Source organism: Scyliorhinus torazame, chromosome 10 (genome assembly GCF_047496885.1).
Source record: "Scyliorhinus torazame isolate Kashiwa2021f chromosome 10, sScyTor2.1, whole genome shotgun sequence".
In the NCBI taxonomy this organism is placed as follows: domain Eukaryota; kingdom Metazoa; phylum Chordata; class Chondrichthyes; order Carcharhiniformes; family Scyliorhinidae; genus Scyliorhinus; species Scyliorhinus torazame.
In genome coordinates, this window is record NC_092716.1 from 136,127,729 (window position 1) to 136,199,817 (window position 72,089).

Consider the following 72,089-nt stretch of genomic DNA (forward strand, 5'->3'; position numbering starts at 1 on the left):
AGTCGGTCAAGTTCTCGTTTCAACCTCTCTCGCAAAGGATCTGTAACGGATGAGTTGCAGGTTCTGCATCTTTTTTCAGTAAAATCGTGTATTGGTAAAGTGAAATGAAAATCGCTTATTGTCACAAGTAGGCTTCAAATGAAGTTACTGTGAAAAGCCCCTAGTCGCCACATTCCGGCGCCTGTTCGGGGAGGCTGGTACGGGAATTGAACCGCGCTGCTGGCCTGCCTTCAGCACTGCGAATGTTGAAGTTCCTCTAATTTGATTTCAGAGTTTGATATTGTGCTGTAGATCTGCATTGTGAAGCATAGTGATTGAGTTTTCCACACTTTAAACATTATTTGCCTTGAGCCGGCCATTTCCTTTTTAAGTGGGCGTTGCCACATCGGTAACACGTCATGATGTTGTCTCTCTGACGTATGAGAACCGTTCGCGCTTGCGCAGACTTCTTTTCTTCATTCTCTCATTTTCGAGCGAAAAGCGCATGTCCCAGGTTGGAGGGTGCGCGCGCAAGATAGCTGCCGTCCAAAACGTGCTTCTTTACTGCCTGCGACACCATTTTAACAGTCTCGACCTCGTGGTTGACTTTTGCGCCTTTTTCACGGTGATAAAATTCAATATATTGGTTTTTACTCTGTTCGGGAGATGAACACTTTTTAATTGCGATTTTCAGCGTTAAATCTTGCTGTCTTAACAATGCTTCCCTTAAACTCTCATCACATATTCCATACACTATCTGATCCCGGATCAGCGAATCATGAAAACTGCATAGTTACAATTCTGTCCTGGTAATTTAAGATTGTGCCAAAGCTGGTGAACGATTCCCCATGTTTTTGCAAACGTTTGTTGAACCTGAATCTCTCAAAGATTTCATTTGTCTGCGTTTTGCAATGGTCATCGAATTTGGTAATTTTGCTTTTGACTTCCCCTTCACAAGATATGAAAGAGTTCTAAATTTCTTTAAACTGCTTTCTTGCCATGGATAAAAGCAGTGCTATTTTCCAAGCCTCAGTAGTGGTGGTCAAATCATGTGCTTCTAGATATATTTGGAATTACTGTTTGAATAATTTCGAATTGGAGTTAAGTTTACCGGTCGTTTTGAGGTGACGTGGAGCTTGAGTTACTGAGTAACATTAACAAATTAAACTGTGAATTTGTTCTCTCTTCACTGACTAAACTAGAGATTAAATTAACAACATTAAATATAGTTAAACTATGATTAACTACACCTGCACTCTGAGCTATCTCTCTCTACCTCTGTCGACTAGTCACACACAACACGAAGAGGCGGGAACTAAGCTTGAGCTTGTCATTTATACCCATCTCTAGCGCTGCCATATTGTGGTTATCTAGCTGCTACTTCTGTATATTAACGCTTATATACATACAGATGATTACAACTTTCAGAGAAGCTGCAGGTTTTAAATCAGTGACGGAGGAAGTATTCAAGTTCTGAATGAGTAATTACCTGGATTTTAACTGATTAATCTACGGTAAAAGTTCACTTCTGTGGTTTCGAAATGGGAAACTCTCTTGTTCACAGGAAGAAATTTTAATCCGAGGTTATGGAAAACATATGTTCACAGAATGTTGTTTTTTACATACCTGTTGTTGAAGTTGACGTTGATGTTGATGCTGTAAAGAACACAGCTAATTTAAAAATAAAAAAATTTAGAACGCCCAATTCATTTTTTCCAATTAAGGGGCAATTTAGCGTGTTCAATTTACCTATTCTGCACATCTTTGTGTTGTGGGGGCGAAATCCACGCAAACACGGGGAGAATGTGCAAACTCCACACGGACAGTGACCCAGAGCCGGGATCGAACATGGGACCTCAGCGCCGTGAGAGTGCAGTGCTAACCACAGAGCCACCGTACTGCCCTAAGACCCCAGTTAATGATGTGAATTTGCGCAATAGAAAATCATTCCATCATCTCTCAATTCAGAATCTCAGTTATCAAGTGAGTGGGGATCATTGAGTTAATGAGGGAATGCTGAATAAATTAGGAAAATGAAAATCGACCGTGCATGTCCCGAAAATGTGATTACATGTTACAAGGAATGGTTGAGAGAGGAACCATTATATCTTTACACAGCAATGTGAATAAACATGTGAAGCAGGGGGAGGTACTGGGACCTGTATTAATATCAGAGTAATGAGGATGGATTTAGACAGCTGTCGGAAAAAGGAGCACAGAATCCAATGCGGACAATTTGTGCTGTTAATTTCTGACTTTAGTGCAATTTCACACTTACTCAATGGGAAATTTGCTGTACAAAATCAAAGGTTAATTCATAGAACATAGAACACAGAACATACAATGCAGAAGGAGGCAAATGTGAGGTAATGCATTTTGGAAGGGCTAATGCAGGTAGGGAATATACAGTGAATGGTAGAACCCTCAAGAGTATTGAAAGTCAAAGAGATCTAGGAGTACAGGTCCACAGGTCATTGAAAGGGGCAACACAGGTGGAGAAGGTAGTCAAGAAGGCATACGGCATGCTTGCCTTCATTGGACGGGGCATTGAGTATAAGAATTGGCAAGTCATGTTGCAGCTGTATAGAACCTTAGTTAGGCCACACTTGGAGTATAGTGTTCAATTCTGGTCGCCACACTACCAGAAGGATGTGGAGGCTTTAGAGAGGGTGCAGAAGAGATTTACCAGAATGTTGCCTGGTATGGAGGGCATAAGCTATGAGGAGCGATTGAATAAACTCGGTTTGTTCTCTCTGGAACGAAGGAGGTTGAGGGGCGACCTGATAGAGGTCTACAAAATTATGAGGGGCATAGACAGAGTGGATAGTCAGAGGCTTTTCCCCAGGGTAGAGGGGTCAATTACTAGGGGGCATAGGTTTAAGGTGAGAGGGGCAAGGTTTAGAGTAGATGTACGAGGCAAGTTTTTTACGCAGAGGGTAGTGGGTGCCTGGAACTCGCTACCGGAGGAGGTAGTGGAAGCAGGGACGATAGGGACATTTAAGGGGCATCTTGACAAATATATGAATAGGATGGGAATAGAAGGATACGGACCCAGGAAGTGTAGAAGATTGTAGTTTAGTCGGGCAGTATGGTCGGCGCGGGCTTGGAGGGCCGAAGGGCCTGTTCCTGTGCTGTACATTTCTTTGTTCTTTGTTCTTTGTTGAGGCCATTCGGCCCATCAAGTCTGCACCGACCCACCCTATCCCCGTAACCCAATAACCCCTCCTAACCTTTTTGGTCACTAAGGGCAATTTATCATGGCCAATCCACCTAACCTGCACATCATTGGACTGTGGGAGGAAACCGGAGCACCCGGAGGAAACCCATGCAGACACGTGGAGAACCTGCAGACTCCGCACAGACAGTGACCCAGCAGGGAATCGAACAAGGGACCCTGGTGCTGTGATGCCACAGTGCTGTCCACTTATGTGACCGTGCTGCCCTTCAATTCAGAAATACTCCTGCCTCTGCCTGCTAAGGTCCATGGTGCATCGGCTCCTGAATGGCCTCCCCAACAACTGTGGCACTTAAGTGGGCAATTCCACTTTGGATTTGTGGGGGTGCTCTCATTCAAAGTCAGCCGGTGTCTGACCACTGGACACAGGATTGGAAAGGAGAGTTCCCTTTGAGAGACACGCCCCTGTCCTTGCTGGCCTAATATTGGCCGGCTGCTCGTCATGGAGTAGATTTGGACCCACAATGTTCTTGATCCCAGGAATGTGTCATCAATGCACAGGTTGGCACTTAATGAGGACGGCCTTCTGGAACAGGGCTAATGCAGGGCGCTCACGTCTGTTCAAGCCGATGACCAAAACTCTCATCGCGAAAAATAAAGTTATTTGAATAATTAACACACATTCTTTTGATTCATTCAGTTACGATATTCCTACCTGGTGAAGATATACTTATTAGAATTATGAAATAATCCTGTGATCTTTAATAGTGAACGCCAATTTTCGAGTTCTGAAATCCATTGTCACTCTCACTACATGGAATTTGTTGTGAGGTGAATGGGAAATCATTCAATTTATATTAGCAATTTGATACCAGCTGGATGAGTCTCATGCAGGTTATTCCACCCATGCAATTTGGTCCGGGGGAAAACCCAGTCTCCTCAATGGAGATTCCTACACTGTGCCTCACGCAGAAGTCTATAAATGGATAATCTATTGTTCAGCGTTTAGACTGGGAACTCTGACCATGAACCTAGGTTAGAATTTGATTGTAATTAACTCCAAGCTTGTTTAAATTGCATTTATTTCAGTGTGCTTGTCTCTTTCTCAATCAGAATCCCCTATTTCCCGGTTTATACTTGAATTCCCAAAACCAAAGTTTGGATTCATATGATGAATCCCAAAACAGGTATGTGGTACAGCACACACTTACATGAATTACATGCACGCACCACAGAAATGTACAGAGTGAAAATTGTTCTTGATTCTTGCCACCTGTTGCTACCCCGATTCTCCCTGCAGGAAGGTTGTACCAGCTACTCCACTCTGATCCCAGTAAAAATGCCATTGGAATCTCACTGGAGAAATTTGAGGGGCTGACGCCTGCTTTAGGCGGGTGTCCCACTTACTTTTACTTACTTACTTATTTACTTTTGTTCATGTGCAATATATGTTCCTCATTTGCTTCTTTCCAAGATGATCCTGTACTCGATGTTCATTAACACACAAAGTCTCCAATTAAAGCCAATTGTTTATTGAGTAACGTTAGCAAATTAACTGTGAGTTTGTTCTCTCTTCACTAACTAAACAAGAGATTAAATTAAGATATTAAATACAAATAAACTCTGATTAACTACACCTGCACTCTGAGCTATCTCTCTCGACCTCTGTCTACTAGTCACACCCAACACGACGAAGCAGGAACTTGGTTTGCGCTTGTCTTTTATACCCATCTCTAGTCCTGCCATCTAGTGATTACCTATCTGTTAAGTCTGTATATTAACCCTTTCTATACATACAGATATGCAGATTACTGCAACATTCAGAGAAGCTGCAGGTTTTAAATCAGTGATGCAGGAAGTAGTTGAGTTCTGAATGAGTAATTACCTGGAAATAAACTGACTATTGTTCTAATTTATCCTAGTTGGTTAGGTAAAAGTTGATCTCTGTGGTTTAGAAATGGGAAACTCTCTTGTTCACAGGAAGAAATTTGAATCCTAGGTTATGGAAAACATATGTTGACAGAATGTTGTTTTTTACATACCTGTTGTTGAAGTTGACGTTGATGTTGATGCTGCAAAGAACACAGTTAATGATGTGAATATACAGAATGGAAAATCATTCCATCATCTCTCAATTCAGAATCCCAGTTGTCAAGTGAGTGGGGAACACTGAGTTAATGAGGAGGTGCTGAATAAATTTGGAAAAAGAAGATCGACCGCGCACATGCAGAAAAGGTGATAGCATATTACAGGGAATGTTTGAGAGAGGAACCATTGTATCTTTACACAGCAAAGTGAATAAACATTTGAAGCAACGGAAGGTACTGGAACCGAGTACAGTTGGCGGGCCCACCCCCGCGATTCTCCAGCCCGCGATGGGCCGAAGTCCCGCTGCTGGAATGCCTGGCCCGCCAGCGTGGATTAAACCACCTTTTGAATGGCGGGACAAGCGGCACGGGCAGGCTCCGGGGTACTGGGGGGAGCGAGGGGCAATCTGGCCCCGGGGGGTGCCCCCACAGTGGCCTGGCCCATGATCGGGGCCCACCAATCCGTGGGTGGGTCTGTGCCATAGGGGCACTCTTTTTCTTCCGTCTACGCCATGGTCTTCACTATGGCAGAGGCGGAAGAGATCCGCTCCCCTGCGCATGCGCGGGGATGACGTCAGCAGCTGCTGACGCTCCTGCTCATGTGCCGATCCGTGTCGCCCGGCGAAGACCTTGCGGCCCCGGCTGGCGTAGTGCCAAAGGCCTTTCCCACCAGCCGGCGGCGCGCAAACCACTCCGGCGCGGGCCTAGCCCCTCAAGGTGAGGGCTTGGCCCCTCAAGATGCGACGCCGGAGTGGTTCCCGCCACTCCATTACACCGGAACCCCCCCGCCCCGCCGGGTAGGGGAGAATGCCGGGTAGGGGAGAATCCCGCCCCAGTTGAATTGGCACTGGTGCAGGACACAGTTGAGGTACAGGAGCTAGGGCACAGATTACAGGGGCGAGGGCACAAACCTGTACAGATTTGTTCACAATAAACACCTGTTAATTCTGTCACTACGTGTCTGGGTGCTCTGTCTGAGGGGTGTGAGGGGTGGGCTGGGCTGTCATTGACATGGGGGGGTGGGGGGGGGGGGACATTGAATGGTGCAGGCTCTGAGGGTGGCCAGTGTTCCCCACACTACCCAAGCCCCCCTACCGTACCCACCACCGCCACCCCAAGTATTTGATGGGAGCTTGAGCTGGAATGGCAAGGCCCAAGCAGGGACCATGCAGGTGGAGGTGCTACCATAGGCAAGTTCAGATGTTGTCATACGATGCAGAGCACCACAGCTCATCGCGGAGCGGGTTGTCATCATCCTCCATCCCATGGACCAGTCCTGCTGTTGCTGCCAACCCAGGGCCCACAGCATTAGTGTGGCAGGTATGTATTACAGAGGGGGTACAGGCGGTGGGGTTCCAGGGTGGTGGTGCTCCTGGCCTGTCCCCCTCACCCTTCTTCCTCCCCCATCCTAGTCAGTGAACCTGGAGGCGATCAGGGCGTCCTGTGCACCTTGGCTCTGGCACACACGTCGTGCGGACTCCTGTTCCTGCATGGACCCAATGCCCTGCAAAACCTCGCCTTCCCCCACATCCTCCTCGTCAGACGAGGCCAGGCCTACATCGTCCTTCTCCAGCACATCGCCTCTCTGTTGCACGATGTTGTGGAGGACGCAGCTGTCCGCCACATTGTGGACGATCCTCTCGATATCATACTGGAGGGCACTTCAGAATGGTCCAGTTACATCAACTGCATCTTCAGGAGGCCGAAGCTCCGCTCAATCATACCCCTGGTCGCTGCATGGATGTCATTGTAGTGGGTCTCCGCGCGATCTGTAGCCTCCGGATAGGTGTCATCAGCCACGACCGCAGCAGATAACCCCTGAAACTCTTGAGACAACCCGTCAGCCAGGAAGGGGACGGCTCTCCAAAATGTCAGGAATCTCCGATTGCGTGAGGAGGAAGGCATCGTGCAGACTACCCGGCTATCAGGCGCAGAGGTGAATGGTCACAGACCAGCTGAATATTCATCGAGTGGAACCCCTTTCGGTTTGTGTAGAGAGACCTGTCATCCGCAAGTGCCCATAGATAACATGAATCCTGTTGATCGGCCCCTGGACCCGGGGCATCACGGTGATGGTGGTGAATCCTGCTGCTCGACTGGCAGGGAACCCTACCCCAGACAGCACGGCCAGTGTCCGGCCCGGTATCCCACAGTCACTCCTCTCCGTGTCCTACCTCTTCTCTCTCTCTCAGCATCCACCACGGCAGGTTCACAATTTTTAATAGCACACGTGGACCGCGCCGTCGGGAACTCGGCCCATCGGGGGCGGAAAATCGCGGGTGAGCCCACAAATGATATGCAATAGCGCTGCTGCGATTCGGAAGCTATTGTCCGACCAATCGCTGTTCCCGATTTTGCCAAAAGAGCATCCCGCCCATGAAATTTTACGATTGAAAGATTTTGTTCTCTGTCAGTTTAATTGATCAATGGCTCTTGTCTATTGTCTTGCTTTGTTGAAGGGTTAGAAAAGCTGTGTGCTGGCTGCTGAACTCAGATTTGGATGTGAAATCCACCATGAATGGAATATTTAAATAGTTTAATTGCTCCATCGACAGTTTCATGGGAGTTTCCTGCTTGCCTCCAGAACCATCCTTGTCAAAGCAGAAAGTCGATGGCATTAAGTTCCTCCTGACCTACTGATATTTTCGGGTCTCTCATCTGCTGCATTCTCTGAAACCCACCACAAACCCACAATCTTGAAAATTCAAATCCTGTCCTCTATCTGAATGGGAAACTCTCTTGTTCACAGGAAGAAATTTTAATCCGAGGTTATGGAAATCATTGGTTGACAGAATTATTGTTTACATACCTGTTGTTGAAGTTGACGTTGATGTTGATGCTGTAAAGAACCCAGTTAGTGATGTGAATGTACAGAATAGAAAATCATTCCATCATCTTGGAATTCAGAATCCCAGTTGTCAAGTGAGTGGGGAACTTTGAGTTAATGAGGGGGTGCTGAAGAAATTTGGAAAAAGAAGATCGACTGCGCGCTTGCAGAAAAGGTGATAGCATGTTACAGGGAATGGTTGAGAGAGGAACCATTGTATCTTTACACAGCAAAGTGAATAAACATTTGAAACAGTGGAAGGGTCTGGAACCTGTATTAATATCGGAGTAATGAGGATGGATTTAGACAGCTGTAGGAAAAAAGAGCACAGAATCCAATGGGACAACTTGTGGTGATAATTTCTGACACTCGTACAATTTCACACTTTACTCAGTGGGAAATTTGCGTTACAAAATCAAAGGTTAATTCAGAAATATTGGTTCAAATATTTTGGTGGCAGTGTGGCATTTCATCAAGCAGGACAAAGGTGAGTTGTGACCTCACTGCCTTCCTGCCTCTGCCCGATGAAGTCCATGGTGTGACAGCTCCTGAATGGCGTCCCCAGCCCACCAGCAACTGAGGCACTTAAGTGGGCAATTCCACTTTGGATTTGTGGGGGTGATCTTATTGAAAGTCATCCGGTGTCTGATCACTGGACACAGGATTGGGAAGGAGGGTTCGCTTTGAGAGACATGCCCTTGTCCTTGCGGGCCTAATATTGGCTGACTGCTCGTCATGGATGGAATTTGGACCCCAAGGTTGAGCCATCATTGCAGAGGTTGGCATTTAATGAGCACGGCCTTCTGGAACAGAGACGATGCAGGGCACTCACCCCTTCTCAAGCCGATGACCAAAACTCTCATCACCAACAATAAAGTCTTTTGTATAATTAATGCACATTCTTCTGATCAACTAAGTTATTATTTTACTAAGTGGTGAAGATATATTTATTCGAAATACTAAATAATCCTGTGATCTTTAATAGTGAACGCCAATTATTGAGTCCTGAAATCCACTGTCATTCTCAATACAATGAATTTGTTTGAGGTGAATGGGAAATCATTCAATTTATATTAGCAATTTGATACCTGTTGTAGTTGGTGTCATTGTTGTTGTTGCTGCAAAGTAAAGATTTGGAAGTTTGAGTGAGGGGAATATTGCGCAACTACATCATATTTCAGTGAGAAATGCTGATATGAGGTATACCAAGGAAGCTGCTCACAAAGACTCTACCCTGAATCAGAATCATACAGTGCAGAAGGAGGCCATTTGACCCATCAAGTCTGCACCAACCCTCTGAATGAACACTTGATCCATGTCCACCTCACGGTCAACACCACCCGATCCACAAAACCTAACCTGCACATTCCTGGCCACTAAGGGGTAATTTAGCAGGGCCAATTCAGCCACCCCACATATGTTTGGACTGTGGGAGGAAAGCGGAACACCAGGAGGAAAGCCACATGGATAGCAGTGGAGCAAGGCACCTGGCCAAGGATTACAATGAAGATGTTAGATTTTGGTGGAAGGTGAGATGGAAGTGAGATGCAGGGAGGTGGGCTTTGGTTGGCCTCTAGGACAATGGGGGTAATGTGACGTTTGAGGGACAGGAGTGATGCGACGGGCACAGAGAGAGTGACTCACGCAAGCTGCCCTGAGGAGGTCATTTATCTTTTTCCTGCCCCCGTCCCAGTACTGCTGGTGAGGCAGGCAACACTCACTGCCTCTGCAACCTTCCCCGACTTTGTTAACACTGGCGGGATTCAGTCTCCGGCCCACCCTGGCGAAGAGGGTCTCCCTCCCCTTCTCCACCTCGTCCAGCATGCAATCGAGCTCTGATTATAAAATCATGGGGAAGGACTCCGTGAACATATCTGCTTGGCTGAAATCAGGATGTTTGGGGAGTGGAGAGCATATAAGCAGCTCCAGCTAGTCCGAATCTCCAGCACCAATTTCAGACCCAGCGAATCGGATGCCAGGGGAACGGGATTTTCTCCAAATTCTCATGGGTAGAGTGCTGGACTTGTATCTCCTGACTCGCTTCTCGAATAAAGCCACAAAGGAAATGCGAGCCAGCTATCATAATGCGAAGGTAGTCCGACGAATTTCATAAAAGTATTTTCCTTCAGTAAAACAACAGTATCTGCGCGAGACACGGAACATCTCACCGGGTCATGTTTCCAATCTAATTGGCTCTGCAGTGGCCAAACTTTTATCCTCATACTGGGTAACTTTACCTGCCCTCAGCAGGGGAGCACAAATTCCAAAGATCAGGGAAAACTCTCATCGCCAAAAATAAAGTTCTTTGAATAATTAACACACATTCTTTTGATTCATTCAGTTACGATATTCCTACCTGGTGAAGATATACTTATTAGAATTATGAAATAATCCTGTGATCTTTAATAGTGAATGCCAATTTTCGAGTTCTGAAATCCACTGTCACTCTCACTACATTGAATTTGTTGTGAGGTGAATGGGAAATCATTCAATTTATATTAGCAATTTGATACCTGTTTTTGTTGGTGCCATTGTTGATGGTGCTGAAAACTAAAGATTTGAAGGTCTTTGTGAGGGGAATATTGCCCAATTACATCATCTTTCAGTGGGAAATGCTGATCTCAGGGCAACCAAGGAACTTGCTCACCAAGACTCTGCCCTGCAGCAGAATCAAATAGTGCAGAAGGAGGCCATTTAACCCATCAAGTCTGCATCAACCCCCTGAATGAACACTCTATCGATGTGCACATCACCGTCAACACCGTGCAATCAGTGAAACCTAACCTGCACATTCTTGGACACCAAGGGGCAATTTAGCAGGGCCAATTCACCCAACCCACATATGTTTGGACTGTAGGAGAAAACCGGAGCACTTAGAGATAACCACGTGGTCACAGAAGGAAGGTACAAACTCCACACAGAACGTCACCCAAGGCCGGATTTGAACACGAGTCCCTGGTGCTATGAGACAGCAGTAGAGCATGGCACCTGGCCAAAGAGTACAATAAAGGTGTTGGATTTTGCTGGAAGGTGAGATGTAAGTGAGATGCAGGGAGGTGGGTTTTGGTTGGTCTCTAGAGGAATGGGGGCGGGGGGTTGATGTGACATATGAGGGTCAGGAGTGATGCCTGTGACTCACCCAAGCTGTCGCAAGAAGGTCATTCATTTTTCCCTGCCCCGTCCCAGTACTGCTGGTGAGGCAGGCAACACTCTCTGCCTCATCGAGCTCAGATCAGAAAATCAGGTGGCAGGTCACCAACGTACAGAGTGAAAATTGTTCTTGATTCTTGCCACCTGCTGCTACCCCGATTCTCCCTGCAGGAACGTTGTACCAGCTACTCCACTCTGATCCTAGTAAAAATGCCATTGGAAACTCACTGGAGGAATTTGAGGGGCTGACGCCTGCTTTAGGCGGGTGTCCCACTTACTTTTACTTACTTACTTATTTACTTTTGTTCATGTGCAATATATGTTCCTCATTTGCTTCTTTCCAAGATGATCCTGTACTCGATGTTCATTAACACACAAAGTCTCCAATTAAAGCCAATTGTTTATTGAGTAACGTTAGCAAATTAACTGTGAGTTTGTTCTCTCTTCACTAACTAAACAAGAGATTAAATTAAGATATTAAATACAAATAAACTCTGATTAACTACACCTGCACTCTGAGCTATCTCTCTCGACCTCTGTCTACTAGTCACACCCAACACGACGAAGCAGGAACTTGGTTTGCGCTTGTCTTTTATACCCATCTCTAGTCCTGCCATCTAGTGATTACCTATCTGTTAAGTCTGTATATTAACCCTTTCTATACATACAGATATGCAAATTACTGCAACTTTCAGAGAAGCTGCAGGTTTTAAATCAGTGATGCAGGAAGTAGTTGAGTTCTGAACGAGTAATTACCTGGAAATAAACTGACTATTGTTCTAATTTATCCTAGCTGGTTAGGTAAAAGTTGATCTCTGTGGTTTAGAAATGGGAAACTCTCTTGTTCACAGGAAGAAATTTGAATCCTAGGTTATGGAAAACATATGTTGACAGAAAGTTGTTTTTTACATACCTGTTGTTGAAGTTGACATTGAGGTTGATGCTGCAAAGAACACAGTTAATGATGTGAATATACAGAATGGAAAATCATTCCATCATCTCTCAATTCAGAATCCCAGTTGTCAAGTGAGTGGGGAACACTGAGTTAATGAGGAGGTGCTGAATAAATTTGGAAAAAGAAGATCGACCGCGCACATGCAGAAAAGGTGATAGCATATTACAGGGAATGTTTGAGAGAGGAACCATTGTATCTTTACACAGCAAAGTGAATAAACATTTGAAGCAACGGAAGGTACTGGAACCGAATACAGTTGGCGGGCCCACCCCCGCCGATTCTCCAGCCCGCGATGGGCCGAAGTCCCGCTGCTGGAATGCCTGTCCCGCCAGCGTGGATTAAACCACTTTTGAATGGCGGGACAAGCGGCGCGGGCAGGCTCCGGGGTACTGGGGGGAGCGAGGGGCGATCTGGCCCCGGGGGGTGCCCCCACAGTGGCCTGGCCCGTGATCGGGGCCCACAGATCCGTGGGTGGGTCTGTGCCATAGGGGCACTCTTTTTCTTCCGTCTACGCCATGGTCTTCACTATGGCAGAGGCGGAAGAGATCCGCTCCCCTGCGCATGCACGGGGATGACGTCAGCAGCTGCTGACGCTCCTGCTCATGTGCCGATCCGTGTCGCCCGGCGAAGACCCTGCGGCCCCGGCTGGCGTCGTGCCAAAGGCCTTTCCCACCAGCCGGCTGCGCGCAAACCACTCCGGCGCGGGCCTAACCCCTCAAGGTGAGGGCTTGGCCCCTCAAGATGCGACGCCGAAGTGGTTCCCGCCACTCCATTACACCGGAACCCCCCCGCCCCGCCGGGTAGGGGAGAACGCCGGGTAGGGGAGAATCCCGCCCCAGTTGAATTGGCACTGGTGCAGGACACAGTTGAGGTACAGGAGCTAGGGCACAGAATTACAGGGGCGAGGGCACAAACCTGTACAGATTTGTTCACAATAAACACCTGTTAATTCTGTCACTACGTGTCTGGGTGCTCTGTCTGAGGGGTGTCAGGGGTGGGCTGGTCTGTCATTGCCATGGGGGGGCGGGGGGGGACGACATGGAATGGTGCAGGCTCTGTGGGTGGCCAGTGTTCCCCACACTACCCAAGCCCCCCTACCGTACCCACCACCGCCACCCCAAGTATTTGATGGGAGCTTGAGCTGGAATGGCAAGGCCCAAGCAGGGACCATGCAGGTGGAGGTGCTACCATAGGCAAGTTCAGATGTTGTCATACGATGCAGAGCACCAAAGCTCATTGCGGAGCGGGTTGTCATCATCCTCCATCCCATGGACCAGTCCTGCTGTTGCTGCCAACCCAGGGCCCGCAGCAGTAGGGTGGCAGGTATGTATTACAGAGGGGTACAGGCGGTGGGGTTCCAGGGTGGTGGTGCCCCTGGACTGCCCCCCTCACCCTTCTACCTCCCCCATCCTAGTCAGTGAACCTGGAGGCGATCAGGGCGTCCTGTGCACCTTGGCTCTGGCACACACGTCGTGCGGTATCCTGTTCCTGCCTGATCCCCATGCCCTGCCCAACCTCGCCTTCCCCCACATCCTCCTCGTCAGACGAGGCCAGGCCTACATTGTGGACGATCCTCTCGATATCATACTGGAGGGCCCCTCAGAATGGTCCAGGCACATCAACTGCATCTTCAGGAGGCCGAAGCTCCGCTCAATCACACCCCTGGTCGCTGCATGGATGTCATTGTAGTGGGTCTCCGCGCAATCTGTAGCCTCCAGTTAGGTGTCATCAGCCACGACCGCAGCAGATAACCCCTGAAACTCTTGAGACAACCTGTCAGCCAGGAAGGGGATGGCTCTCCAAAATGTCAGGAATCTCCGATTGCGTGAGGAGGAAGGCATCGTGCAGACTACCCGGCTATCGGGCGCAGAGGTGAATGATGCCCGGCTGATGGTCACAGACCAGCTGAATATTCATCGAGTGAAACCCCTTTCGGTTTGTGTAGAGACACCTGTCATCCGCAAGTGCCCATAGATAACATGAATCCTGTTGATCGGCCCCTGGACCCGGGGCATCACGGTGATGGTGGTGAATCCTGCTGCTCGACTGGCAGGAAACCCTACCCCAGACAGCACGGCCAGTGTCCGGCCCGGTATCCCACAGTCACTCCTCGCCGTGTCCTACCTCTTCTCTCTCTCTCAGCATCCACCACGGCTGGTTCACAATTTTTAATAGCACACGTGGACCGCGCCGTCGGGAACTCAGCCCATCGGGGGCGGAAAATCGCGGGTGGGCCCACAAATGATATGCAATAGCGCTGATGCGATTCGGAAGCTATTGTCCGACCAATCGCTGTTCCCGATTTTGCCAAAAGAGCATCCCGCCCATGAAATTTTACTATTTAAAGATTTTGTTCCCTGTCAGTTTAATTGATCAATGGCTCTTGTCTATTTTCTTGCTTTGTTGAAGGGTTAGAAAAGCTGTGTGCTGGCTGCTGAACTCAGATTTGGATGTGAAATCCACCATGAATGGAATATTTAAATAGTTTAATTGCTCCATCGACAGTTTCATGGGAGTTTCCTGCTTGCATCCAGAACTATCCTTGTCAAAGCAGAAAGTCGATGGCATTAAGTTCCTCCTGACCTGCTGATATTTTCGGGTCTCTCATCTGCTGCATTCTCTGAAACCCACCACAAACCCACAATCTTGAAAATTCAAATCCTGTCCTCTATCTGAATGGGAAACTCTCTTGTTCACAGGAAGAAATTTTAATCCGAGATTATGGAAATCATTGGTTGACAGAATTATTGTTTACATACCTGTTGTTGAAGTTGACGTTGATGTTGATGCTGTAAAGAACCCAGTTAGTGATGTGAATGTACAGAATAGAAAATCATTCCATCATCTTGGAATTCAGAATCCCAGTTGTCAAGTGAGTGGGGAACATTGAGTTAATGAGGGGGTGCTGAAGAAATTTGGAAAAAGATCGAATGCGCGCATGCAGAAAAGGTGATAGCATATTACAGGGACTGGTTGAGAGAGGAACCATTGTATCTTTACACAGCAAAGTGAATAAACATTTGAAACAGTGGAAGGGACTGGAACCTGTATTAATATCGGAGTAATGAGGATGGATTTAGACAGCTGTAGGAAAAATGAGCACAGAATCCAATGGGACAACTTGTGCTGATAATTTCTGACACTCGTACAATTTCACACTTTACTCAGTGGGAAATTTGTGTTACAAAATCAAAGGTTAATTCAGAAATATTGGTTCAAATATTTTGGTGGCAGTGTGGCATTTCATCAAGCAGGACAGAGGCGAGTTGTGATCTCACTGCCTTCCTGCCTCTGCCCGATGAAGTCCATGGTGTGTCAGCTCCTGAATGGCGTCCCCAGCCCACCAGCAACTGAGGCACTTAAGTGGGCAATTCCACTTTGGATTTGTGGGGGTGATCTTATTGAAAGTCATCCGGTGTCTGATCACTGGACACAGGATTGGGAAGGAGGGTTCGCTTTGAGAGACATGCCCTTGCCCTTGCGGGTCTAATATTGGCTGACTGCTCGTCTGCCTACAGTGCAGACTTTGTTTGCACTGAGTGCTGAATTTGGTGCATTTGAGTGCGATAGTGAGAGTTTGGTGACCAAGGGAGTTAGGTGAGGAGGGAGTAAGGCGCTCCTTTCATTTTGTTTCCGACATTTCCGCAAAGAGTGCGAAGAGAGCCAGGAGTTTACAGAAAGTGTAGCTGACTGGGAGCAGGGTCGGTGGGCGGAGATCTAGTTAGTCCACAGGGCAGCTATATTCTGTCAGGTAAGAGGGGATGGAGGCTAGGCCAGTTACATGCTCCTCCTGTAGGATGTGGGTGGTGAGGGATACCACCGGTGTCCCCGCTGACTATACCTGCGGGAAGTGCACCCAACTTCAGCTCCTCAAAGACCGTGTTAGGGAACTGGAGCTGAAGCTGGATGAACTTCGGATCATCCGGGAGGCAGAGGGGGTGATTGAGAAGAGTTACAAGGAGGTAACCACACCCAAGGTACAGGACAAGAATAGCTGGGTTACAGTCAGGGGGAAAAAAACAAACAGGCAGAAAGTGCAGGGATCCCTCGTGGCCGTTCCCCTTCAAAACAAGTATACCGTTTTGGATGCTGTTGGGGGGGATGACCTACCGGGGGAAGGCCCTAGCGGCCAGGTCTCTGGCACTGAGTCTGGCTCTGGGGCTCAGAAGGGAAGGGGGGAGAATAGTAAAGCAATAGTTGTAGGAGATTCAATGGTTAGGGGAATAGATAGGAGATTCTGTGGTCGCGAGCGAGACTCCCGGAAGGTATGTTGCCTCCCGGGTGCCAGGGCCAGGGATGTCTCGGATCGTGTCTTCAGGATCCTTAAGGGGGAGGGTGAGCAGCCAGAAGTCGTGGTGCACATTGGTACCAACGACATAGGTAGGAAAAGGGGTGTGGAGGTAATAAACAAGTTTAGGGAGTTAGGCTGGAAGTTAAAAGCCAGGACAGACAGAGTTGTCATCTCTGGTTTGTTGCCGGTGCCACGTGATAGCGAGGCTAGGAATAGGGAGAGAGTGCAGTTGAACACGTGGCTGCAGGAATGGTGTAGGAGGGAGGGCTTCAGGTATTTGGATAATTGGAGCGCATTCTGGGGAAGGTGGGACCTGTACAAGCAGGACGGGTTGCATCTGAACCAGAGGGGCACCAATATCCTGGGAGGGAGGTTTTCTAGTACTCTTCGGGAGGGTTTAAACTAATTTGGCAGGGGAATGGGAACCGGATTTGTAGTCCAGCAACTAAGGTAGCCGATATTCAGGACGCGAAAGCGTGTAATGAGGCAGTGGGGAAGGGAACACTGACAAAGGAGAGTACTTGCAGGCACGGAGAGGGGTTGAAGTGTGTATACTTCAACGCAAGAAGCATCAGGAATAAGGTGGGTGAACTTAAGGCATGGATCGGTACTTGGGACTACGATGTGGTGGCCATCATGGAAACTTGGATAGAAGAGGGGCAGAAATGGTTGTTGGAGGTCCCTGGTTATAGATGTTTCAATAAGATTAGGGAGGGTGGTAAAAGAGGTGGGGGGGTGGCATTATTAATTAGAGATAGTATAACAGCTGCAGAAAGGCAGTTCGAGGAGTATCAGCCTACTGAGGTAGTATGGGTTGAAGTCAGAAATAGGAAAGGAGCAGTCACCTTGTTAGGAGTTTTCTATAGGCCCCCCAATAGTAGCAGAGATGTGGAGGAACAGATTGGGAAACAGATTTTGGAAAGGTGCAGAAGTCATAGGGTAGTAGTCATGGGCGACTTTAACTTCCCAAATATTGAGTGGAAACTCTTTAGATCAAATAGTTTGGATGGGGTGGTGTTTGTGCAGTGTGTCCAGGAAGCTTTTCTAACACAGTATGTAGATTGTCCGACCAGAGGAGGGGCAATATTGGATTTAGTACTTGGTAATGAGCCAGGGCAAGTGATAGATTTGTTAGTGGGGGAGCATTTTGGAGATAGTGACCACAATTCTGTGACTTTCACTTTAGTAATGGAGAGGGATAGGTACGTGCAACAGGGCAAGGTTTACAATTGGGGGAAGGGTAAATACGATGTTGTCAGACAAGAATTGAAGTGCATAAGTTGGGAACATAGGCTGGCAGGGAAGGACACAAATGAAATGTGGAACTTGTTCAAGGAACAGGTGCTACGTGTCCTTGATATGTATGTCCCTGTCAGGCAGGGAAGAGATGGTCGAGTGAGGGAACCATGGTTGACAAGAGAGGTTGAATATCTTGTTAAGAGGAAAAAGGTGACTTATGTAAGGCTGAGGAAACAAGGTTCAGACAGGGCATTGGAGGGATACAAGATAGCCAGGAGGGAACTGAAGAAAGGGATTAGGAGAGCTAAGAGAGGGCATGAACAATCTTTGGCGGGTAGGATCAAGGAAAACCCCAAGGCCTTTTACACATATGTGAGAAATATGAGAATGACTAGAGCGAGGGTAGGTCCGATCAAGGACAGTAGCGGGAGATTGTGTATTGAGTCTGAAGAGATAGGAGAGGTCTTGAACGAGTACTTTTCTTCTGTATTTACAAATGAGAGGGGCGATATTGTTGGAGAGGACAGTGTGAAACAGATTGGTAAGCTCGAGGAAATACTTGTTAGGAAGGAAGATGTGTTGGGCATTTTGAAAAACTTAAGGATAGACAAGTCCCCCGGGCCTGACGGGATATATCCAAGGATTCTATGGGAAGCAAGAGATGAAATTGCAGAGCCGTTGGCAATGATCTTTTCGTCCTCACTGTCAACAGGGGTGGTACCAGGGGATTGGAGAGTGGCGAATGTCGTGCCCCTGTTCAAAAAAGGGACTAGGGATAACCCTGGGAATTACAGGCCAGTTAGTCTTACTTCGGTGGTAGGCAAAGTAATGGAAAGGGTACTGAAGGATAGGATTTCTGAGCATCTGGAAAGACACTGCTTGATTAGGGATAGTCAGCACGGATTTGTGAGGGGTAGGTCTTGCCTTACAAATCTTATTGAATTCTTTGAGGAGGTGACCAAGCATGTGGATGAAGGTAAAGCAGTGGATGTAGTGTACATGGATTTTAGTAAGGCATTTGATAAAGTTCCCCATGGTAGGCTTATGCAGAAAGTAAGGAGGCATGGGATAGTGGGAAATTTGGCCAGTTGGATAACGAACTGGCTAACCGATAGAAGTCAGAGAGTGGTGGTGGATGGCAAATATTCAGCCTGGATCCCAGTTACCAGTGGCGTACCGCAGGGATCAGTTCTGGGTCCTCTGCTGTTTGTGATTTTCATTAATGACTTGGATGAGGGAGTTGAAGGGTGGGTCAGTAAATTTGCAGATGATACGAAGATTGGTGGAGTTGTGGATAGTAAGGAGGGCTGTTGTCGGCTGCAAAGAGACATAGATAGGATGCAGAGCTGGGCTGAGAAGTGGCAGATGGAGTTTAACCCTGAAAAGTGTGAGGTTGTCCATTTTGGAAGGACAAATATGAATGCGGAATACAGGGTTAACGGTAGAGTTCTTGGCAATGTGGAGGAGCAGAGAGATCTTGGGGTCTATGTTCATACATCTTTGAAAGTTGCCACTCAAGTGGATAGAGCTGTGAAGAAGGCCTATGGTGTGCTCGCGTTCATTAACAGAGGGATTGAATTTAAGAGCCGTGAGGTGATGATGCAGCTGTACAAAACTTTGGTAAGGCCACATTTGGAGTACTGTGTACAGTTCTGGTCGCCTCATTTTAGGAAGGATGTGGAAGCTTTGGAAAAGGTGCAAAGAAGATTTACCAGGATGTTGCCTGGAATGGAGAGTAGGTCTTACGAGGAAAGGTTGAGGGTGCTAGGCCTTTTCTCATTAGAACGGAGAAGGATGAGGGGCGACTTGATAGAGGTTTATAAGATGATCAGGGGAATAGATAGAGTAGACAGTCAGAGACTTTTTCCCCGGGTGGAACAAACCATTACAAGGGGACATAAATTTAAGGTGAAAGGTGGAAGATATAGGAGGGATATCAGAGGTAGGTTCTTTACCCAGAGAGTAGTGGGGGCATGGAATGCACTGCCTGTGGAAGTAGTTGAGTCGGAAACATTAGGGACCTTCAAGCAGCTATTGGATAGGTACATGGATTACGGTTAAATGATATAGTGTAGATTTATTTGTTCTCAAGGGCAGCACGGTAGCATTGTGGATAGCACAATTGCTTCACAGCTCCAGGGTCCCAGGTTCGATTCCGGCTTGGGTCACTGACTGTGCGGAGTCTGCACGTCCTCCCCGTGTCTGCGTGGGTTTCCTCCGGGTGCTCCGGTTTCCTCCCACAATCCAAAGATGTGCAGGTTAGGTGAATTGGCCAATGATAAATTGCCCTTAATGTCCAAATTGCCCTTGGTGTTGGGTGAAGGTGTTGAGTTTGGGTAGGGTGCTCTTTCCAAGAGCCGGTGCAGACTCAAAGGGCCGAATGGCCTCCTTCTGCACTGTAAATTCAATGATAATCTATGATTAATCTAGGACAAAGGTTCGGCACAACATCGTGGGCCGAAGGGCCTGTTCTGTGCTGTATTTTCTATGTTCTATGTTCTATGGATGGAATTTGGACCCCAAGGATGAGCCATCATTGCAGAGGTTGGCATTTAATGAGCACGGCCTTCTGGAACAGAGACGATGCAGGGCACTCACCCCTTCTCAAGCCGATGACCAAAACTCTCATCACCAACAATAAAGTCTTTTGTATAATTAATGCACATTCTTCTGATCAATTAAGTTATTGTTTTACTAAGTGGTGAAGATATATTTATTCGAAATACTAAATAATCCTGTGATCTTTAATAGTGAACGCCAATTATTGAGTTCTGAAATCCACTGTCATTCTCAGTACAATGAATTTGTTTGAGGTGAATGGGAAATCATTCAATTTATGTTAGCAATTTGATACCTGTTGTAGTTGGTGTCATTGTTGTTGTTGCTGCAAAGTAAAGATTTGGAAGTTTGAATGAGGGGAATATTGCGCAACTACATCATATTTCAGTGAGAAATGCTGATATGAGGTATACCAAGGAAGCTGCTCACAAAGACTCTACCCTGAATCAGAATCATACAGTGCAGAAGGAGGCCATTTGACCCATCAAGTCTGCACCAACCCTCTGAATGAACACTTGATCCATGTCCACCTCACGGTCAACACCACCCGATCCACGAAACCTAACCTGCACATTCCTGGCCACTAAGGTGTAATTTAGCAGGGCCAATTCAGCCACCCCACATATGTTTGGACTGTGGGAGGAAAGCGGAACACCAGGAGGAAAGCCACATGGATAGCAGTGGAGCAAGGCACCTGGCCAAGGATTACAATGAAGATGTTAGATTTTGGTGGAAGGTGAGATGGAAGTGAGATGCAGGGAGGTGGGCTTTGGTTGGCCTCTAGGACAATGGGGGTAATGTGACGTTTGAGGGACAGGAGTGATGCGACTGGCACAGAGAGAGTGACTCACGCAAGCTGCCCTGAGGAGGTCATTTATCTTTTTCCTGCCCCCGTCCCAGTACTGCTGGTGAGGCAGGCAACACTCACTGCCTCCGCAACCTTCCCCGACTTTGTTAATACTGGTGGGATTCAGTCTCCGGCCCACCCTGGCGAAGAGGGTCTCCCTCCTCTCCTCCACCTCGTCCAGCATGCAATCGAGCTCTGATTATAAAATCATGGGGAAGGACTCCGTGAACATATCTGCTTGGCTGAAATCAGGATGTTTGGGGAGTGGAGAGCATATAAGCAGCTCCAGCTAGTCCGAATCTCCAGTACCAATTTCAGACCCAGCGAATCGGATGCCAGGGGAACGGGATTTTCTCCAAATTCTCATGGGTAGAGTGCTGGACTTGTATCTCCTGACTCGCTTCTCGAATAAAGCCACAGAGGAAATGCGAGCCAGCTATCATAATGCGAAGGTAGTCCGACGAATTTCATAAAAGTATTTTCCTTCAGTAAAACAACAGTATCTGCGCGAGACACGGAACATCTCACCGGGTCATGTTTCCATTCTAATTGGTTCTGCAGTGGCCAAACTTTTATCCTCATACCGGGTAACTTTACCTGCCCTCAGCAGGGGAGCACAAATTCCAAAGATCATGTGGAAACAATCATCCCCAACTGGACGAGTCCCATGCAGATTATTCCACCCATGCAATTCGGTCCAGGGAGCAACACTTGGTCTCCCAAATGGAGAATCCTGCACTGTGTCTCCACCCAGAAGTCTGGAAATAGATCATCGAACTTATGTGGGTGTCCATTTGCTTTCAGAGAGGCTGCAGGGTTTAAATCAGCGATGGAGGAAGAAGTAGAGTTCCGAATCAGTAATTACCTGGATATTAACTGACCAATCTTCTAATGTACCCAAGTTGGATAGGTAAACCACCTCTGTGGTTTAGAAATATTGCTTAGGCTGCAAAGTAATATTTTAATGATGATGATCAATCTTAATTTGTGCACTTTTTAAGACTGATAAACACCATTGTTACATATTTTTTAAAATTCCATATCTGTTGTTGAAGCTGCAGTTGTTCCCAATGCTGAACGGGATACAGTTGATGATGTTAGAGTGGGAAGCATCAAAATGATCCATTTTTATCAATGGAAAATATCAATAAACAAGTAATTGAAAATCAATCCTTTCATTTTAACTGAATTAATTTAATTTTGTTCTTGATTAACCTCCAGTTATACCTCAATTCGTCATCATTTCAGAAGTTATTGAATTTTTAGGTAATATTGCAAATGACCCATCTGTATGTGTATAAAGATATTGAAGCTGGAGAATATAAGCAGCATGGTAGCACAGTGGTTAGTCCTGTTGCTTCACAGTGCCAGGGATACAGGTTTGATTCCCGGTTGGGTCACTGTCTGTGCGGTGTCTGCACATTCTCCCTGTGTCTGCGTGGGTTTCCCCCAGGTGCTCTGGTTTCCTCCAACACGTCCCGAAAGACATGCTGTGAAGTCATTTGGACAGTCTGAATTCTCCCTCTGTGTACCCGAGCAGATGCCGGAATGTGGCGACAAGGGTCGTTTCACAGGAACTTCATTGCAGGGTAAATGGAAGCCTGCTTGTGACAACAAAGATTATTACTTTTATTTATTAACAGCATGTAATGCAGTGAGAAGTGGCAGCTTCTGAGCTAATGTTATACTGATGGGAGCAGGATTTTCATTTGGTAGCTTCTGATGGAGGGAGTTAGGGGGCGTCATTCTCCGACCCCCCAGAGTGTCGGAGAATGGCCGTTGGCCGCCGTGAATCCCGCCCCCGCCGGTTGCCGAAGTCTCCGAAGGGAGCAAAGTCGGCGGGCCGTTAATGGCGCCGCTGACTTCGGAGAATGGCATGGGTCTGCGCAAGGCAGCCGATTTTCGGCCTGTCGATAGTTTCCCTTCCGGATTGGCCGAAGTCCCGTCGACGTGATGACCGTTCACGTCGACGTAAATCAAACCTCCTTTTCATCGGCGTGACCCTGTGCTCCAGGTTCACGCCGACCAGCGTGGAGGTGAGTGACGGCCTGTGGGGTTGGCTCTGGGCAGGCGATGGCGTGGCCGCAGTCTGAATGTGTGGGGAGAGGTGTGTCTCGGGTTGTGTGTGTGTGTGTGCGGCGGGGGGGGGGGGTGGTTAGAGTGTGCTGGGCTCCGGGGGAGTGCCAGGAGGAGGGTCCGTGCCGGGGAGGAGGTTGGGGGGAGTCCGTGCCGGGGAGGAGGTTGGGGGGGTCCGTGCCCGGGAGGGGGATGGGGGGGGTCCGTGCCGGGGAGGGGAATGGGGGGTCCGTGCCCGGAAGGAGGTTGGGGTCCGTGGTGGGGAGGAGGATGGGGGGGTCCGTGCCGGGGAGGAGGTTGGGGGGTTCCGTGCCGGGGAGGGGAATGGGGGGTCCGTGCCGCGGAGGAGGTTGGGGTCCGTGCCGGGGAGGAGGTTGGGGTCCGTGCCGGGGAGGAGGTTGAGGTCCGTGCCGGGGAGGAAGTTGGGGGGGTCTGTGCCGGGGAGGGGGTTGGGGGGTCCGTGCCGGGGAGGAGGTTGGGGTCCGTGCCAGGGAGGAGGTTGGGGGGGTCCGTGCCGGGGAGGGGGTTGGGGGGGGGTCCGTGCCGTGGAGGGGGATGGGGGGGGGTCCGTGCCGGGGAGGGGGATGTGGCATCCGTGCCGGGGAGGGGGATGGGGGGGTTCCGTACCGGGGAGGGGAATGGGGGGTCCGTGCCGGGGAGGAGGTTGGGGTCCGTGCCGGGGAGGAGGTTGGGGTCCGTGCCAGGGAGGAGGTTGGTGTCCGTGCCGGGGAGGAGGTTGGGGTCCGTGCCGGGGAGGAGGTTGGGGGCCGTGCCAGGGAGGAGGTTGGTGTCCTTGCCGGGGAGGAGGTTGCGGGGGTCTGTGCCGGGGAGGGGGATGGGGGGGGGGTCCGTGCCGTGGAGGGGGATGGGGGGTCCATGCCGGGGAGGAGGTTGAGGGGGTCCGTGCCGGGGAGGGGTTTGGGGGGGGTCCGTGCCGGGGAGGGGTATGGGGGGTCCGTGTCGGGGAGGAGGTTGGTGTCCGTGCCGGGGAGGAGGTTGGGGGGGTCCGTGCCGGGGAGGGGGATGGGGGGGGGGGGGTCCGTCCCGGGGAGGGGGATGGGGGGGGGGGGTCCGTGCCGGGGAGGGGGATGGGGCATCCGTGCCGGGGAGGGGGATGGGGGTGGTCCGTGCCGGGGAGGGGAATGGGGGGTCCGTGCCGGGGAGGAGGTTGGGGTCCGTGCCGGGGAGGAGGTTGGTGTCCGTGCCGGGGAGGAGGTTGGGGGGGTCTGTGCCGGTGAGGGGGATGGGGGGGGGTCCGTGCCGTGGAGGGGGATGGGGGGTCCATGCCGGGGAGGAGGTTGGGGGGGGGGGGGTCCGTGCCGGGGAGGGGGGTGGGGTGTCCGTGCCGGGGAGGGGGATGGGGGGGTCCGTGCCGGGGAGGGGGATGGGGGGGGTCCGTGCAGGGGAGGGGGGTGCGAGGGCAAGTGAGTTGGTTCACCTGGCCAGGTGCCAGCCTCCAACAGTTGGACACATGCGGTCCATGCCACCTGGCTGGGGGGAAGGAGGGGATATTGGCAATGATGACGTGTCGTCGTTCCCCCCCCCCCGCCCCCCAACAGGCCATCATGTTTTCCGATCATCCAGCGATGTTGGCCGCCGTGGCGGCAGCCACTAATGTCCATGTTGCCCTGGATGAGGAGGAGGAGGAGGAGCGTGCTGCAGAGGGGCAGGCGGCAGCCGCCCAGGCTGGAGGGACACCTGACCGACAGGACGAGGAGGGGGAGGAGGACGTCGCGGCCCCACTGACTAGATGGGCGTGGGAATCGGGTAGGATGGCCACAGACCGCACACCATGACAACAGGCGACCACCCACACCCCACACCCATCCAGCCACCCAGCACCCTCACCCCCCAACCCCACCCACACAACCCGCATGCACACCATCCCCCCCCCCCCATTGCCGATCCACCTGCGGCACAACGGCCGGGCTCACACAGTTGCGGGTGTCTATTGCAGGCCATGGAGGATGATGACAACCCGCCCTGCGGTGAGCTCCTGGCTCCACATCGTTGGACTATGTCTGACCCATGGCCACAGTACCACCATCCACCCGGACCATCCCTGCATGCGGCTGTGACACTGCAGCGCACGGTCCCGTCCTCTGCCCGGGGGATATTGATGGCGGCCCAGGGGGAAGGGGGCAGACTCACCTGGGGCTGAGGTAAGACCACCCCTCACACACACACTTGCGCTCAACGTACGTGACACCCCCCGCACGCTTTGGACAGAGCACAAAGGCAGCTTCTGTAGGTGTAACATTGACTTTAATAACCAAACGAGTTCATGGACGTGCCCTAGCCCCTAAAGCTCATCTGTGCCCTGCACCCGTGCCAACTTACTCAGTGTCTAATTGTTTGGCCTTACGGGCCCTTTGACTACGTCTACGTGGTTCCCCAGACGGTACAGCAGAACTGGAGGTGGACTCCTGTGATTCCTGCCCTCTGACACTGGATCCCTTTGGCGGCCGTTTCCTGGGGCGTCCTGGCCTAGATGGGCCAGGCTGCGGCCCGGGCGACTGGGATGGCGAGCTGCCAGCCTGTCCTGCCCGTTGCCCACCCGATGCACCTGGGACGGAAGGGGGGAGTCTGAGGTGTCGCGGTGTTCCGGGACCTCCCCTACAGGGGGAGCCGGGACGGACCACACCACCTCCTCCTCTCTCGGGGTGCCCGATGGCCCCCAGGCCTCTACATGGGTGGGGGATGCGAACGGACTGGCCATCCGACGCCCCCCCGACATCTGGCGCTGCCAGTCCTGGAGGCCCGTGCTGGTATCGACAGGGGTCTGCAGGTTTGCAGCCATGGAGCCCAGGGGGTTGGCAAACACTGTCTGTGACAGTGCGACGCTGGCTCGCACATGGCCACTGGCGCCGATGCCCTCAGCGATGGCCTGCAGAGATTGGGCCATGGCCTGCAGAGACTGGGCCATGGCCTGCTGAGACTGGGCTATGGTGTTGAGCGCCTCTGCCATCTGGCACTGGCTCATGGCCTCCTGTGAGAGGGCAGCCATGTCCTGGGCCACAGGTGCCGCCTGCACGGAAAGCCCCAGGCCTCGCAAACCGTTCCCCATGTCTGACACCGTCCCCACCCATTGCCTCCACCGCGGACGCCACCCGTGCGGTGTCGGCCTGGGTGGCACGCATGACCGGCACCACTTCCAGCTCCTGGACGTGGGTCGACTCCTCCACCTGCGACTGCAGCCGCCGCAAGCCGCCCGTCACCCTCTTCGCTCGTCTCCGGGTCGGTGGTTGCATCGGATCTATGTGTGGGTGTGGAAACTCCAGGAACCCGGGATCCATCTGGGCGGCAGATGTTCGCTTGGGCTGGGCTGCCCTCCGACCGCCCGGCCCCTCTGCTGCTCCTACCTCCACCTGCTGTACCGGGACGGCTGTGTTGTGCGCACCAGTGAGTGTACCAGACGCCTCATCACTAAAGTGCCCAACCGAGGTGAGTGTTTCTGCAATGCTGGAGGGTGTTGGTGACAGCAGTGGCGTTGTGTCGTGCTCTTCGTCCCACTCTGAGTCCATGGCACTTTGGGGTGAGGGTTCGTCTCCACCCATCCACTCTGAGTCACTGTCCGGTATTTCGTCTTCCTGGGTAGTGCTGTCCCGGGTAGTGCTGTCCCGGGTAGGGGTGTCCTGGGTAGGGGTGTCCCGGGTAGGGGTGTCCTGGGTAGGGGTGTCCCGTGTAGGGGTGTCCCGTGTAGGGGTGTCCTGGGCAGTGCTGTCCCGGGTAGTGGTGTCCTGGGTAGTGGTGTCCTGGGTAGTGGTGTCCTGGGTAGTGGTGTCCTGGGCAGTGATGTCCCGGTTAGTGGTGTCCTGGGTAGTGGTGTCCTGGGTAGTGGTGTCCTGGGTAGTGGTGTCCTGGGCAGTGGTGTCCTGGGTAGTGGTGTCCTGGGTAGTGGTGTCCTGGCTCGGATGTGACGGGGGCCTGCGGCTGCCCCCCCTCGTCGCTGGGTGGTCGCTCCCGCACGTGACGGGTGTGTCGCCTCCCTGTTGCTCCAGGTCTCTCCGTCTCCCGTGGTGTGCGAGGGGCATCCTGAGGGCGTCGCATGCTAGAGGGTCCGGGTCTCTCTGTCTCCCGTGGCCTCCGAGGGGCATCCTGCGGGCGTCGCATGCTGGAGGGTCCGGGTCTCTCTGTCTCCCGTGGCCTCCGAGGGGCATCCTGCAGGCGGTCTGCATCTGCGGGGATGGGTGCCTGGACATTTGGTCCTGCGATACACAATGAAGCATGCATAGTTAGACACGCAGGCAGTGATCAGGTGATCTGGGGGAGGGGGGGATATGGGGAAGGGGGGATATGGGGGAGGGGGGGATATGGGGGAGGGGGAATATGGGGTAGGGTGATATGGGGGAGGGAGGATATGGGGGAGGGGGGATATGGGGGAGGGGGGATATGGGGGAGGGGGGATATGGGGGAGGGGGGATATGGGGGAGGGGGGATATGGGGGAGGGGGGATATGGGGGAGGGGGGATATGGGGGAGGGAGGATATGGGGGAGGGGGGATATGGGGGAGGCTCACCCTGCCTGCTCTGACAAGGTCGTTCACCTTCTTGTGGCACTGGGTGCCTGTCCGTGGTGTCAGGGCCACAGCGGTGACGGCCTCTGCCACTTCCCTCCACAGACGCCGGCTGTGGCGTGGGGCAACTCTGCGGCCGTGCCTGGGATACAGGGCGTCCCTCCTCTGCTCCACTGCGTCCAGGAGCGCCTCCACATCCCGTGACTCGAACCTCAGGGCTGAGCGGCGGCCAGCCAGCCAGTTGGGTATTCCGGTCGGGTGTTCCGGTCGGGTGGGGGGGGGGGAGCAGCGCGGCCTTATGAGCCGTCACGCCGTGTGGCGCGTATGACGCTGCACGGCATCAACCACGTGCACAAGCGTGGATCCCGTTACGTCGCTGCTAGCCCATTTCGGGCCGGAGACTTTCGACCCATTTTTCCGACGTGACGCAAGTCGGATTTGCGCCGTTTTTCCGAGCCGATCGGTGGACATTGCGCCGATAACGGAGAATTTCGCCCTAGTTTTTTGATCCATTTCTGCTCATCAGAGTTGTCACTCATACTCTGATGGTTTCTGTGATCAAGGAACCGGGAGTTAAAGTGAAGAATGATGCTGTGGGAATAGGGGAGGGTGTTGGTTTTACCGTAAAGGCTCTCACTTTTCCATTTATAGCGTAGTTGGAAAACCAAGGAAAGGGGGCATTAGTCTGTGAATAGGAAAGCGATTGATAGTGGCTGAGCAGAGTGCCTGATTAATAAATGCATTCTCTTTTATTGTTGTCTGCACTTGCGAGCCAACACCCATTTTTGTATGGTGTATGTTGATGTCCCTTCTCAGGGACTGTCAGTTGCAGCTACCAGATAAGTGGATAGACTGGGGTACGGTGTTATTCAGGCAACGAATACTATTGAAGAATTGGAGCCTGTTTAGCCTATTTGTTGTTCCCAACAGTTCAGTGACCATTTGTGCACTAAATCCAGGAAATTCATCATGTTGGGTATGCAAAGCACACAAAAATATTTCCTTCATCCTGGGAATCCTGACTGCTGCAGAATAGGAACCTACCATATTAATATTGATCTGACTACAGTCTTCTTTTGTTACATTGTTGAGATTGAGCTGGGAAAAAATCTTCCTCTGTGCAACATAATCTGATAAGATTTTACGAATTTGCCTCATTTGGATAAAGTAAAATTAAAATATTCCTTACTTGGCAAAGTGCCTCCAACTGGACTTTCACCTGAAAGACATAATTTGAAACAAATCGATCAATTGAATGACAAATGTTCAACATTACAACGATGAATTTATGTCTCAAGTATCACTGGAGATGAAATGCTAAGAATGGGAATGCTAAATGATGATTCCATCAACTTTTAATGAAATTAGCATGTTGTCAGGTGGCGATGAAAAGATTCAGCCCTGTGTCTCCGGCTGACAATGACCGTAACGCTTTAAATTAATACATTCCCATTGGTGTTTCAATCTAAAACTCCAGGCCAATATATGAGGCTTTTTAAACCATCTTCATTCTGAAGACATTGCTGAATGCATATTGTCAATATCATACCTGTTGTCAAAGTTGATGGGATTGTTGTTGCTGAAAGGCAAGTAACTCAAGATGTAAGTTGGGAAAATATAACATTTTCAGTTGAAGATCTCCCTAGTCAAGTCAACAGACGAGATTTTATAACCACAAATTTTAGACTCGTTGGGTGGAAGCTGGAAAATAGCCCAGGAGAGTTGGTCAATCACAGTAAAGACGTTTAGTGTTTAGGACTGGCTTTTAGGCCCAGATTCCAAAAGAACAACCTTCTTTTGAATTGAAAATCTCGACTTTGCAGTTAGGTGCATCCTCGGGAAAATCTAGGTTGTTTGCATGAGGTCATGACTTGGCCAGACTACCCGAACTGGCGCTGGAGTGTGGAGATTAGGGGATTTTCACAGTACTTCATTTCAGTGTTAAGCCAACTTGTGACACGAATAAAAATTGTTACCACAATAACATCCTGTTTACCCGCCCACCCAATTACTATTTAGGACCCCCCTCAATCCTGTTGGAAGCGAAGCCAATATAAATAAAAACATGAACTAGATTATAAACCTTGTCTACTTTACCTTTTGTTGAAGATGGTCTTGGAAAATAAGGCTGGCTGCTTATTCCTCCTGGAATTAAAAAAGAAAATGAACAAATAAGTCTTCTCTGGTGCTCGAAGAACTCTCAATCATTCACTCTCACGAATTAGAGGTCTGCAGACTTCACGCCCCAATATCATGATCATGTCCTTCTTGTTTTCTACCTCTAACATAACCGGATGGTTATTGAAGTTGGTGTGCTTAACACATGAAAAGATTGATTTGAAGGTGCGAGTGTATTAAAATCTTGGACAAATAAGTCGACACAATTGTGTTGTGAGTGTCAAGCCTGATGCACGGCCCCCGATGGGACAAGTTCCCGAACGTGCATTTGACCCATGGTCTGAGCGATCGGGAACCCGGCGTGGCGGCTGCGGGCTGTGTCCAGCACCACCACAGTCGGGCGGGGGCCGTGCTGTTGGCCGTTGGGGCTGAGGCGAGGACTGGGGGGACTGGTGGGGAGGTGGCCCGGAGTGTAGGAGATGTCCTGTGTGGCATATCTAGCAGGCCGGGTGCACGCACGGCTGGAGCAATGTTGTACGGTGCGACAGCTGCAGGTCGTCGCCGTGCGCATACACGGCCACGGACCCAGCAATTCTCCACCCGTTTTTGCCGTGGAGGCTAGGCGTTTTACATGGCGCGGCTGCAAGCCCCTCCCCGGCCGGAGGATCGGTGCTGGGGCATCATCGATTTTTTTTGATGTAAAATGCCACGGATCCTCCTGACATAGCGTGAATATCGGAGAATGCAGCCGCTGGTGTCTGAAATTTGTACTGGATATGCTGAGTGGACTGACTCTGGTTTCCTCATTGGTGTTCAGGGAGTTTGATTATTTGGATTTGCCCATATACACTGGGATGATAATACTTGCTCATTTCAATCACTGCTGTTGACATTTCGCAATTCACTCAATCACACATGGGGTGGTGAGGTATGGTGTTGATCTACTTTTTGTGGGCAGCACATTTCTGCTCACTTTTATTCTGGTGGATATTGTTTCAATTTTCGAATTATTTGTACATTAATAGTTGATACACTCAATGATGCAGCCACTGGTGAGGTTACAGTTAGTGCAGATGTGGAAAATACTTATGACTTTGTTGACGCGATGTGGTTAAGTTGATACCTGTTGTTGAAGTTGCTCCTGTTGTTGACTCTGGAAGGATACAATTGATGAATTAAGTGTTGAGAATACAAAATGATCTTGTTATCAGAGAATGTTCCATGGGACGGGATTCTCCGTTATCCGACGGCAAAATCGGAAAACGGGAGAATAGCATCCGACGCCAAAATTGCTGCAGGCGCCCATTTGATGCATTTCTCTGTCACCACAGAAACGGCGTCAATGCGTTTCACTCCGCACATACAGTAGATACCGTTAGCATATCATTAGCGGGCCCGACCCAGCATTGTCCAGGGCCACAACGAATCTCCGCCTACGATGGGCTGAGGTCCCGAAGGCGTGGTTCACTTGTGCTTTAAGAAAATCAGGAGACCGGCGTCGTGGCTAGTGAGGGAGACAGAGATGAGGTCAGACATGGATAGGAGTGACTGCAGGTTGCTGGCCCGGATTTTGCCCCTGCTTTCTGGGATGGGATTCCCTGTCTGGGCAGTGAGAGAGGTTTATGGGGGAGAAAGGAGATTTGGGGGAAATGCGGGGCGGACCAGTCGCGGCCACTGTGTAGCCCAGTGGACCTGATTGGGCACAGAGGTACGCACCATACTAACAAGTTGATCTTTCACCCCCAGCAGACAATGGATATTGGGACACAACCAGGAATGTTGGTGTTCCTACTGGTGGCTGCAGCCCTGGGAGAAGCCCTGCTGCTATGCGAGTGTGAACTTCTTGAGGAGGAGGAAGCAGCAGCAGTTGCGCAGAGTGCAGCAATGGAGCGAGCAATAGAGAAGCGGGCAGCAGAGACACAGGTGGCAGCCATCCAGGTTGGAGAGCCTCATGTGTAGCAGCAGCTCCTGTCATTCGAGGACGTGCCAGATCGGCGTGCCGCCGCTGACTCTGGCTGTGCAGAGAGACAGTGCGACAGATCTGCCAGATGATGGCACACCAGCAGGGAAATGGGGGAGCTTACACACTCCCGGTGGCCATCGAGATGACGGTCGTCCTGAACATTTACGCCACGAGGTCCTTTCAGGCGCCAAGTGAGGAATTGTCTTAGATCTCACAGACCTTGGTGCACAAGTTCCAATGAAAATGGGGAAACATTCATAACCAGCTGGACGAGTCTCATGCAGGTTATTCCACCCATGCAATTTGGTCCAGGAGGCAACACTTAGTCTCCTCAATGGAGATTCCTGCACTGTGCCTCACTCAGAAGTCTATAAACGGATCATCTATTGTTCAGCGTTTAGACTGGGAACTCTGACCATGAACCTAGGTTAGAATTTGATTGTAATTAACTCCAAGCTTGTTTAAATTGCATTTATTTCAGTGTGCTTGTCTCTTTCTCAATCAGAATCCCCTATTTCCCGGTTTATACTTGAATTCCCAAAACCAAAGTTTGGATTCATATGATGAATCCCAAAACAGGTATGTGGTACAGCACACACTTATATGAATTACATGCACGCACCACAGAAACGTACAGAGTGAAAATTGTTCTTGATTCTTGCCACCTGCTGCTACCCCGATTCTCCCTGCAGGAACGTTGTACCAGCTACTCCACTCTGATCCCAGAAAAAATGCCATTGGAGACTCACTGGAGAAATTTCTGGGGCTGAGGCCTACTTTAGGCAGGTGTCCCATTTACTTTTGTTATATTACATTGTGTAATATATGTTACTCATTTGCTTCTTTCCAAGATGATCCTGTACTCGATGTTCATTTACACTCCAGGTCTCCAATTAAAGCAAATTGTTTGTTGAGTAACGTTCGCAATAAAACTGCGAGTTTGGTCTCTCTTCACTAACTCAACTAGAGATTAAATTAACAATATTAGACATATCTAAACTATGATTAACTACACCTGCACTCTGAGCTATCTCCCTCTACCTCTGTCTGCTAGTCACACCCAACATGAAGAGGAGGGAACTCGGCTTCAGCTTGTCTTTCTTCCCATCTCTAGTGCTGCCATCTAGTGGTTATCTAGCTGTTACTTCTGTATATTAACCCTTTATATGCATAGAGATATGCAGATCACTACAACTTTCAGAGATGCTGCAGGTTTTAAATTAGTGATGAAGAAATAGTTGAGTTCTGAATGAGTAATTACATGGATATTAACTGACTAATCTTCTAAATTACCCAAGTTGGACAGGTAAAAGTTGACCTCTTTGGTATAGAAATGGGAAACTCTCTTGTTCACAGGAAGAAATATTAATCCAAGATTATGGAAAACATATGTTGACAGAATGTTGTTTTTTACATACTTGTTGTTGAAGTTGATGTTGATGTTGATGCTGTAAACAAAACAGTTAATGATGTGAATATACAGAATGGAAAATCATTCCATCACTTCTCAATTCAGAATCCCAGTTGTCAAGTGAGTGGGGAACATTGATTTAATGAGGGAGTGCTGAATATATTTGGAAAAGGAAGATCGACCGTGCATGTGCAGCAAAGGTGATAGCATGTTACAAGGAATGGTTGAGAGAGGAACCATTATATCTTTACACAGCAAAGTGAATAAACATTTGAAGCAGGGGAAGGTACTGGGACCTGTATTAATATCAGAGTAATGAGGATGGATTTAGACAGCTGTTGGAAAAAGGAGCACAGAATCCAATGGGACAATTTGTGCTGATAATTTTTGACTTTAGTACAATTTCACACTTACTCAATGGAAATTTGCTGTACAAAATCAAAGGTTAATTCCGAAATATTGGGTAAAATATTTCCGATTCATGAAATACTGCTGTTGAAAATTGCAACTATGTAGACATTGGGTGGAATTTAATGCCCTCCTCCATGCTGAATTTGGTGGCAGTGCGGCATTTCATCAAGCAGCCAGAGGTGAGTTGTGAGCTCACTGCCTTCCTGCCTCTGCCCGATGAAGTCCATGGTGTGTCAGCTCCTGAATGGCCTCCTCAGCCCACCAGCAACTGAGGCACTTAAGTGGGCAATTCCACTTTGGATTTGTGGGGGTGCACTTATTGAAAGTCATACGGTGTCTGATCACTGGACTCAGGATTGGGAAGGGGGGTTCCCTTTGAGAGACATGCCGTTGCGGGCCTAATATTGGCTGACTGCTCGTCATAGAACATAGAACATGGACATTACAACCCAGTACAGGCCCTTCGGCCCTCGATGTTGCGCCGACCTGTGAAACCACTTGAAAGCCCACCTACACTATTCCCTTATCACCCATATGTCTATCCAATGACCATTTGAATGCCCTTAGTGTTGGCGAGTCCACTGCTGTTGCAGGCAGGGCATTCCTCGCCCTTACTACTCTCTGAGTAAAGAACCTACCTCTGACATCTGTCCTGTTTCTATCTCCCCTCAATTTAAAGCTATGTCCCCTCGTGCTGGACATCACCATCCAAGGAAAAAGGCTCTCACTGTCCACCCTATCCAATCCTCTGATAATCTTGGATGGCTCAATTAAGTCATTTCTTAACCTTCTTCTCTCTAACGAAAACATCCTCAAGTCCCTCAGCCTTTCCTCATAAGATCTTCCCTCCATAGCAGGCAACATTCTGGTAAATCTCCTCTGTACCCTTTCCAATGCTTCCACATCCTTCCGATAATGCGGCGACCAGAATTGCACGCAATACTCCAAATGCGGCCGCACCAGAGTTTTGTACAGCTGCAACATGACTTCATGGCTCCGAAACTCAATCCCTCTACCAATAAAAGCTAACACACCATACGCCTTCTGAACAACCCTCTCAACCTGGGTGGCAACTTTCAGGGATCTATGTACATGGACACTGAGATCTCTCTGCTCATCCACACTGCCAAGAATCTTACCGTTAGCCCAGTACTCTGTCTTCCTGTTATTCCTTCCAAAATGAATTACCTCACACTATTCTGCATTAAACTCCATTTGACACCTCTCAGCCCAGCGCTGCAGCTTATCTATGTTCCTCTGTAACTTGTAACATCCTTCCGCAGTGTCCATAACTCCACCGACTTTAGTGGCATCTGCAAATTTACTCACCCATCCTTCTACGCCCTCCTCCAGGTCATTTTGTAAAAATGACAAACAGCAGAGGTCCCAAAACAGATCCTTGTGGTACACCACTAGTAACTGGACTCCAGTCTGAACATTTCCCATCAACCACCACCCTTTGTCTTCTTCCAGCTAGCCAATTTCTGATCCAAACTGCTAAATCACCCTGAATGCCATGCCTCCGTATTTTCTGCAGTAGCCTACCGTGGGGAACCTTATCAACTGCTTTCCTGAAATCCATATACACCACATCAACTGCTTTACCCTCATCCACCTGTTTGGTCCCCTTCTCAAAGAACTCAATAAGGTTTGTGAGGCACGACCTACCCTTCACAAAACCGTGTTGACTATCTCTAATCAAATTATTCCTTTCCAGATGACTATACATCCTATCTCTAATAAACCTTTCCAAGATTTTGCCCACAACAGAAGTAAGGCTCACTGGTCTATAGTTACCGGGGTTGTCTCTACTTCCCTTCTTAAACAAGGGGACAACATTTGCTATCCTCCAGTCTTCTGGCACTATTCCTGTAGACAAGGATGACTTAAAGATCAAAGCCAAAGGCTCAGCAATCTCTCTCCCTAGCTTCCCAGAGAATCCTAGGATAAATCCCATCTGGCCCAGGGGACTTATCTATTTTCACACTTTCCAGAATTGCTAACACCTCCTCCTTATGAACCTCAAGCCCTTCTAGTCTAGTAGCCTGAATCTCAGTATTCTCCTTGACAACACTATCTTTTTCCTGTGTGAATACTGCCAAATAATATTCATTTAGCACCTCTCCTATCTCCTCGGACTCCACGCACAACTTCCCGCTACTCTCCTTGACTGGCCCTACTCTTACCCTCGTCATTCTTTTATTCCTGTCATATCTATAGAAAGCTTTAGGGTTATCCTTGATCCTACCTGCCAAAGACTTCTCATGTCCCCTCCTGGCTCTTCTTAGCTCTCTCTTTAGGTCCTTCCTAGCTACCTTGTAACTCTTAAGCGCCCTAACTGAACCTTCATGCCTCATCTTTACATAAGCCGCCTTCTTCCTCTTGACAAGTGTTTCGACTGCTTTAGTAAACCACGGATCCCTTACTTGACCACTTCCTCCCTGCTTGACAGGTCCATGTTTATCAAGGACACGCAGTAGCTGTTTCTTGAACAAGCTCCACATTTCCATTGTGCCCATCCCCTGTAGTTTTCCTCTCCATCCGATGCATCCTAAGTCTTGCCTCATCGCATTATAATTGCCTTTCCCCCAGATATAACTCTTGCCCTGTGGTATATACCTATCCCTTTCCATCACTAAAGTAAACGTGTCGAATTGTGGTCACTATCACCAAACTCCTCACCTACCTCCAAATCTAACACCTGTCCTGGTTCATTACCCAGGACCAAATCCAAAATGGCCTCGCCTCTCATTGGCCTATCTACATACTGTGTCAGGAAACCCTCCTGCACACATTGGACAAAAACGGACACATCTAAAGTACTCGAACTATAGCATTTCCAGTCAATAGTTGGAAAGTTAAAGTCCCCCATAACAACTACCCTGTTGCTTTCGCTCCTATCCAGAAGCATCTTTGCAATCCTTTCCTCTACATCTCTGGAACTTTTCAGAGGCCTATAGGAAACCCTAACAGGGTGACCTCTCCTTTCCTGTTTCTAACCTCAGCCCATGCTACCTCAGTAGACGAGTCCTCATCAAACGTCCTTTCTGCCACCGTAATACTGTCCTTGACTAACAATGCCACCCCTCCCCCTCTTTTACCACTTTCCCTGAGCTTACTGAAATATCTAAACCTCGTCACCTGCAACAACCATTCCTGTCCCTGCTGTATCCATGTCTCCAAAATAGCCACAACATCAAAGTCCCATGTACCAACCCATGCCGCAAGTTCACCCACCTTTTTCCGGATGCTTCTGGCATTGAAGAAGACACACTTTAAACCACCTTCCTGCCTGCCGGTACACTCCTGCAACTTTGAAACCTTACTCATGACCTCACTACTCTCAACCTCCTACATACTGGAGCTACAATTCAGGTGGCCAAGCCCCTGCTGAACTAGTTTAAACCCTCCCGAAATGCATTAGCAAATTTCCCCCCCAGGATATTGGTACTCCTCTGGTCCAGGTGTAGACCATCCCATTTGTAGAGGTCCCACCAACCCCAGAATGAGCCCCAATTATCCAGAAATCAGAAACCCTCCCTCCTGCACCATTCCTGTAGCCACGTGTTCAACTCCTCTCTCTCCCTATTCCTCGTCTCGCTAGCACGTGGCATGGGTAACAACCCAGGGATAATAACTCTGTTTATCCTAGATCTAAGTTTCCACCCTAGCTCCCTGAATTACTGCCTTACATCCCTATCCCTTTTCCTACCTATGTTGTTGGTACCTAAGTGGACCACGACTTGGGGCTGCTCCCCCTCCCCCTTAAGGACCCCAAGGATGAGCCATCATTACAGAGGTTGGCATTTAATGAGCACGGCCTTCTGGAACAGAGACTGTGCAGGGCACTCACCCCTTCTCAAGACGATGACCAAAACTCTCATCACCGACAATGAAGTCTTTCGAATAATTAATGCACATTCTTCTGATTAATAAAGTTATTATTTTACTAACATGAGAAGATATACTTATTAGCAATACTAAATAATCCTGTGATTTTTAATAGTGAATGCAAATTATTGAGTTCTGAAATCCACCGTCATTCTCATTGCAATGAATTTGTTGTGAGGTGAATGGGAAATCATTCAATTTATATTAGCAATTTGATACCTGTTGTTGTTGGTGCCATTGTTGTTGTTGCTGCAAAGTAAAGATTTGGAAGTTTGAGTGAGGGGAATATTGCGCAACTACATCATATTTCAGTGAGAAATGCTGATATGAGGTAAACCAAGGTACCTGCTCACAAAGACTCTACCCTGAATCAGAATCATACAGTGCAGAAGGAGGCCATTTGACCCATCAAGTCTGCACCAACCCTCTGAATGAACACTTGATCCATGTCCACCTCATGGTCAACACCACCCGATCCGCAAAAGCTAACCTGCACATTCCTGGCCACTAAGGGGTAATTTAGCAGGGCCAATTCAGCCACTCAACATATGTTTGGACTGTGGGAGGAAAGTGGAGCACCAGGAGGAAAGTCATGTGGACAGCAGTGGAGCAAGGCACCTGGCCAAAGATTACAATGAAGGTGTTAGATTTTGGTGGAAGGTGAGATGGAAGTGAGATGCAGGGAGGTGGGCTTTGGTTGGCCTCTCGAATGTGACGTTTGAGGGACAGGAGTGATGCAACAGGCACAGAGCGAGTACTCACGCAAGCTGCCCTGAGGAGGTCATTTATCGTTTTCCTGCCCCCGTCCCAGTACTGCTGGTGAGGCAGGCAACACTCACTGCCTCTGCAACCTTCCCCGACTTTGTTAACACTGGCGGGATTCAGCCTCCGGACCACCCTGGCGAAGAGGGTCTCCCTCCTCTCCTCCACCTCGTCCAGCATGCAATCGAGCTCTGATTATAAAATCATGGGGCAGATCTCCGTGAACCTATCTTCTTGGCTAAAATCAGGATGTTTTGGGAGTGGAGGGCATATAAGCAGCTCCAGCTAGTCCGAATCTCCAGCACCAATTTCAGACCTAACTAATCGGTTGTCAGGGGAATGGGATTTCCTACAAATTCTCAAGGGTAGAGTGCTGGACTTGTTGTATCTCCTGACTCGCTTCTCGAATAAAGCCACAAAAGAAATGCGAGCCAGCTATCACAATGCGAAGGTAGTCCGACGAATTTCATAAAAGATTTTCCTTCAGTAAAACAACAGTATCTGCGCGAGACACGGAACATCTCACCGGGTCATGTTTCCATTCTAATTGGCTCTGCTGTGGCCAAACTTTTATCCTCATACTGGGTAACTTTACCTGCCCTCAGCAGGAGAGCACAAATTCCAAAGATCATGGGTACACAATCATCCCCAACTGGATGCGTCACATGCAGATTATTCCACCCATGCAATTCGGTCCAGTGAGCAACACTTCGTCTCCCAAATGGAGAATCCTGCACTGTGTCTCCACCCAGAATTCAGGAAATCAATCATCTAACTTAGGTGGATGGCCCATTTGCTTTCAGAGAGGCTGCAGGGTTTAAATCAGCGATGGAGGAAGAAGTCGAGTTTCCGAATCAGTAATTACCTCGATATTAACTGAATAATCTTCTATTTTACCGGAGTTGGATAGGTAAAGGTTGACCTCTGTGGTTTAGAAATATTGCTTAGACTGCAAAGTAATATTTTAATGATGATGATCAATCTTAATTTGTGCACTTTTTAAGACTGATAAACACCATTGTTACATATTTTTAAAAATTCCATATCTGATGTTGAAGCTGCAGTTGGTCCCAATGCTGAACGGGATACAGTTGATGATGTCAGAGTAGGAAGCATCAAAATGATCCATTTTTATCAATGGAAAATATCAATAAACAAGTAATTGAAAATCAATCCTTTCATTTTAACTGAATTAATTTTGTTCTTGATTAACCTCCAGTTATACCTCAATTCGTATTCATTTCATAAGTTATTGAATTTTTAGGTAATATTGCAAACGAAGTATCTGTATGTGTATAAAGATATTGAAGCTGGAGAAGAGAAGCAGCGTGGTAGCACAGTGGTTAGTCCTGTTGCTTCACAGCGCCAGGGAACCAGGTTTGATTCCCGGCTTGGGTCACTGTCTATGCGGAGTCTGCACGTTCTCCCTGTGTCTGCGTGGGTTTCCTCCAGGTGCTCTGGTTTCCTCCAACACGTCCCGAAAGACATGCTGTGAAGTAATTTGGACATTCTGAATTCTCCCTCTGTGTACCCGAGCAGGTGCCGGAATGTGGCAACCAGGGGCTTTTCACAGTAAGTTCATTGCAGGGTTAATGGAAGCCTACTTGTGACAACAAAGATTATTAGTTTCATTTATTAACAGCATGTAATGCAGTGAGAAGTGGCAGCTTCTGAGCTAATGTTATACTGATGGGAGCAGGATTTTCAATTGGTAGCTTCTGATGGAGAGAGTTTAGCTTTTTGATCAATTTCTGCTCATCAGAGTTGTCACTCATATTCTGCTGATTTCTGTGATCAAGGAACCGGGAGTTAAAGTGAAGAATGATGCTGTGGGAATAGGGGAGGGTGTTGGTTTCACCGAAAGGGCTCTTTCTTTTCCATTTGTAGCGTATTTGGAAAACCAATGAAAGGGGGCATTAGTCTGTGAATAGGAAAGCGATTGATAGTGGCTGAGCAGAGTGCCAGATTAATGAATGCATTCACTTTTATTGTTGTCTGCACTTGCGAGCCAACACCCATTTTTGAATGATGTATGTTGTTGTCCCTTCTCAGGGACTGTCAGTTGCAGCTTCCTGATAAGTGGATAGACTGGGGTACGGTCTTATTCAGGCAACTAATACTAAAGAAGAATTGGAGCCTGTTTAGCCTATTCGTTGATTCCAACAGTTCAGTGACCATTTGTGCACTAAATCCAGGAAATTCATCATGTTGGGTATGCAAAGCACACAAAAATATTTCCTTCATCCTGGGAATCCTGACTGCTGCAGAATAGGAACCTACCATATTAATATTGATCTGACTACAGTCTCCTTTTGTTACAGTGTTGAGATTGAGCTGGGAAAAAATCTTCCTCTGTGCAACATAATCTGATAAGATTTTACTAATTTGCCTCATTTGAATAAAGTAAAATTAAAATATTCCTTACTTGGCAAAGTGTCTCCAACTGGACTTTCACCTGAAAGACATAATTTGAAACAAATTGATCAATTGAATGACAAATGTTCAACATTACAACGATGAATTTATGTCTCAAGAATCACTGGAGATGAAATGCTAAGAATGGGAATGCTAAATGATGATTCCATCAACTTTTAATGAAATTAGCATGTTGTCAGGTGGCCATGAAAAGATTCAGCCCTGTTTCTCCTGCTAACAATAATCGTAACGCATTAAATTAATACATTCCCATTGGTGTTTCAATCTAAAACGCCAGGCCAATACATGAGGCTTTTTAAACTATCTTCATTCTGAAGACATTACTGAATGCATATTGTCAATATCATACCTGTTGTCAAAGTTGATGGGATTGTTGTTGCTGAAAGGCAAGTAACTCAAGATGTAAGTTGGGAAAATATAACATTTTCAGTTGAAGATCTCCCTTGTCAAGTCAACAGATGAGATTTTATAACCACAAATTTTAGACTCGTTGGTTGGAAGCTGGAATATAGCCCAGGAGAGTTGGCCAATCACAGTAAAGACGTTTAGTGTTTAGGACTGGCTTTTAGGCCCAGATTCCAAAAGAACAACCTTCTTTTGAATTGAAAATATCGACTTTGCAGTTAGGTGCATCCTCGGGAAAATCTAGGTTGTTTGCATGAGGTCATGACTTGGCCAGACTACCCGAACTGGCGCTGGAGTGTGGAGATTAGGAGATTTTCACAGTACTTCATTTCAGTGTTAAGCCAACTTGTGACACGAATAAAAATTGTTACCACAATAACATCCTGTTTACCCGCCCACCCAATTACTATTTATGACCCCCCTCAATCCTGTTGGAATCGAAGCCAATATAAATAAAAACATGAACAAGATTATAAACCTTGTCTACTTTACCTGTTGTTGAAGATGGTCTTGGAAAATAAGGCTGGCTGCTTATTCTTCCTGGAATTAAAAAAGAAAATGAACAAACAAGTCTTCTCTGGTGCTCGAAGAACTCTCAATCATTCACTCTCACGAATTAGAGGTCTGCAGACTTAACGCCCCAATATCATGATCATGTCCTTTTTGTTTTCCACCTCTAACATAACCGGATGGTTAATGAAGTTGGTGTGCTTAACACATGAAAAGATTGATTTGAAGGTGCGAGTGTATTAAAATCTTGGACAAATAAGTCGACACAATTGTGTTGTGAGTGTCAAGCCTGATGCACGGCCCCCGATGGGACAAGTTCCCGAACGTGCATTTGACCCATGGTCTGAGCGATCAGGAACCCGGTGTGGCGGCTGTGGTCTGTGTCCAGCACCACCACAGTCGGGCGGGGGCCGTGCTGTTGGCCGGGGGGGCTGAGGCGAGGACTGGGAGGACTGGTGGGGGGTGGCCCGGAGTGTAGGAGATGTCCTGTGTGGCAATACCTGGCAGGTCGGGTGCACGCACGGCCGGAGCAATGTTGTACGACCGACCGCTGCAGGTCGTCGCCGTGCGCATACACGGCCACGGACTCGACAATTCTCCACCCGTTTTTGCCGTGGAGGCGAGGCGTTTTACACGGATCCTCCTGACATAGCCTGAAAATTGGAGAATGCAGCCCCTGGTGTCTGAAATTTGTACTGGATTTGCTGAGTGGACTGACTCTGGTTTCCTCATTGGTGTTCAGGGAGTTTGATTATTTGGATTTGCCCATAAACACTGGGATGATAATACTTGCTCATTTCAATCACTGCTGTTGACATTTCACAATTCACTCAATCACACATGGGGTGGTGAGGTATGGTGTTGATCTATTTTTTGTGGGCAGCACATTTCTGCTCACTTTTATTCTGGTGGATATTGTTTCAATTTTCTAATTATTTGTACATTAATAGTTGATACAGTCAATGATGCAGCCACTGGTGAGGTTACAGTTAGTGCAGATGTGGAAAATACTTATTACTTTGTTGACGCGATGTGGTTAAGTTGATACCTGTTGTTGAAGTTGCTCTTGTTGTTGACTCTGGAAGGATACAATTGATGATTTAAGTGTTGAGAATACAAAATGATCTTGTATCAGAGAATGTTCCATGGGACGGGATTCTCCGTTATCCGACGCCAAAATCGGAAAACGGGAGAATAGCTTCCGACGCTAAAATTGCTGCAGGCGCCCATTTGACGCAATTCTCTGCCCCCAAAGAAACGGCGTCAATGCGTTTCATTCCGCACATCCAGTAGATACCGTTTGCATATCATTAGCGGGCCCGACCCAGTATTGTCCGGGGCCTCAACGAATCTCCGCCTACGATGGGCCGAGGTCCCGAAGGCGTGGTTCACTTGTGCTTTAAGAAAATTAGGAGACCGGCGTCGTGGCTAGTGAGGGAGACAGAGACGAGGTCAGACATGGATAGGAGTGACTGCAGGTTGCTGGCCCGGATGTTGCCCCTGCTTTCTGGGATGGGGGGCCCTGTCTGGGCAGTGGGAGTGGTTTATGGGGGAGAAAGGAGATTTGGGAGGAAATGCGTGGCGGATCCCGCAGCACCAGTCGGGGCCACTGTGTAGCCCAGTGGACTTGATTGGGCACAGAGGTACGCACCATACTAACATGTTGATCTTTCACCCGCAGCAGACAATGGATATTGGGACACAACCAGGAATGTTGGTCTTCCTACTGGTGGCTGCAAACCTGGAAGAATCCCTGCTGCTATGCAAGTGTGAACTGCTTGAGGAGGAGGAAGCAGCTGCAGTTACGCAGAGTGCAGCAATGGAGCGAGCAATAGAGCAGCGGGAAGCTGAGACACAGGTGGCAGCCATCCAGGTTGGGGAGCCTCATGTGTAGCAGCAGCTCCTGTCATTCGAGGACGTGCCAGATCGGCATGCCGCCGCTGACTCTGGCTGTGCAGAGAGACAGTGCGACATATCTGCCAGATGATGGCACAACAGCAGGGAAATGGGGGAGCTTACACACTCCCGGTGGCCATCGAGACGACGGTCGTCCTGAACATTTAAGCCACAAGGTCCTTTCAGGCGCCAAGTGAGGAATTGTCTAAGATCTCACAGACTTTGGTGCACAAGTTCCAATGAAAATGGGGAAACAATCATAACCAGCTGGACCAGTCTCATGCAGGTTATTCCACCAATGCAATTTGGTCCAGGAGGCAACACTTAGTCTCCTCAATGGAGATTCCTGCACTGTGCCTCACTCAGAAGTCTATAAACGGATAATCTATTGTTCAGTGTTTAGACTGGGTACTCTGACCATGAACCTAGGTTAGAATTTGATTATTTATTTCAGTGTGCTTGTCTCTTTCTCAATCAGAATCCCCTATTTCCCGGTTTATACTTGAATTCCCAAAACCAAAGTTTGGATTCATATGATGAATCCCAAAACAGGTATGTGGAACAGCACACACTTATATGAATTACATGCACACACCACAGAAACGTACAGAGTGAAAATTGTTCTTGATTCTTGCCACCTGTTGCTACCCCGATTCTCCCTGCAGGAACGTTGTACCAGCTACTCCACTCTGATCCCAGTAAAAATGCCATTGGAGTCTCACTGGAGAAATTTCTGGGGCTGAGGCCTACTTTAGGCAGGTGTCCCATTTACTTTTGTTATATTACATTGTGTAATATATGTTACTCATTTGCTTCTTTCCAAGATGATCCTGTACTCGATGTTCATGTACATTCGAGGTCTCCAATTAAAGCAAATTGTTTGTTGAGTAACGTTCGCAAAAAAACTGCGAGTTTGGTATCTCTTCACTAACTCAACTAGAGATTAAATTAACAATATTAGACATATGATTGACTACACCTGCACTCTGAGCTATCTCTCTCTACCTCTGTCTGCTAGTCACACCCAACATGAAAAGGAGGGAAATCGGCTTGAGATTGTCTTTCTTCCCATCTCTAGTGCTGCCATCTAGTGGTTATCTAGCTGTTACTTCTGTATATTAACCCTTTATATGCATAGAGAGATGCAGATCACTACAACTTTCAGAGATGCTGCAGGTTTTAAATTAGTGATGAAGAAATACTTGAGTTCTGAATGAGTAATTACCTGGATATTAACTGATTAATCTTCTAAATTACACAAGTTGGACAGGTAAAAGTTGACCTCTTTGGTTCAGAAATGGGAAACTCTCTTGTTCACAAAAAGAAATTTTAATCCTTGATTATGGAAAACATATGTTGACAGAATGTTGTTTTTTACATACTTGTTGTTGAAGTTGACGTTGATGTTGATGCTGTAAAGAAAACAGTTAATGATGTGAATATACAGAATGGAAAATCATTCCATCACTTCTCAATTCAGAATCCCAGTTGTCAAGTGAGTGGGGAACATTGATTTAATGAGGGGGTGCTGAATATATTTGGAAAAGGAAGATCGACCGTGCATGTGCAGCAACGGTGATAGCATGTTACAAGGAATGGTTGAGAGAGGAACCATTGTATCTTTACACAGCAAAGTGAATAAACATTTGAAGCAGGGGAAGGTACTGGGACCTGTATTAATATCAGAGTAATGAGGATGGATTTAGACAGCTGTTGGAAAAAGGAGCACAGAATCCAAAGGGACAATTTGTGCTGATAATTTTTGACTTTAGTATAATTTCACACTTACTCAATGAAAATTTGCTGTACAAAATCAGAGGTTAATTCAGAAATATTGGGTCAAATGTTTCCGATTCATGAAATACTGCTGTTGAAAATTGCAACTATGTTGACATTGCGTGGAATTTAATGCCCTCCTCCGTGCTGACTTTGGTGGCAGTGCGGCATTTCATCAAGCAGCCAGAGGTGAGTTGTGAGCTCACTGCCTTCCTGCCTCTGCCCGATGAAGTCCATGGTGTGTCGGCTCCTGAATGGCCTCCTCAGCCCTCCAGCAACTGAGGCACTTAAGTGGGCAATTCCACTTTGGATTTGTAGTGATGCTCTTTATCAATGTCTGATCCTTGGACACAGGATTGGGAAGGAGTGTTCCCTTCGAGAGACACGCCCTTGTCCTTGCGGGTCGAATATTGGCTGACTGCTCGTCATGGATGGAATTTGGACCGCAAGGTTGAGCCATCATTGCAGGGGTTGGCATTTAATGAGCACGGCCTTCTGGAACAGAGACGATGCAGGGCACTCACCCCTTCTCAAGCCGATGACCAAAACTCTCATCACCAACAATAAAGTCTTTTGAATAATTAATGCACATTCTTCTGATTAATAAAGTTATTATTTTACTAACTGGTGAAGATATACTTATTACAATTATGAAATAATCATGTGATCTTTAATAGTGAGCACCAATTCTCGAGTTCTGAAATCTACTTTCATTCTCATCACAATGAATTTGTTTGAGGTCAATGGGAATTCATTCAATTTATATCAGCAAATTGATAACTGTTGTTGTTGCCATTGTTGTTGTTGCTGCAAAGTAAAGATTTGGAAGTTTGAGTTTGGGGAATATTGCGCAACTACATGATATTTCAGTGAGAAATGCTGATATGAGGTAAACCAAGGAACCTGCTCACAAAGACTCTACACTGAATCAGAATCCTACAGTGCAGAAGGAGGCCATTTGACCCATCATGTCTGCACCAACCCTCTGAATGAACACTTGATTCATGTCCACCTCACGGTCAACACCACCGGATCCACGAAACCTAACCTGCACATTCCTGGCCACTAAGGGGTAATTTAGCAGGGCCAATTCAGCCACCCAACATATGTTTGGACTGTGGGGGGAAAGCGGAAAACTAGGTGGAAAGCCATGTGGACAGCAGTGGAGCAAGGCACCTGGCCAAAGATTACAATGAAGGTGATAGATTTTGGTGGAAAGTGAGATGGAAGTGAGATGCAGGGAGGTGGGCTTTGGTTGGCCTCTAGGGGAATGAGGGTAATGTGACATTTGAGGGACAGGAGTGATGCGACGGGCACAGAGGGAGTGACTCACGCAAGCTGCCCTGAGGAGGTCATTTATCTTTTTCCTGCCCCCGTCCCAGTACTGCTGGTGAGGCAGGCAACACTCACTGCCTCTGCAACCTTCCCCGACTTTGTTAACACTGGCGGGATTCAGACTCTGGCCCACCCTGGCGAAGAGGGTCTCCCTCCTCTTCTCCACCTCGTCCAGCATGCAATTGAGCTCTGATTCTAAAATCATGGGGCAGGTCTCTGTGAATCTATCTTCTTGGTTAAAATCAGGATGTTTGGGGAGTGGAGAGCATGTAAGCAGCTCCAGCTAGTCAGAATCTCCAGCACCAATTTCAGACCCAACTAATCGGTTGTCAGGGGAATGGGATTTCCTCCAAATTCTCAAGGGTAGAGTGCTGGACTTGTTGTATCTCCTGACTCGTTTCCCTAATAAAGTCCCAAAGGAAATGCGAGCCAGCTATCATAATGCGAAGGTAGTCCGACGAATTTCATAAAAGATTTTCCTTCAGTAAAACTACTGTATCTGCGCAAGACACGGAACATCTCACCGGGTCATGTTTCCATTCTAATTGGCTCTGCTGTGGCCAAACTTTTATCCTCATACTGGGTAACTTTACCTGCCCTCAGCAGGGGAGCACAAATTCCAAAGTTCATGGGTAAACAATCATCTCCAACTGGACGAGTCCCATGCAGATTATTCCACCCATGCAATTCGGTCCAGTGAGCAACACTTTGTCTCCCAAATGGAGAATCCTGCACTGTTTCTCCACCCAGAATTCAGGAACTCAATCATCTAACTTAGGTGGGTGTCCCATTTGCTTTCAGAGAGGCTGCAGGGTTTAAATCAGCGATGGAGGAAGAAGTCGAGTTCCGAATCAGTAATTGCCTGAATATTAACTGAATAATCTTCTAATTTACCGGAGTTGGATAGGTAAAGGTTGACCTCTGTGCTTTAGAAATATTGCTTAGGCTGCAAAGTAATATTTTAATGATGATGATCAATCTTAATTTGAGCTCTTTTTAAGACTGATAAACACCATTGTTACATATGTTTTAAAATTCCATATCTGTTGTTGAAGGTGCAGTTGTTCCCAATGCTGGACGGGATACAGTTGATGATGTCAGAGTAGGAAGCATCAAAATGATCCATTTTTATCAATGGAAAATATCAATAAACAAGTTATTGAAAATCAATCCTTTCATTTTAACTGAATTAATTTTGTTCTTGATTAACCTCCAGTTATACCTCAATTCGTATTCATTTCATAAGTTATTGAATTTTTAGGTAATATTACAAACAAAGCATCTGTATGTGTATAAAAATATTGAAGCTGGAGAATATAAGCACCGTGATAGCACAGTGGTTAGTCCTGTTGCTTCACAGCGCCAGGGAACCAGGTTTGATTCCCGGCTTGGGTCACTGTCTATGCGGAGTCTGCGCGTTCTCCCTGTGTCTGCGTGGGTTTCCTCCAGGTGCTCTGGTTTCCTCCAACACGTCCCGAAAGACATGCTGTGAAGTAATTTGAACATTCTGAATTCTCCCTCTGTGTACCTGAGCAGGTGCCGGAATGTGGCGACCAGGGGCTTTTCACAGTAACTTCATTGCAGGGTTAATGGAAGCCTACTTGTGACAACAAAGATTATTAGTTTCATTTATTAACAGCATGTAATGCAGTGAGAAGTGGCAGCTTCTGAGCTAATGTTATACTGATGGGAGCAGGATTTTCAATTGGTAGCTTCTGATGGAGAGAGTTTAGCTTTTTGATCAATTTCTGCTCATCAGAGTTGTCACTCATATTCTGCTGATTTCTGTGATCAAGGAACCGGGAGTTAAAGTGAAGAATGATGCTGTGGGAATAGGGAAGAACATAAGAACATAAGAACTAGGAGCAGGAGTAGACCATCTGGCCCCTCGAGCCTGCTCCACCATTCAATGAGATCATGGCTGATCTTTTGTGGACTCAGCTCCACTTTCCGGCCCGAACACCATATCCCCGAATCCCTTTATTGTTCAAAAAACTATCTATCTTTATCTTAAAAACATTTAATGAAGGAGCCTCTACTGCTTCACTGGGCAAGGAATTCCATAGATTCACAACCCTTTGCGTGAAGAAGTTCCTCCTAAACTCAGTCCTAAATCTACTTCCCCTTATTTTGAGGCTATGCCCCCTAGTTCTGCTTTCACCCGCCAGTGGAAACAACCTGCCCACATCTATCCTATCTATTCCCTTCATAATCTTATATGTTTCTATAAGATCCCCCCTCATCCTTCTAAATTCCAACGAGTACAGTCCCAGTCTACTCAACCTCTCCTCGTAATCCAACCCCTTCAGCTCTGGGATTAACCTAGTGAATCTCCTCTGCACACCCTCCAGTGCCAGTACGTCCTTTCTCAAGTAAGGAGACCAAAACTGAACACAATACTCCAGGTGTGGGCTCACTAACACCTTTTACAATTGCAGCAGAACCTCCCTAGTCTTAAACTCCATCCCTCTAGCAATGAAGGACAAAATTCCATTTGCCTTCTTAATCACCTGTTGCACCTGAAAACCAACATTTTGCGACACATGCACTAGCACACCCAGGTCTCTCTGCACAGCAGCATGTTTTGATATTTTATCATTTAAATAATAATCCCTTTTGCTGTTACTCCTACCAAAATGGATAACCTCACATTTGTCAACATTGTATTCCATCTGCCAGACCCTAGCCCATTCACTTAGCCTATCCAAATCCCTCTGCAGACTTCCAGTATCCTCTGCACTTTTTGCTTTACCACTTATCTTAGTGTCGTCTGCAAACATGGACACATTGCCCTTGGTCCCCAACTCCAAATCATCTATGTAAATTGTGAACAGTTGTGGGCCCAACACTGATCCCTGAGGGACACCACTAGCTACTGATTGCCAACCAGAGAAACACCCATTAATCCCCACTCTTTGCTTTCTATTAATTAACCAATCCTCTATCCATGCTACTACTTTCCCCTTAATGCCATGCATCCTTATCTGATGCAAAAACCTTTTGTGTGGCACCTTGTCAAAGGCTTTCTGGAAATCCAGATATACCACTTCCATTGGATCCCCGTTATCTACCGCACTGTTAATGTCCTCAAAACATTCCACTAAATTAGTTAGGCACGACCTGCCCTTTATGAACCCATGCTGCGTCTGTCCAATGGGACAATTTCCATCCAGATGCCTCGCTATTTCTTCCTTGATGGAGGGTGGTGGTTTCACCGTAAGGGCTCTTTCTTTTCCATTTATAGCATATTTGGAAAACCAAGGATAGGGGGCATTAGTCTGTGAATAGGAAAGCGATTGATAGTGGCTGAGCAGAGTGCCAGATTAATGAATGCATTCACTTTTATTGTTGTCTGCACTTGCGAGCCAACACCCATTTTTGTATGATGTATGTTGATGTCCCTTCTCAGGGACTGTCAGTTGCAGCTACCAGATAAGTGGATAGACTGGGGTACGGTGTTATTCAGGCAACTAATACTAAAGAAGAATTGAAGCCTGTTTAGCCTATTCGTTGATTCCAACAGTTCAGTGACCATTTGTGCACGAAATTCATCATGTTGGATTTGCAAAGCACACAAAAATATTTTCTTCATCGTGGGAATCCTGACTGCTGCAGAATAGGAACCTACCATATTAATATTGATCTGACTACAGTCTTCTTTTGTTACAGTGTTGAGATTGAGCTGGGAAAAAATCTTCCTCTGTGCAACATAATCTGATAAGATTTTACTAATTTGCCTCATTTGAATAAAGTAAAATTAAAATATTCCTTACTTGGCAAAGTGCCTCCAACTGGACTTTCAGCTGAAAGACATAATTTGAACCAAATTGATCAATTGAATGACAAATGTTCAACATTACAACGATGAATTTATGTCTCAAGAATCACTGGAGATGAAATGCTAAGAATGGGAATGCTAAATGATGATTCCATCAACTTTTAATGAAATTCGCATGTTGTCAGGTGGCGATGAAAAGATTCAGCCCTGTGTCTCCTGCTAACAATGATCGTAACCCTTTAAATTAATACATTCCCATTGGTGTTTCAATCTAAAACTCCAGGCCAATATATGAGGCTTTTTAAACCGTCTTCATTCTGAAGACATTGCTGAATGCATATTGTCAATATCATACCTGTTGTCAAAGTTGATGGGATTGTTGTTGCTGAAAGGCAAGTAACTCAAGATGTAAGTTGGGAAAATATAACATTTTCAGTTGAAGATCTCCCTTGTCAAGTCAACAGATGAGATTTTATAACCACAAATTTTAGACTCGTTGGGTGGAAGCTGGAATATAGCCCAGGAGAGTTGGTCAATCACAGTAAAGACGTTTAGTGTTTAGGACTGGCTTTTAGGCCCAGATTCCAAAAGAACAACCTTCTTTTGAATTGAAAATCTCGACTTTGCAGTTAGGTGCATCCTCGGGAAAATCTAGGTTGTTTGCATGAGGTCATGACTTGGCCAGACTACCCGAACTGGCGCTGGAGTGTGGAGATTAGGAGATTTTCACAGTACTTCATTTCAGTGTTAAGCCAACTTGTGACACGAATAAAAATTGTTACCACAATAACATCCTGTTTACCCGCCCACCCAATTACTATTTAGGACCCCCCTCAATCCTGTTGGAATCGAAGCCAATATAAATAAAAATATGAACAAGATTATAAACCTTGTCTACTTTACCTGTTGTTGAAGATGGTCTTGGAAAATAAGGCTGGCTGCTTATTCCTCCTGGAATTAAAAAAGAAAATGAACAAACAAGTCTTCTCTGGTGCTCGAAGAACTCTCAATCATTCACTCTCACGAATTAGAGGTCTGCAGACTTAACGCCCCAATATCATGATCATGTCCTTTTTGTTTTCCACCTCTAACATAACCGGATGGTTATTGAAGTTGGTGTGCTTAACACATGAAAAGATTGATTTGAAGGTGCGAATGTATTAAAATCTTGGTCGAATAAGTCGACACAATTGTGTTGTGAGTGTCAAGCCTGATGCACGGCCCCCAATGGGACAAGTTCCCGAACGTGCATTTGACCCATGGTCTGAGCGATGGGGAACCCGACGTGGCGGCTGCGGTCTGTGTCCAGCACCACCACAGTCGGGCGGGAGCCGTGCTGTTGGCCGGGGGGGGCTGAGGCGAGGACTGGGAGGACTGGTGGGGGGTGGCCCGGAGTGTAGGAGATGTCCTGTGTGGCACTATCTGGCAGGTCGGGTGCACGCTCGGCTGGAGCAATGTTGTACGACGCGACCGCTGCAGGTAGTCGCCGTGCGCATACACGGCCACGGACTCGACAATTCTCCACCCGTTTTTGCCGTGGAGGCGAGGCGTTTTACACGGATCCTCCTGACATAGCCTGAAAATCAGAGAATGCAGCCCCTGGTGTCTGAAATTTGTACTGGATATGCTGAGTGGACTGACTCTGGCTTCCTCATTGGTGTTCAGGGAGTTTGATTATTTGGATTTGCCCATATACACTGGGATGATAATACTTGCTCATTTCAATCACTGCTGTTGACATTTCACAATTCACTCAATCACACATGGGGTGGTGAGGTATGGTGTTGATCTACTTTTTGTGGGCAGCACATTTCTGCTCACTTTTATTCTGGTGGATATTGTTTCAATTTTCTAATTATTTGTACATTAATAGTTGATACAGTCAATGATGCAGCCACTGGTGAGGTTACAGTTAGTGCAGATGTGGAAAATACTTATTACTTGGTTGACGCGATGTGGTTAAGTTGATACCTGTTGTTGAAGTTGCTCTTGTTGTTGACTCTGGAAGGATACAATTGATGATTTAAGTGTTGAGAATACAAAATGATCTTGTTATCAGAGAATGTTCCATGGGACGGGATTCTCCTTTATCCGACGCCAAAATCGGAAAACGGGAGAATAGCTTCCGACGCTAAAATTGCTGCAGGCGCCCATTTGACGCAATTCTCTGCCCCCAAAGAAACGGCGTCAATGCGTTTCACTCCGCACATACAGTAGATACCGTTTGCATATCATTAGCGGGCCCCCCAGTATTGCCCGGGGCCTCAACGAATCTCCGCCTACGATGGGCCGAGGTCCCGAAGGCGTGGTTCACTTGTGCTTTAAGAAAATCAGGAGACCGGCGTCGTGGCTAGTGAGGGAGACAGAGACGAGGTCAGACATGGATAGGAGTGACTGCAGGTTGCTGGCCCGGATGTTGCCCCTGCTTTCTGGGAGGGGGGCCCTGTCTGGGCAGTGGGAGTGGTTTATGGGGGAGAAAGGAGATTTGGGGGGAAATGCGTGGCGGATCCCGCAGCCCCAGTCGCGGCCACTGTGTAGCCCGGTGGACTTGATTGGGTACAGAGGTACGCACCATACTAACATGTTGATCTTTCACCCCCAGCAGACAATGGATATTGGGACACAACCAGGAATGTTGGTGTTCCTACTGGTGGCCGCAGCCCTGTGAGATGCCCTGCTGCTATGTGAGTGTGAACTTCTTGAGGAGGAGGAAGCAGCTGCAGTTACACAGAGTGCAGCAGTGGAGCGAGCAATAGAGGAGCGGGAAGCAGAGACACAGGTGGCAGCCACACAGGTTGGAGAGCCTCATGTGTAGCAGCAGCTCCTGTCATTTGAGGACGTGCCAGATCGGCGTGCCGCCGCTGACTCTGGCTGTGCAGAGAGACAGTGCGACATATCTGCCAGATGATGGCACACCAGCAGGGAAATGGGGGAGCTTACACACTCCCGGTGGCCATCGAGACGACGGTCGTCCTGAACATTTAAGCCACAAGGCCCTTTCAGGCGCCAAGTGAGGAATTGTCTAAGATCTCACAGACCTTGGTGCACATGTTCCAATGAAAATGGGGAAGCAATCATAACCAGCTGGACGAGTCTCATGCAGGTTATTCCACCCATGCAATTTGGTCCAGGAGGCAACACTTAGTCTCCTCAATGGAGATTCCTGCACTGTGCCTCACTCAGAAGTCTATAAACGGATCCTCTATTGTTCAGCGTTTAGACTGGGAACTCTGACCATGAACCTAGGTTAGAATTTGATTGTAATCAACTCCAAGCTTGTTTAAATTGCATTTATTTCAATGTGCTTGTCTCATTCTCAATCAGAATCCCCTATTTCCCAGTTTATACTTGAATTCCCAAAACCAAAGTTTGGATTCATATGATGAATCCCAAAACAGGTATGTGGTACAGCACACACTTATATGAATTACATGCACGCACCACAGAAACGTACAGAGTGAAAATTGTTCTTGATTCTTGCCACCTGTTGCTACCCCGATTCTCCCTGCAGGAACGTTCTACCAGCTACTCCACTCTGATCCCAGTAAAAATGCCATTGGAGTCTCACTGGAGAAATCTGTGGGGCTAAGGCCTACTTTAGGGGGTTGTCCCATTTACATTGGTTGTATAATGCTGTATAATATATGTTACTCATTTGCTTCTTTCCAAGATGATCCTGTACTCGATGTTCATTTACACTCGAGGTCTCCAATTAAAGCAAATTGTTTGTTGAGTAACGTCAGCAAAAAGACTGTGAGTTTGTTGTAGCCATCTGGGATGGCCACTTCCAGAATACAAAATGGACATTTGCAAAGATTGCAGGGAAAAATGGACAATGTCAAGAAAGCAAGCAGGCACAGAGTCTGTCTGCATATTGGAGAAACAGCTCCCAGACGAGACTGAAACTGTTGGTCCATTAGCTTATGGATGGTCCATCTCCGGGAACAAGGGAAGATACTGAAGTAACCGATCTGGCCCCAGAACTCACGGCGCCAGTTCCCCAAACCGAAAGCAGAAAACAAAGCAGGCCAACGGCCACCTAGGACATGTCCAGCCATCAGGGCACCTACCCCTTTCTTGGTCAGGATCAATGCGAATGATCAAGAAATGGCCCAATTGATTGGGGCCAAGTTCAAAGCCCACCCAAAAGCACGCGAAGCCCCCTTCAGGTATACGAAGAAGGCTCCAAAAGAGAATCGCTCTCTTGGAATCGGCTCTCACAGCGGAGAGATTCTTCCACCAGCTACACCAGAAGCAAGTAAGTCCAAGGTCAACGCTCGCTCCCAGACGGACGACCTTAGCATTTCCCCTCTACCACTTTGACCCCAGCAGCTTCAGCTCCGAACAATGGCCATGGTTCCTCTGACTGAGTGGGAGCCCGATGCTAAGTACAGGCTTTAGCAGTAGTGATAGTTTTGTCTGTAGTTTTTCGTGCATGAGTAGATATTGCTGTGTGTGTAAATAAATAGTATTGACTTTGAACTAGCTAACTGGTGTAGCGACTCTTTGATCAGAATTTGGGTTTGAACCTTGTGGCGGTATCGAAAGATACCTGCCGACTCTAAAGCAAACGTAATTAAAATTAAGGAAGGCGACCATATTGACCGCCATATTTAGAAACAACCAAAGAGAGCAATATTTACTGGCGACCTCTGATCGGACTCCACCTACAAGTGGCCTAATCACTCTGAGAGAACCCAAATTTGAATTGGAATCCAATTGGAAACAGGAAAACCACAAGTGTAAGAACAATACTGATCAAACCTCCAAGATTCGGAAGTGTGTTATTGCATGCGTACGAACAGGAATATAAGGTAAACCTGGAAGATTTTGTTGCGTAAAACTGTTGGGAGATTTCTAGGCCGGAAATTAGCATAAGCCGTACCCGTGTTTACATCACCACTTTATCACCCCCTGTTCCAAATTCGGTAGAAATCCCATAGATAGAGAAAAATGGCAATGAAGGCAATGGAATGCCTTGTGGACACCGAGGAATTTGAGGTTGCAGAGACCAGCAGAGTAGGACAGTGTCCCGTATGGGAAGAAGTGATCAGAAAATATCTCAAAGGGAAAGGATGGCCGCTTTGGAGTGAATTCTGCAGCAATGATGAAACAGGTCCCAGGAGTATAGGGCATACTTGGTGGCGGGATAACCAAGGGGCAGCACGGTAGCATAGTGGATAGCACAACTGCTTCACAGCTCCAGGGTCCCAGGTTCGATTCCAGCTTGGGTCACTGTCTGTGCGGAGGCTGCACGTTCTCCCCGTGTGTGCGTGGGTTTCCTCCGGGTGCTCCGGTTTCCTCCCACAGTCCAAAGATGTGCGGGTTAGGTGGATTGGCCATGATAAATTGCCCTTAGTAACCACAATTGCCCTTAATGTTGGGTGGGGTCACTGGGTTATGGGGATAGGGTGGAGGTGTTGACCTTGGGTCGGGTGCTCTTTCCAAGAGCCGGTGCAGACTCGATGGGCCGAATGGCCTCCTTCAGCACTGTAAGTTCTATGAAAATAACCTGACAGAGATCCATAAGAAGAGCTTAGGGAAAGCTCGCAAGCCGATGGCAATCATGTCCTGCTTGGCACAATTGCGAGGCACAGAGAAAGTCGTGAGGACGCTCCGTAGAGAGATTGAGGAGAGAGACAAGAGTAGTCATGGAGAAGTGAACGGATATGAGAGAGAGAACAAGACACTGAGAGAGCAGTTAGCGGCGAGGGACAAGGAGGTGGAGGGTGCAAAGCGGGCACACCCGTCTTGTCTCGCCCATTTGAGCAGCTTTCAGTCCCAATATGACAAAGCCTACCAGGACACGCAATGCGCGGCGAACAACAGGTCGAGCAGTTGCAGAAACAGTGCAGCGATTTAAAAGCAGCCCTACGAGCACTCCACACTTCCACGACGGAACAAAGGCAGAGCTCGGTAGATCAAGCAATGTGCCGGAAGCAAATTGCAGAATTGCAATCTCTCCTTTCTGTTCAAAATGGGTTTCTGAGCACGTTTGGACCCCAGTTAGACCAGGAAAATGGCCCCGATTGGCAGGAATTAAATGAGACTGCCCATAGATGTGTACAGACATGTACACAGGAAAAATCCCAGAAACGACAAGTGCCCCAACCCCCGACTGCACAAGCAGAACACACCCCTATGAACCCTGTAACCACACATCGCAGGGTCGCAGCACGATGAGACTCAGATTTCCTATACACTACCCCATTAACCATGCCCAATTACGAGACGCGTGTGATAAGATTACACCGTTCCTACCCACATCGGTCCCCCACCAGTTCTTTGCTAGAGTAAAACACCAGGCGACCATGTACGGCCTGGATGAAAAGGAGCAAGTGAAGCTCACAGTTTTAAGCCACGAACCTTCAGTCGTGGCAGCCCGTCCCGACCCACAGAATATAGGAGGCACCCTACAAGAAATACACACAGCGATCCTAGATGCAATCAGCTATAACAAAGGAGACCCTGTAGAAAGTCTAAACAGGTGTAGGCAAAAGAAAACAGAGCACCCCACAGCGTTTGCTGGATGCTAGTGGATACATTTCACAGCAGTGTTCGGAGAATTAGCCCACGCCAATTTGTCCCCAGATAATGTGGCCAAATGGACTTGCATCCTAGTGTCTCATGCGACAGAGGCAAGACAAAGACCTTGCCCAAATTACAACCCCTCAGACGAGGCCCACAATGAGAAATGGGTTTTGAAAAGATTGTCCCGCCCTTGGGAACAGTCCATCCAAGGCAAAATCGCATTTGTAAAAGCAGAGGAAAAACAGGCAGACATGCATCCAGTTAGGACGCAGCAGAATCCCGCATGGGTAAATGAGGGCAGGAACAGCCCACAGCAACACAAAACCCAGGAGTGTTACAATTGTGGACAATTAGGACACTATGCATGAGAATGCATTGCGCCCCAGAAGCAGCAGAGAAACCATCTGACAGGCACCCGAAATAAGAGTAGGGCAAAGCCAATCCACAGCGTTAGCGCCCGTTCTGAGAACGCAGATATGAACGGCACCGACTGACGGTGTTCAGACTCCCCAACTTGGGTCTGCGACACTCTTTGGGACAAGTCCGGTAGACCGGTAGTGGCAGGCTCAGTCCGGGGACTGCCCGTAAAATTCCTTTGGGACAGAGGAGGGTCCCGCACAACGCTAAATTCCTCCACGATGTTTCAGCGAGGCACGTGGCCCACCAGCGACACCATTACACTCAGCGGTTTTACAGGCCATTTGCAGCAGGGACATATCACAGCCCCTGTAGCAATCCAAATAGGGAACATTAAAACAAAACACCCTGTAGTTCTGGTCGATCTACCCCAAACAGCCGAGCACATCTTTGGAATTGACTTCATGAGCTCTCACAACCTCTCATTTGACTCGGTAAATAAATGTGTGTGGAGTATGGCAAAGGCAGCACGAGCCCCCGCCACACTCACAGTTGGCGAGTATGAAAATCGGATCAGCGCAGTAGGCGACTTCTGGTTCGACCCTCGAGCCATTAGTCAGAACAAACAAGTTAGGGAAGTCCTGCAACAACACAAAGCAGCTTTTGCACAGCACAAGCACGACTGTGGCAAAGTCACTGACTTAGTGAATATTACAGGTGCCGACCCCAAGCCCCAAAAGCAGTACGGTTTTCCCCAAGAAGCAGAGGGAGAAATCTCGAAAGTAATACAGAGTCTGCTTGATCAAGGCGTACTCCAATCAGTAGCCTCCATGAACAATGCACCAATTTGGCCCGTCAGGAAACCCGATGGATCATGGCGACTGACCATTGATTAACGGGAACTGAACAAAGTAAGCCAAGTAGCAGCCCCCACTGTAGCCACGAGTCCCGAGACCATGCTCAAACAGGGACTCCAGTCAAAGATTTTTTCGGTTTTGGACATTAGCAACGGCTTTTGGTCCATTCCATTGGATAAAGCCTGCCAATATAAATTCACATTCACATTCCAGGGACAGCGGTATACGTGGACGTGCCTTCCACAAGGCTTCCACAACTCCCCCTCCATTTTCCACCGACAGCTGGCAAATGATTTGCTAAATTTTCCCGACCCGATTGTCTGGTCCAATATGTAGATGATCTGCTACTACAGACGGACACAAAGGGAGAGCACATTTTGCTTCTTGTCGAACTTTTAGGACTCCTACAACAAATTGGCTGTAAAGTGAACCCCAAGAAGGTTGAGATTTTGAAGGAAAAAGCAATTTACTTAGGTACAGTAATCACGCATGGCAAACATGAGATCAAGTAGAAAAGAATCGACTTGATCGTCAAATTACCCGTGCCCCATAATGTCTCAGCCCTCTGGTCATTTCTAGGACTGGTTGGCTACTGCAGAAACCATATCGACGGTTTCGCCACAAAAGCAGCACCCCTATCCGATCTTCTCCAGAAACAAGCACCTTGGGAATGGCTTCCACAGCACACGGATGCCGTGGGTGCCTTAAAAAGAGCCCTCAACACAGCATTACAGGTGCCGGATCCACTCTCCCCGTACGCAATTGAGATTGCAACTACCGACCGAACCCTATCGGCCGTGTTCCTCAGGAACGACATGATCGATTAGGCCCCATGGCATATGCCTCACGCATATTAGATCCAGTCGAGCAAGGATTTTCTGCCTGCAAAAGGCACCTGCTCGCAGTTGTTTGTGCATTACAATACTTGCTTACATTACAGGACTCAACCCTATCACCATTCTCACTGAACACACCCCAACACAGCTACTACTAGATGGTCGACTTAAGGATGCCACAGTCAGCCAGATCCACGCAGCCCATTGGACCCTTCTTTTACAGGGACGGGACATCACGGTTAAGAGAACTAAGACCCACGCTTTCCTAGCCGATAACTTACAATACGCAGGTACCTCACATGTGTGTGAGATCATCACCAGAAAGCATAATACAGGACCCTTTATACCAAAGTCAGCACCCAGGAAAGCAGATACTACACCCCAGAGACCCCAGCCCACAGACACATGCGCACCCCTTAGAATCTATGTGGACAGCTCCTCCAAAGTCTTAAATGGGAAAAGAATCACCGGTTGCGGTATTTATGTAGAGGACGCGCAGGGACGCGCCCTAGAAGAGAGTTTGTTGAAATTGGCAGAACATTTAGGCTCGCAGGCAGCAGAACTGGCAGCAATTGCTTATATTGTAGCACACGCCGAATCATTTCCAACCCCAGCCGACATATATTCGTACAGTTAATATGTCTGCAACAGTTTAACAGAATTCCTACCCCTGTCGGAAACTAGAGGATTTGTTTCCGCAGATGGAAAGCTCCTACCCTTAGCTCCATTACTCCAACATATTCTGACAACGGCCAAAGACCGTAAATATGGAATCATCAAAGTTCGAAGTCATCATTGTTCTTCCCCCCTCCCTGGTAACGTTAAAGCAGATGCCCGAGTGAAGGCAGGTTCCAGACATGGTCACTTTTGGAACCACCCCGAAAGCGCCCCAGTACACGCAGTTCAGGTCTCATTGACCAACATTCCAGATTTGGCAAAGGCTCAAAAGGAAGAGGAGAAGCACAGGGAAGTTTTAAAAAGCAACTTCCCAGCCCCTTATGATAAGTTTAAAAACCCGATAACCACACATGATGATGTGATTCTAAAAGACGGCATTTATGTAGTCCCCAGACAGGACAGGAATCAAATTATTTGTCAGTTCCATGACAATCATGGACTCCAGGGCATTGAACCCACCCAAGCCCATCTCAGACCTCTCTGCTGATAGCCTGATTTAAAAGCCAATGTCACCCGTTACATTGAGAATTGCTTAATCTGTGCCCAGAACAATCTGGACAGATATGCAAGAAAGGCTCAGCTAAGTCACACCCGCCCCGTTAATGGCCCCTGGACGAATTTGCAAATAAATAATATAGGACCCCTACCACCCTGCAAAAATGCTTTCAAGTATGTGTTGGTGGTCATCGACACCTTCACAAAATGGGTGGAATCTTTTCCATCCAGAACAAACACTGCCAAAACGACAGCTAAAACATAACCCAGCACATCTTTACAAGATGTGGTCTCCTACACAGCATAGAGTCCAATCAAGGCTCCCATTTTACAGGACGAGTGATGAAAAAAGTCCTCACAATTTTCGGAACAAAACAAAAGTTTCATATAGCACACCACCCCCAATCAAGCGGCATTGTAGAAAGGATGAACAGAACTCTAAAAGCCACCCTCAGAAAAATGGTGCAACAGCACAACAGCACCTGCCACACAGTTCTCCCATTTGCATTAATGTTCATTCGAAACACAGTATCCACGTCCACAGGTTACACCCCCCACACCCTCATGACCGGACGCCCCATGAAAGGCACAGAATATTTATTAGGACTGGATTTGGCCAGCGCCACAGTCACCGCCCTCACGCACGAGAAAGCGGTACAACAAGTTATAGAGAATGTGAAGGCCGCCGAGCTAGCAGCAGCCTTCAGGCTAGGGACCCGCAAGAAACAAAGCAAGGCTTGCTTTGACAAAACGGTACACGCCACCGAGTTTGTAGTAGGGCAGCAAGTGATACTATCCCTATACAACCCCAGTTCATTCCTTTCCCCCCAATTTTCCGGACTGTACTCCATATCAGATAAAGTCAGCCCCTCTGTGTGTAAGATCACCTATCTGAATGGCAAGCCTGCATGGTTTCACATAAACCAGCTTAAGGCTTAAGGCTCACAGAACAACCATGCACACCACATCTCGCTTGCAGCAGCAGGTGAGCACACCCCGCCCACGAACGACGTATTCCTACCCTCCTCCCACCTGTCCAGCCCATCCTCGGACGCAACTTCGACTCCACCCCCAGAGGCACGACTCCGCCTCTCCCTTCCTTCAACTGACAGTGACAGCGATAGCGATGACGACAGCCCCAGCACACCACGTCACGATTATACCCCTGCACCAGGCCCCACTCGCAGCGATTCCGAACTTTATTCCAGCGACCCCTTTGAGATAACATACATTAAACCCCTGAACCAGACCCACCGCCCGATGATGACGGATTAAACCCTAGCAGCTCCAACCTCGACACAAGATTCTGGCACCGAGACAATTCATTCAGGCTCATCCGGAATGATGAGATGGACCCCAAGCATCTTTCGCAAATCTACTCCAGTCACGAGTATGACTCCCACCAAACAAATCCCTTTGCATCTCTGTTCGCTTTAGAGCAATGAGGTGTCCAGATGATGGTAAAACGGAACCGATGGAGAGTTACGGTGTCCTTTCTGATGGAACCTGCACCATGTTTGTAATGTATGTTTGTTCATTATTATGAATGTTTAATGTTGTTTGTCAATTTAAAGTTTTCATGGCCCCACGCCATCACTCTTTTAACGCCCACTCCGCGGACAACCAATCATAGCTACTCTTCTGATTCAAAGGTAATCATAAGAGGTAGCCCCCACGACGACCATAAATTCTTACCGTTCTTGCCGGTCGCTCAGGCAGGGGTGAAACGGCACTGGTCCGCGCCCTGCCTGAGGACTCCCCTCTGGTCAGCTACGCTTAGGTAGAGCACATACGGCACTGGTCACCGTCCTACCCAGGGATTCCACCCATTTTACCTGCCGTGACCCGTACGCACCCCATTTTGCCTCTTTAAGTTCAAAACTCTTTTGTTTCTTTATGGTAACCCTTAGGTTGCTCCCAGATGCTATTTACATCCTCAAACACTAGGATGGTAGATCATACAGGCTGCCAGACGGCTCGCACTGTGTCAGTATTTTTCTCGGATGCCTTGTCCCAATGTTTGGTTTAAAAAGAAAAGAGGGAGTCACAGAATTAATGCAGTCATTGTTGATGTTTAAGATCCACCAATTCATTTTGGTGACTTTGTGTCCATTCAAAAGTGGTGGACTTTCTTATCAGATCGTGTAATGCTGAAGTCCTGGTCGATAGATTCAAGATAAATTCGCCCAAGAAATTTACGAAACCCAGAAATCTTAGAACGGCTTTCTTATCTTCTGGTTTTTTCATATTTTGTTTCGCAGACATCTTCGCATTATCTGTTCTGACAGCTTGAGGGGATATGGTATCTCCCAAGAAGTTTAATGATGCTTGTGCAAACGTGCACTTTAACTGGTTTAGTTTCAATCCAAATTTATGGATTCTGTGAAACACCTTTTTTAAATGACAGATATGTTCTTCTTCAGTCGTGGACCAGATGATTATGTTGTCGACATACACTCTTACATCATCGATACCCTCAGTCATCATCTCTATTATCCTGTGGTAAACCTCTGAAGCGGATATGATCCCAAAAGGCATGCATTTAAAGCAGAAGCGTCCAAATGGAGTATTGAAAGTTCACAATAATCTGCTCGAGTCATCAAGTTGCATCTGCCAGAATCCCTGCGAAGTGTCGAGTTTAGTGAAGATGTGAGCATTCGCCATCTCGCATGTGATCTCTTCTCGCTTAGGGATGGGACAATGTTGCCTATAAATGTTCTTGTTTAGATCCTCTGGATCTATGCAGATTTGAAGATCTCCAGATGATTTCTGAACACATACCAGAGAAGCTGACCCAGTCAGTTGGCTGCGTGACTCGAGAGATGATTTCTTGTGATTGTAGTCGGTCAAGTTCTCGTTTCAACCTCTCTCGCAAAGGATCTGTAACGGATGAGTTGCAGGTTCTGCATCTTTTTTCAGTAAAATCGTGTATTGGTAAAGTGAAATGAAAATCGCTTATTGTCACAAGTAGGCTTCAAATGAAGTTACTGTGAAAAGCCCCTAGTCGCCACATTCCGGCGCCTGTTCGGGGAGGCTGGTACGGGAATTGAACCGTGCTGCTGGCCTGCCTTCAGCACTGCGAATGTTGAAGTTCCTCTAATTTGATTTCAGAGTTTGATATTGTGCTGTAGATCTGCATTGTGAAGCATAGTGATTGAGTTTTCCACACTTTAAACATTATTTGCCTTGAGCCGGCCATTTCCTTTTTAAGTGGGCGTTGCCACATCGGTAACATGTCATGATGTTGTCTCTCTGACGTATGAGAACCGTTCGCGCTTGCGCAGACTTCTTTTCTTCATTCTCGCATTTTCGAGCGAAAAACGCATGTCCCAGGTTGGAGGGTGCGCGTGCAAGATAGCTGCCGTCCAAAACGTGCTTCTTTACTGCCTGCGACACCATTTTAACAGTCTCGACCTCGTGGTTGACTTTTGCGTCTTTTTCACGGTGATAAAATTCAATATATTGGTTTTTACTCTGTTCGGGAGATAAACACTTTTTAATTGCGATTTTCAGCGTTAAATCTTGCTGTCTTAACAATGCTTCCCTTAAACTCTCATCACATATTCAATACACTATCTGATCCCGGATCAGCGAATCATGAAAACTGCATAGTTACAATTCTGTCCTGGTAATTTAAGATCGTGCCAAAGCTGGTGAACGATTCCCCATGTTTTTGCAAACGTTTGTTGAACCTGAATCTCTCAAAGATTTCATTTGTCTGCGTTTTGCAATGGTCATCGAATTTGGTAATTTTGCTTTTGACTTCCCCTTCACAAGATATGAAAGAGTTCTAAATTTCTTTAAACTGCTTTCTTGCCATGGATAAAAGCAGTGCTATTTTCCAAGCCTCAGTAGTGGTGGTCAAATCATGTGCTTCTAGATATATTTGGAATTACTGTTTGAATAATTTCGAATTGGAGTTAAGTTTACCGGTCGTTTTGAGGTGACGTGGAGCTTGAGTTACTGAGTAACATTAACAAATTAAACTGTGAATTTGTTCTCTCTTCACTGACTAAACTAGAGATTAAATTAACAACATTAAATATAGTTAAACTATGATTAACTACACCTGCACTCTGAGCTATCTCTCTCTACCTCTGTCGACTAGTCACACACAACACGAAGAGGCGGGAACTAAGCTTGAGCTTGTCATTTATACCCATCTCTAGCGCTGCCATATTGTGGTTATCTAGCTGCTACTTCTGTATATTAACGCTTATATACATACAGATCATTACAACTTTCAGAGAAGCTGCAGGTTTTAAATCAGTGACGGAGGAAGTATTCAAGTTCTGAATGAGTAATTACCTGGATTTTAACTGACTAATCTACGGTAAAAGTTCACTTCTGTGGTTTAGAAATGGGAAACTCTCTTGTTCACAGGAAGAAATTTTAATCCGAGGTTATGGAAAACATATGTTCACAGAATGTTGTTTTTTACATACCTGTTGTTGAAGTTGACGTTGATGTTGATGCTGTAAAGAACACAGCTAATTTAAAAATAAAAAAATTTAGAACGCCCAATTCATTTTTTCCAATTAAGGGGCAATTTAGCGTGTTCAATTTACCTATTCTGCACATCTTTGTGTTGTGGGGGCGAAATCCATGCAAACACGGGGAGAATGTGCAAACTCCACACGGACAGTGACCCAGAGCCGGGATTGAACATGGGACCTCAGCGCCGTGAGAGTGCAGTGCTAACCACAGAGCCACCGTACTGCCCTAAGACCCCAGTTAATGATGTGAATTTGCGCAATAGAAAATCATTCCATCATCTCTCAATTCAGAATCCCAGTTATCAAGTGAGTGGGGATCATTGAGTTAATGAGGGAATGCTGAATAAATTAGGAAAATGAAAATCGACCGTGCATGTCCCGAAAATGTGATTACATGTTACAAGGAATGGTTGAGAGAGGAACCATTATATCTTTACACAGAAATGTGACTAAACATTTGAAGCAGGGGAAGGTACTGGGACCTGTATTAATATCAGAGTAATGAGGATGGATTTAGACAGCTGTCGGAAAAAGGAGCACAGAATCCAATGCGGACAATTTGTGCTGTTAATTTCTGACTTTCGTGCAATTTCACACTTACTCAATGGGAAATTTGCTGTACAAAATCAAAGGTTAATTCATAGAACATAGAACATACAATGCAGAAGGAGGCCATTCGGCCATCAAGTCTGCACCGACCCACCCTATCCCCGTAACCCAAATAACCCCTCCTAACCTTTTTGGTCACTAAGGGCAATTTATCATGGCCAATCCACCTAACCTGCACATCATTGGACTGTGGGAGGAAACCGGAGCACCCGGAGGAAACCCACGCAGACACGTGGAGAACCTGCAGACTCCGCACAGACAGTGACCCAGCAGGGAATCGAACAAGGGACTCTGGTGCTGTGATGCCACAGTGCTGTCCACTTATGTGACCGTGCTGCCCTTCAATTCAGAAATACTCCTGCCTCTGCCTGCTAAGGTCCATGGTGCATCGGCTCCTGAATGGCCTCCCCAACAACTGTGGCACTTAAGTGGGCAATTCCACTTTGGATTTGTGGGGGTGCTCTCATTCAAAGTCAGCCGGTGTCTGACCACTGGACACAGGATTGGAAAGGAGGGTTCCCTTTGAGAGACACGCCCCTGTCCTTGCTGGCCTAATATTGGCCGGCTGCTCGTCATGGAGTAGATTTGGACCCACAATGTTCTTGATCCCAGGAATGTGTCATCAATGCACAGGTTGGCACTTAATGAGGACGGCCTTCTGGAACAGGGCTAATGCAGGGCGCTCACGTCTGTTCAAGCCGATGACCAAAACTCTCATCGCGAAAAATAAAGTTCTTTGAATAATTAACACACATTCTTTTGATTCATTCAGTTACGATATTCCTACCTGGTGAAGATATACTTATTAGAATTATGAAATAATCCTGTGATCTTTAATAGTGAACGCCAATTTTCGAGTTCTGAAATCCACTGTCACTCTCACTACATTGAATTTGTTGTGAGGTGAATGGGAAATCATTGAATTTATATTAGCAATTTGATACCTGTTGTTGTTGGTGCCATTGTTGATGGTGCTGAAAACTAAAGATTTGAAGGTCTTTGTGAGGGGAATATTGCGCAATTACATCATCTTTCAATGGGAAATGCTGATCTCAGGGCAACCAAGGAACTTGCTCACCAAGACTCTGCCCTGCAGCAGAATCAAATAGTGCAGAAGGAGGCCATTTAACCCATCAAGTCTGCACCAACCCCCTGAATGAACACTCTATCGATGTGCACATCACCGTCAACACCGTGCAATCAGTGAAACCTAACCTGCACATTCTTGGACACCAAGGGGCAATTTAGCAGGGCCAATTCACCCAACCCACATATGTTTGGACTGTAGGAGAAAACCGGAGCACTTAGAGAAAACCACGTGGTCACAGAAGGAAGGTACAAACTCCTCACAGAACGTCACCCAAGGCCGGATTTGAACACGAGTCCCTGGCGCTATGAGACAGCAGTAGAGCATGGCACCTGGCCAAAAAGTACAATGAAGGTGTTGGATTTTGCTGGAAGGTGAGATGTAAGTGAGATGCAGGGAGGTGGGTTTTGGTTGGTCTCTAGAGGAATGGGGGCGGGGGGTTGATGTGACATATGAGGGTCAGGAGTGATGCCAGTGACTCACCCAAGTTGTCGCAAGAAGGTCATTCATTTTTCCCTGCTCCGGTCCCAGAACTGCTGGTGAGGCAGGCAACACTCTCTGCCTCATCGAGCTCAGATCAGAAAAACAGGTGGCAGGTCTCCGTGAACCCATTGCCTTGGCTCAAATAAGGATGTTTAGGGGGTGGAGAGCATAGAAGCAGCTCCAGCTAGTCAGACACTCCAGCGCCAATTTCGGTCAGTGAATCAGATGCCAGGGGAATGGGATTTTCTCTAAATTCTCATGGACAGAGTGCTGGCCCAGTTGTATGACCAGACTCACATCCTGAACAAGGCCACAAAGGGAATGCGGGTCAAACTATCATAATGCGAAGGTAGTCCGACGAGTTTCATACAAGTCTTTTTCTTCAGTAAAACAACAATGTCTACCTGAGATAGACATTGATCACGGGGAAACAATCATCCCCAGCTGGATGAGTATCGTGCAGGTCATTCTACCGATGCAATTCGGTCCAGGGGCAACACTTTGTCTCCCAAACGGAGAATCCTGCACTGTGTCCGCACCCAGAAGTCTATAAATGGATCATCTATTGTTTAGCTTGGAACTCTGACTTTGAAACTAGGTTAGAATTTGATTGTAATTAACGCCAAGCTTGTTTAAATTGAATTTACTTCAGTGTGCTTGTCCGTTTCTCAATCAGAATCCCCTATTTTCTGGTTTAAACATTAATTCCCAAAACTTAAGTTTGGATTCATATGATGAATCCCAAAACAGGTATGTGGTACAGCACACACTTATATGAATTACATGCACGCACCACAGAAACGTACAGAGTGAAAATTGTTCTTGATTCTTGCCACCTGTTGCTATCCCGATTCTCCCTGCAGGAACGTTGTACCAGCTACTCCACTCTGATCCCAGTAAAAATGCCATTGGAATCTCACTGGAGGAATGTAAGGGGCTGACGCCTGCTTTCCCACTTACTTTTACTTACTTACTTATTTACTTTTGTTCATGTGCAATATATGTTCCTCATTTGCTTCTTTCCAAGATGATCCTGTACTCGATGTTCATTAACACACAAAGTCTCCAATTAAAGCCAATTGTTTATTGAGTAACGTTAGCAAATTAACTGTGAGTTTGTTCTCTCTTCACGAACTAAACAAGAGATTAAATTAAGATATTAAATACAAATAAACTCTGATTAACTACACCTGCACTCTGAGCTATCTCTCTCGACCTCTGTCTACTAGTCACACCCAACACGACGAAGCAGGAACTTGGTATGCGCTTGTCTTTTATACCCATCTCTAGTCCTGCCATCTAGTGATTACCTATCTGTTAAGTCTGTATATTAACCCTTTCTATACATACAGATATGCAGATTACTGCAACTTTCAGAGAAGCTGCAGGTTTTAAATCAGTGATGCAGGAAGTAGTTGAGTTCTGAATGAGTAATTACCTGGAAATAAACTGACTATTGTTCTAATTTATCCTAGTTGGTTAGGTAAAAGTTGATCTCTGTGGTTTAGTAATTACCTGGATTTTAACTGACTAATCTACGGTAAAAGTTCACTTCTGTGGTTTAGAAATGGGAAACTCTCTTGTTCACAGGAAGAAATTTGAATCCTAGGTTATGGAAAACATATGTTGACCGAATGTTGTTTTTTACATACCTGTTGTTGAAGTTGACGTTGAGGTTGATGCTGCAAAGAACACAGTTAATGATGTGAATATACACGATGTTGTGGAGGACGCAGCTGTCCGCCACATTGTGGACGATCCTCTCGATATCATACTGGAGGGCACCTCAGAATGGTCCAGGCACATCAACTGCATCTTCAGGAGGCCGAAGCTCCGCTCAATCACACCCCTGGTCGCTGCATGGATGTCATTGTAGTGGGTCTCCACGCGATCTGTAGCCTCCGGATAGGTGTCATCAGCCACGACCGCAGCAGATAACCCCTGAAACTCTTGAGACAACCCGTCAGCCAGGAAGGGGACGGCTCTCCAAAATGTCAGGAATCTCCGATTGCGTGAGGAGGAAGGCATCGTGCAGACTACCCGGCTATCGGGCGCAGAGGTGAATGATGCCCGGCTGATGGTCACAGACCAGCTGAATATTCATCGAGTGGAACCCCTTTCGGTTTGTGTAGAGACACCTGTCATCCGCAAGTGCCCATAGATAACATGAATCCTGTTGATCGGCCCCTGGACCCGGGGCATCACGGTGATGGTGGTGAATCCTGCTGCTCGACTGGCAGGGAACCCTACCCCAGACAGCACGGCCAGTGTCCGGCCCGGTATCCCACAGTCACTCCTCTCCGTGTCCTACCTCTTCTCTCTCTCTCAGCATCCACCACGGCAGGTTCACAATTTTTAATAGCACACGTGGACCGCGCCATCGGGAACCCAGCCCATCGGGGGTGGAAAATCGCGGGTGAGCCCACAAATGATATGCAATAGCGCTGCTGCGATTCGGAAGCTATTGTCCGACCAATCGCTGTTCCCGATTTTGCCAAAAGAGCATCCCGCCCATGAAATTTTACTATTTAAAGATTTTGTTCCCTGTCAGTTTAATTGATCAATGGCTCTTGTCTGTTTTCTTGCTTTGTTGAAGGGTTAGAAAAGTTGTGTGCTGGCTGCTGAACTCAGATTTGGATGTGAAATCCCCCATGAATGGAATAGTTAAATAGTTTAATTGCTCCATCGACAGTTTCATGGGAGTTTCCTGCTTGCATCCAGAACTATCCTTGTGAGAGCAGAAAGTCGATGGCCTTAAGTTCCTCCTGACCTACTGATATTTTCGGGTCTCTCATCTGCTGCATTCTCTGAAACCCACCACAAACCCACAATCTTGAAAATTCAAATCCTGTCCTCTATCTGAATGGGAAACTCTCTTGTTCACAGGAAGAAATTTTAATCCGAGATTATGGAAATCATTGGTTGACAGAATTATTGTTTACATACCTGTTGTTGAAGTTGACGTTGATGTTGATGCTGTAAAGAACACAGTTAATGATGTGAATATACAGAATAGAAAATCATTCCATCATCTTGGAATTCAGAATCCCAGTTGTCAAGTGAGTGGGGAACATTGAGTTAATGAGGGGGTGCTGAAGAAATTTGGAAAAAGATCGAATGCGCGCATGCAGAAAAGGTGATAGCATATTACAGGGACTGGTTGAGAGAGGAACCATTGTATCTTTACACAGCAAAGTGAATAAACATTTGAAACAGTGGAAGGGACTGGAACCTGTATTAATATCGGAGTAATGAGGATGGATTTAGACAGCTGTAGGAAAAATGAGCACAGAATCCAATGGGACAACTTGTGCTGATAATTTCTGACACTCGTACAATTTCACACTTTACTCAGTGGGAAATTTGTGTTACAAAATCAAAGGTTAATTCAGAAATATTGGTTCAAATATTTTGGTGGCAGTGCGGCATTTCATCAAGCAGGACAGAGGTGAGTTGTGATCTCACTGCCTTCCTGCCTCTGCCCGATGAAGTCCATGGTGTGTCGGCTCCTGAATGGCGTCCCCAGCCCACCAGCAACTGAGGCACTTAAGTGGGCAATTCCACTTTGGATTTGTGGGGGTGATCTTATTGAAAGTCATCCGGTGTCTGATCACTGGACACAGGATTGGGAAGGAGGGTTCGCTTTGAGAGACACGCCCTTGTCCTTGCGGGCGTAATATTGGCTGACTGCTCGTCATGGATGGAATTTGGACCCCAAGGATGAGCCATCATTGCAGAGGTTGGCATTTAATGAGCACGGCCTTCTGGAACAGAGACGATGCAGGGCACTCACCTCTTCTCAAGCCGATGACCAAAACTCTCATCACCAACAATAAAGTCTTTTGTATAATTAATGCACATTCTTCTGATCAATTAAGTTATTGTTTTACTAAGTGGTGAAGATATATTTATTCGAAATACTAAATAATCCTGTGATCTTTAATAGTGAACGCCAATTATTGAGTTCTGAAATCCACTGTCATTCTCAGTACAATGAATTTGTTTGAGGTGAATGGGAAATCATTCAATTTATATAAGCAATTTGATACCTGTTGTAGTTGGTGTCATTGTTGTTGTTGCTGCAAAGTAAAGATTTGGAAGTTTGAATGAGGGGAATATTGCGCAACTACATCATATTTCAGTGAGAAATGCTGATATAAGGTATACCAAGGAAGCTGCTCACAAAGACTCTACCCTGAATCAGAATCATACAGTGCAGAAGGAGGCCATTTGACCCATCAAGTCTGCACCAACCCTCTGAATGAACACTTGATCCATGTCCACCTCACGGTCAACACCACCCGATCCACGAAACCTAACCTGCACATTCCTGGCCACTAAGGTGTAATTTAGCAGGGCCAATTCAGCCACCCCACATATGTTTGGACTGTGGGAGGAAAGCGGAACGCCAGGAGGAATGCCACGTGGACAGCAGTGGAGCAAGGCACCTGGCCAAGGATTACAATGAAGATGTTAGATTTTGGTGGAAGGTGAGATGGAAGTGAGATGCAGGGAGGTTGGCTTTGGTTGGCCTCTAGGGGAATGAGGGTTAATGTGACGTTTGAGGGACAGGAGTGATGCCACTGGCACAGAGGGAGTGACTCACGCAAGCTGCCCTGAGGAGGTCATTTATCTTTTTCCTGCCCCCGTCCCAGTACTGCTGGTGAGGCAGGCAACACTCACTGCCTCTGCAACCTTCCCCGACTTTGTTAACACTGGCGGGATTCAGTCTCCGGCCCACCCTGGCGAAGAGGGTCTCCCTCCTCTCCTCCACCTCGTCCAGCATGCAATCGAGCTCTGATTATAAAATCATGGGGAAGGACTCCGTGAACATATCTGCTTGGCTGAAATCAGGATGTTTGGGGAGTGGAGAGCATACAAGCAGCTCCAGCTAGTCCGAATCTCCAGTACCAATTTCAGACCCAGCGAATCGGATGCCAGGGGAACGGGATTTTCTCCAAATTCTCATGGGTAGAGTGCTGGACTTGTATCTCCTGACTCGCTTCTCGAATAAAGCCACAGAGGAAATGCGAGCCAGCTATCATAATGCGAAGGTAGTCCGACGAATTTCATAAAAGTATTTTCCTTCAGTAAAACAACAGTATCTGCGCGAGACACGGAACATCTCACCGGGTCATGTTTCCATTCTAATTGGCTCTGCAGTGGCCAAACTTTTATCCTCATACCGGGTAACTTTACCTGCCCTCAGCAGGGGAGCACAAATTCCAAAGATTGTGTGACTTCATAGAATTTACAGTGCAGAAGGA

General features: G+C 47.4%; 1 long non-coding RNA gene across 2 annotated transcripts; it reads right to left on the bottom strand.

Moving 5' to 3' along the window:
- Positions 1-29,798: 29,798 nt before the first annotated feature.
- LOC140384876 (uncharacterized) lies at positions 29,799-50,421 on the bottom strand. Of its 2 annotated transcripts, none has more exons than XR_011933190.1 (5): positions 50,389-50,421; positions 37,715-37,744; positions 33,201-33,230; positions 30,943-30,972; positions 29,799-29,846 (listed from the first exon to the last, which is right to left on the bottom strand). It is a non-coding gene; the product is annotated as an uncharacterized lncRNA (long non-coding RNA). The 2 variants fall into 2 exon arrangements; XR_011933189.1 differs by lacking the exon at positions 50,389-50,421 and adding an exon at positions 40,683-40,715.
- Between the last annotated feature and the right edge of the window lie 21,668 nt (positions 50,422-72,089).